Below are 72,089 nucleotides of genomic sequence, written 5' to 3'. Positions count from 1 at the left end.
GGTACCAGAATCCAAAGTGATGTCATGTTCCCAGGCCCCAGGATTCCTCAATCTAACATCAGTCATGTTCACAGGCCAATGGTTTCCAAAATCAAACCACAGTCATATTCCCAGGCCACATGGTTCCAGAATCAAACCTCAGTCATGTTCCCAGTCCACAGGATTCCAGAACCAAGCTTTCAGTCAGGTTCCCAGGGCACAGTATTCCATAATCTAAACAGATGTCATGTTCCCAGGCCGCAGGATTCCAGAATCACGCCTCAGTCATGTTCCCAGGCCACAGGGTTCCAGAATCAAACCAATGTCAAATTCCTAGGCCATGGGTTTCCAGTACCAAGCCACAGTCATGTTTCCTGGGCACAGGATTCCAGAATCTCGCCTCAGTCATGTTCCCTGGCTACAGGGTTAAAGAATCAAACCAATGTCAAGTTCCCAGGCCATGGGTTTCAAGTATCAGGTCTCAGTCATGTTTCCAGGGTACAGGGTTCTACAATCAAACCTCAGTCATGTTGCCAGTCCACAGATTTCTGCCATCAAACCTCAGTCAAGTTCCCAGGCCACAGATTTCCAGAATCAAACTTCAGTCATATTCCCAGGCCACACTTTTCCAGAATCACGCCTCAGTCATGTTCCCAGGCCACAGCGTTCCAGAATCAAACCAATGTCAAACTCCTAGGCCATGGGTTTCCACTACCAGGCCACAGTCATATTTCCAGGGCACAGGGTTCTACAATCAAACCTCAGTCATGTTGCCAGTCCACAGGTTTCTGCCATCAAACCTCAGTCAAGTTCCCAGGCCAAAGATTTCCAATATCAAACCTCAGTCATATTCGCAGGACACATGGTTCCAGAATCAAACCTCAGTCATGTTTGCAGGACCCATGATTCCACAATCAAAACACAGTCATGTTCCCAGCACAAAGGTGTCCAGAATCAAACCTCAGTCATGTTCCCAGGGAACAGGGTTCCAGAAACAAACCTCAGTCATGTTGCCAAGCCACAGGTTTCCACCATCAAACCTCAGACATGTTCCCAGGCCACAGGGTTCCAGAATCAAACCGTTCTCATGTTCCCAGGCCACAGGGTTCCAGAATCCACTGATGTCATGTTCCCAGGCCACAGGGTTCGAGAAACAATCCTCAGTTATTTTCGCAGGCTACAGGGTTCCAGAATAAAACCTCAGTCATGTTCCCAGTCCACAGGGTAGCAAAACCAAGCCTCAGTCAGATTCCCAGGGCCCAGTATTCCACAATCTAAACAGATGTCTTGTTCCCAGGCAACAGAATTCCAGAATCACGCCTCAGTCTTGTTCCTGGCCACAGGGTTCCAGAATCAAACCAATGTCAAATTCCCAGGCCATGGGTTTCAAGTATCAGGTCGCAGTCATGTTTCCAGGGCACAGGGTTCTACAATCAAACCTCAGTAATGTTGCCAGTCCACAGATTTCTGCCATCAAACCTCAGTCAAGTTCCCAGGCCACAGATTTCCAGAATCAAACCTCAGTCATATTCCCAGGCCACACTTTTCCAGAATCACGCCTCAGTCATGTTACCAGGCCACCGGGTTCCAGAAACAATCCTCAGTTATATTCCCAGGCTACAGGGTTCCAGAATAAAACCTCAGTCATGTTCCCGGTCCACAGGGTTCCAGAATCAAACCAATGTCAATTTCCCAGGCCATGCGTTTCAAGTATCAGGTCTCAGTCATGTTTCCATAGCACAGGGTTCTACAATCAAACCTAAGTAATGTTGCCAGTCCACAGATTTCTGCCATCAAACCTCAGTCAAGTTCCCAGGCCACAGATTTCCAGAGTCAAACCTCAGTCATATTCCCAGGCCACAGTTTTCCAGAATCACGCCTCAGTCATGTTCCCTGGCCCCAGGGATCCAGAATCAAACCTCAGTCATGTTGCCAGGCCATAGGATACCACCATCAAACCTCAGTCATATTCCCAGACCACAGGTTTCCACAATCAAACCGATTTCATGTTCCCAGGCAACAGGGTACCAGAATCCAAAGTGATGTCATGTTCCCAGGCCCCAGGATTCCTCAATCTAACATCAGTCATGTTCACAGGCCAATGGTTTCCAAAATCAAACCACAGTCATATTCCCAGGCCACATGGTTCCAGAATCAAACCTCAGTCATGTTCCCAGTCCACAGGATTCCAGAACCAAGCTTTCAGTCAGGTTCCCAGGGGACAGTATTCCATAATCTAAACAGATGTCATGTTCCCAGGCCGCAGGATTCCAGAATCACGCCTCAGTCATGTTCCCAGGCCACAGGGTTCCAGAATCAAACCAATGTCAAATTCCTAGGCCATGGGTTTCCAGTACCAAGCCACAGTCATGTTTCCTGGGCACAGGATTCCAGAATCTCGCCTCAGTCATGTTCCCTGGCCACAGGGTTAAAGAATCAAACCAATGTCAAGTTCCCAGGCCATGGGTTTCAAGTATCAGGTCTCAGTCATGTTTCCAGGGTACAGGGTTCTACAATCAAACCTCAGTCATGTTGCCAGTCCACAGATTTCTGCCATCAAACCTCAGTCAAGTTCCCAGGCCACAGATTTCCAGAATCAAACTTCAGTCATATTCCCAGGCCACACTTTTCCAGAATCACGCCTCAGTCATGTTCCCAGGCCACAGCGTTCCAGAATCAAACCAATGTCAAACTCCTAGGCCATGGGTTTCCACTACCAGGCCACAGTCATATTTCCAGGGCACAGGGTTCTACAATCAAACCTCAGTCATGTTGCCAGTCCACAGGTTTCTGCCATCAAACCTCAGTCAAGTTCCCAGGCCAAAGATTTCCAATATCAAACCTCAGTCATATTCGCAGGACACATGGTTCCAGAATCAAACCTCAGTCATGTTTGCAGGACCCATGATTCCACAATCAAAACACAGTCATGTTCCCAGCACAAAGGTGTCCAGAATCAAACCTCAGTCATATTCCCAGGCCACAGGGTTCCAGAATCCACTGATGTCATGTTCCCAGGCCACAGGGTTCGAGAAACAATCCTCAGTTATTTTCGCAGGCTACAGGGTTCCAGAATAAAACCTCAGTCATGTTCCCAGTCCACAGGGTAGCAAAACCAAGCCTCAGTCAGATTCCCAGGGCCCAGTATTCCACAATCTAAACAGATGTCTTGTTCCCAGGCAACAGAATTCCAGAATCACGCCTCAGTCTTGTTCCTGGCCACAGGGTTCCAGAATCAAACCAATGTCAAATTCCCAGGCCATGGGTTTCAAGTATCAGGTCGCAGTCATGTTTCCAGGGCACAGGGTTCTACAATCAAACCTCAGTAATGTTGCCAGTCCACAGATTTCTGCCATCAAACCTCAGTCAAGTTCCCAGGCCACAGATTTCCAGAATCAAACCTCAGTCCTATTCCCAGGCCACACTTTTCCAGAATCACGCCTCAGTCATGTTACCAGGCCACCGGGTTCCAGAAACAATCCTCAGTTATATTCCCAGGCTACAGGGTTCCAGAATAAAACCTCAGTCATGTTCCCGGTCCACAGGGTTCCAGAATCAAACCAATGTCAATTTCCCAGGCCATGCGTTTCAAGTATCAGGTCGCAGTCATGTTTCCAGAGCACAGGGTTCAACAGTCAAACCTCAGTAATGTTGCCAGTCCACAGATTTCTGCCATCAAACCTCAGTCAAGTTCCCAGGCCACAGATTTCCAGAATCAAACCTCAGTCATATTCCCAGGCCACAGTTTTCCAGAATCACCCCTCAGTCATGTTCCCTGGCCACAGGGATCCAGAATCAAACCTCAGTCATGTTGCCAGGCCATAGGGTACCACCATCAAACCTCAGTCATATTCCCAGACCACAGGTTTCCACAATCAAACCGATTTCATGTTCCCAGGCAACAGGGTACCAGAATCCAAAGTGATGTCATGTTCCCAGGCCCCAGGATTCCTCAATCTAACATCAGTCATGTTCACAGGCCAATGGTTTCCAAAATCAAACCACAGTCATATTCCCAGGCCACATGGTTCCAGAATCAAACCTCAGTCATGTTCCCAGTCCACAGGATTCCAGAACCAAGCTTTCAGTCAGGTTCCCAGGGCACAGTATTCCATAATCTAAACAGATGTCATGTTCCCAGGCCGCAGGATTCCAGAATCACGCCTCAGTCATGTTCCCAGGCCACAGGGTTCCAGAATCAAACCAATGTCAAATTCCTAGGCCATGGGTTTCCAGTACCAAGCCACAGTCATGTTTCCTGGGCACAGGATTCCAGAATCTCGCCTCAGTCATGTTCCCTGGCCACAGGGTTCCAGAATCAAACCAATGTCAAGTTCCCAGGCCATGGGTTTCAAGTATCAGGTCTCAGTCATGTTTCCAGGGCACAGGGTTCTACAATCAAACCTCAGTCATGTTGCCAGTCCACAGGTTTCTGCCATCAAACCTCAGTCAAGTTCCCAGGCCACAGATTTCCAGAATCAAAGCTCAGTCATATTCCCAGGACACATGGTTCCAGAATCAAACCTCAGTCATGTTCGCAGGCCACAGGATTCCACAATCAAACCACAGTCATGTTCCCAGGAGAAAGGTGTCCAGAAGCAAACCTCAGTCATGTTCCCAGGGAACAGGGTTCCAGAAACAAACCTCAGTCATGTTGCCAGGCCACAGGTTTCCACCATCAAACCTCAGGCATATTCCCAAGCCACAGGGTTCCAGAATCAAACCATTCTCATGTTCCCAGGCCACAGGGTTCCAGAATCCACTGATGACATGTTCCCCGGCCACAGGGTTCCAGAATCCACTGATGTCATGTTCCCAGGCCACAGGATTCCAGAATAAAACCTCAGTCAAGTTCCCTGTCCACAGGGTTCCAGAACCAAGCCTCAGTCAGGTTCCCAGGGCCCAGTATTCCACAATCTAAACAGATGTCATGTTCCCAGGGCACAGCATTCCAGAATCACGCCTCAGTCTTGTTCCTGGCCACAGGGTTCCAGAATCAAACCAATGTCAAGTTCCCAGGCCATGGGTTTCAAGTATCAGGTCTCAGTCATGTTTCCAGGGTACAGGGTTCTACAATCAAACCTCAGTCATGTTGCCAGTCCACAGATTTCTGCCATCAAACCTCAGTCAAGTTCCCAGGCCACAGATTTCCAGAATCAAACTTCAGTCATATTCCCAGGCCACACTTTTCCAGAATCACGCCTCAGTCATGTTCCCAGGCCACAGCGTTCCAGAATCAAACCAATGTCAAACTCCTAGGCCATGGGTTTCCACTACCAGGCCACAGTCATGTTTCCAGGGCACAGGGTTCTACAATCAAACCTCAGTCATGTTGCCAGTCCACAGGTTTCTGCCATCAAACCTCAGTCAAGTTCCCAGGCCAAAGATTTCCAATATCAAACCTCAGTCATATTCGCAGGACACATGGTTCCAGAATCAAACCTCAGTCATGTTTGCAGGACCCATGATTCTACAATCAGAACACAGTCATGTTCCCAGCACAAAGGTGTCCAGAATCAAACCTCAGTCATGTTCCCAGGGAACAGGGTTCCAGAAACAAACCTCAGTCATGTTGCCAAGCCACAGGTTTCCACCATCAAACCTCAGACATGTTCCCAGGCCACAGGGTTCCAGAATCAAACCGTTCTCATGTTCCCAGGCCACAGGGTTCCAGAATCCACTGATGTCATGTTCCCAGGCCACAGGGTTCGAGAAACAATCCTCAGTTATTTACGCAGGCTACAGGGTTCCAGAATAAAAGCTCAGTCATGTTCCCAGTCCACAGGGTACCAAAACCAAGCCTCGGTCAGATTCCCAGGGCCCAGTATTCCACAATCTAAACAGATCTCATGTTCCCAGGCAACAGGATTCCAGAATCACGCCTCAGTCTTGTTCCTGGCCACAGGGTTCCAGAATCAAACCAATGTCAAATTCCCAGGCCATGGGTTTCAAGTATCAGGTCGCAGTCATGTTTCCAGGGCACAGGGTTCTACAATCAAACCTCAGTTATGTTGCCAGTCCACAGATTTCTGCCATCAAACCTCAGTCAAGTTCCCAGGCCACAGATTTCCAGAATCAAACCTCAGTCATAATACCAGGCCACACTTTTCCAGAATCATGCCTCAGTCATGTTACCAGGCCACCGGGTTCCAGAAACAATCCTCAGTTATATTCCCAGGCTACAGGGTTCCAGAATAAAACCTCAGTCATGTTCCCAGTCCACAGGGTTCCAGAATCAAACCAATGTCAATTTCTCAGGCCATGCGTTTCAAGTATCAGGTCACAGTCATGTTTCCAGAGCACAGGGTTCAACAATCAAACCTCAGTAATGTTGCCAGTCCACAGATTTCTGCCATCAAACCTCAGTCAAGTTCCCAGGCCACAGATTTCCAGAATCAAACCTCAGTCATATTCCCAGGCCACAGTTTTCCAGAATCACCCCTCAGTCATGTTCCCTGGCCACAGGGATCCAGAATCAAACCTCAGTCATGTTGCCAGGCCATAGGGTACCACCATCAAACCTCAGTCATATTCCCAGACCACAGGTTTCCACAATCAAACCGATTTCATGTTCCCAGGCAACAGGGTACCAGAATCCAAAGTGATGTCATGTTCCCAGGCCCCAGGATTCCTCAATCTAACATCAGTCATGTTCACAGGCCAATGGTTTCCAAAATCAAACCACAGTCATATTCCCAGGCCACATGGTTCCAGAATCAAACCTCAGTCATGTTCCCAGTCCACAGGATTCCAGAACCAAGCTTTCAGTCAGGTTCCCAGGGCACAGTATTCCATAATCTAAACAGATGTCATGTTCCCAGGCCGCAGGATTCCAGAATCACGCCTCAGTCATGTTCCCAGGCCACAGGGTTCCAGAATCAAACCAATATCAAATTCCTAGCCCATGGGTTTCCAGTACCAAGCCACAGTCATGTTTCCTGGGCACAGGATTCCAGAATCTCGCCTCAGTCATGTTCCCTGGCCACAGGGTCCCAGAATCAAACCAATGTCAAGTTCCCAAGCCATGGGTTTCAAGTATCAGGTCGCAGTCATGTTTCCAGGGCACAGGGTTCTACAATCAAACCTCAGTCATGTTGCCAGTCCACAGATTTCTGCCATCAGACCTCAGTCAAGTTCCCAGGCCACAGATTTCCAGAATCAAAGCTCAGTCATATTCCCAGGACACATGGTTCCAGAATCAAACCTCAGTCATGTTTGCAGGACCCATGGTTCCACAATCAAACCACAGTCATGTTCCCAGGACAAAGGTGTCCAGAAGCAAAACTCACTCATGTTCCCAGGGAACAGGGTTTCAGAAACAAACCTCAGTCATGTTGCCTGGCCACAGGTTTCCACCATCAAACCTCAGACATATTCCCAAGCCACAGGGTTCCAGAATCAAACCGTTCTCATGTTCCCAGGCCACAGGGTTCCAGAATCCACTGATGTCATGTTCCCCGGCCACAGGGTTCCAGAATCCACTGATGTCATGTTCCCAGGCCACAGGATTCCAGAATAAAACCTCAGTCAAGTTCCCTGTCCACAGGGTTCCAGAACCAAGCCTCAGTCAGGTTCCCAGGGCCCAGAATTCCACAATCTAAACAGATCTCATGTTCCCAGGGCACAACATTCCAGAATCACGCCTCAGTCTTGTTCCTGGCCACAGGGTTCCAGAATCAAACCAATGTCAAGTTCCCAGGCCATGGGTTTCAAGTATCAGGTCTCAGTCATGTTTCCAGGGCACAGGGTTCTACAATCAAACCTCAGTAATGTTGCCAGTCCACAGATTTCTGCCATCAAACCTCAGTCAAGTTCCCAGGCCACAGATTTCCAGAATCAAACCTCAGTCATATTCCCAGGCCACACTTTTCCAGAATCACGCCACAGTCATGTTCCCAGGCCACAGGGTTCCAGCAACAATCCTCAGTTATATTCCCAGGCTACAGGGTTCCAGAATAAAACCTCAGTCATGTTCCCAGTCCACAGGGTTCCAGAATCAAACCAATGTCAATTTCCCAGGCCATGCGTTTCAAGTATCAGGTCTCAGTCATGTTTCCATAGCACAGGGTTCTACAATCAAACCTAAGTAATGTTGCCAGTCCACAGATTTCTGCCATCAAACCTCAGTCAAGTTCCCAGGCCACAGATTTCCAGAGTCAAACCTCAGTCATATTCCCAGGCCACAGTTTTCCAGAATCACGCCTCAGTCATGTTCCCTGGCCCCAGGGATCCAGAATCAAACCTCAGTCATGTTGCCAGGCCATAGGATACCACCATCAAACCTCAGTCATATTCCCAGACCACAGGTTTCCACAATCAAACCGATTTCATGTTCCCAGGCAACAGGGTACCAGAATCCAAAGTGATGTCATGTTCCCAGGCCCCAGGATTCCTCAATCTAACATCAGTCATGTTCACAGGCCAATGGTTTCCAAAATCAAACCACAGTCATATTCCCAGGCCACATGGTTCCAGAATCAAACCTCAGTCATGTTCCCAGTCCACAGGATTCCAGAACCAAGCTTTCAGTCAGGTTCCCAGGGCACAGTATTCCATAATCTAAACAGATGTCATGTTCCCAGGCCGCAGGATTCCAGAATCACGCCTCAGTCATGTTCCCAGGCCACAGGGTTCCAGAATCAAACCAATGTCAAATTCCTAGGCCATGGGTTTCCAGTACCAAGCCACAGTCATGTTTCCTGGGCACAGGATTCCAGAATCTCGCCTCAGTCATGTTCCCTGGCTACAGGGTTAAAGAATCAAACCAATGTCAAGTTCCCAGGCCATGGGTTTCAAGTATCAGGTCTCAGTCATGTTTCCAGGGTACAGGGTTCTACAATCAAACCTCAGTCATGTTGCCAGTCCACAGATTTCTGCCATCAAACCTCAGTCAAGTTCCCAGGCCACAGATTTCCAGAATCAAACTTCAGTCATATTCCCAGGCCACACTTTTCCAGAATCACGCCTCAGTCATGTTCCCAGGCCACAGCGTTCCAGAATCAAACCAATGTCAAACTCCTAGGCCATGGGTTTCCACTACCAGGCCACAGTCATATTTCCAGGGCACAGGGTTCTACAATCAAACCTCAGTCATGTTGCCAGTCCACAGGTTTCTGCCATCAAACCTCAGTCAAGTTCCCAGGCCAAAGATTTCCAATATCAAACCTCAGTCATATTCGCAGGACACATGGTTCCAGAATCAAACCTCAGTCATGTTTGCAGGACCCATGATTCCACAATCAAAACACAGTCATGTTCCCAGCACAAAGGTGTCCAGAATCAAACCTCAGTCATGTTCCCAGGGAACAGGGTTCCAGAAACAAACCTCAGTCATGTTGCCAAGCCACAGGTTTCCACCATCAAACCTCAGACATGTTCCCAGGCCACAGGGTTCCAGAATCAAACCGTTCTCATGTTCCCAGGCCACAGGGTTCCAGAATCCACTGATGTCATGTTCCCAGGCCACAGGGTTCGAGAAACAATCCTCAGTTATTTTCGCAGGCTACAGGGTTCCAGAATAAAACCTCAGTCATGTTCCCAGTCCACAGGGTAGCAAAACCAAGCCTCAGTCAGATTCCCAGGGCCCAGTATTCCACAATCTAAACAGATGTCTTGTTCCCAGGCAACAGAATTCCAGAATCACGCCTCAGTCTTGTTCCTGGCCACAGGGTTCCAGAATCAAACCAATGTCAAATTCCCAGGCCATGGGTTTCAAGTATCAGGTCGCAGTCATGTTTCCAGGGCACAGGGTTCTACAATCAAACCTCAGTAATGTTGCCAGTCCACAGATTTCTGCCATCAAACCTCAGTCAAGTTCCCAGGCCACAGATTTCCAGAATCAAACCTCAGTCATATTCCCAGGCCACACTTTTCCAGAATCACGCCTCAGTCATGTTACCAGGCCACCGGGTTCCAGAAACAATCCTCAGTTATATTCCCAGGCTACAGGGTTCCAGAATAAAACCTCAGTCATGTTCCCGGTCCACAGGGTTCCAGAATCAAACCAATGTCAATTTCCCAGGCCATGCGTTTCAAGTATCAGGTCGCAGTCATGTTTCCAGAGCACAGGGTTCAACAGTCAAACCTCAGTCATGTTGCCAGTCCACAGATTTCTGCCATCAAACCTCAGTCAAGTTCCCAGGCCACAGATTTCCAGAATCAAACCTCAGTCATATTCCCAGGCCACAGTTTTCCAGAATCACCCCTCAGTCATGTTCCCTGGCCACAGGGATCCAGAATCAAACCTCAGTCATGTTGCCAGGCCATAGGGTACCACCATCAAACCTCAGTCATATTCCCAGACCACAGGTTTCCACAATCAAACCGATTTCATGTTCCCAGGCAACAGGGTACCAGAATCCAAAGTGATGTCATGTTCCCAGGCCCCAGGATTCCTCAATCTAACATCAGTCATGTTCACAGGCCAATGGTTTCCAAAATCAAACCACAGTCATATTCCCAGGCCACATGGTTCCAGAATCAAACCTCAGTCATGTTCCCAGTCCACAGGATTCCAGAACCAAGCTTTCAGTCAGGTTCCCAGGGCACAGTATTCCATAATCTAAACAGATGTCATGTTCCCAGGCCGCAGGATTCCAGAATCACGCCTCAGTCATGTTCCCAGGCCACAGGGTTCCAGAATCAAACCAATGTCAAATTCCTAGGCCATGGGTTTCCAGTACCAAGCCACAGTCATGTTTCCTGGGCACAGGATTCCAGAATCTCGCCTCAGTCATGTTCCCTGGCCACAGGGTTCTAGAATCAAAGCAATGTCAAGTTCCCAAGCCATGGGTTTCAAGTATCAGGTCGCAGTCATGTTTCCAGGGCACAGGGTTCTACAATCAAACCTCAGTCATGTTGCCCGTCCAGAGGTTTCTGCCATCAAACCTCAGTCAAGTTCCCAGGCCACAGATTTCCAGAATCAAAGCTCAGTCATATTCCCAGGACACATGGTTCCAGAATCAAACCTCAGTCATGTTCGCAGGCCACAGGATTCCACAATCAAACCACAGTCATGTTCCCAGGAGAAAGGTGTCCAGAAGCAAACCTCAGTCATGTTCCCAGGGAACAGGGTTCCAGAAACAAACCTCAGTCATGTTGCCAGGCCACAGGTTTCCACCATCAAACCTCAGACATATTCCCAAGCCACAGGGTTCCAGAATCAAACCGTTCTCATGTTCCCAGGCCACAGGGTTCCAGAATCCACTGATGTCATGTTCCCCGGCCACAGGGTTCCAGAATCCACTGATGTCATGTTCCCAGGCCACAGGATTCCAGAATAAAACCTCAGTCAAGTTCCCTGTCCACAGGGTTCCAGAACCAAGCCTCAGTCAGGTTCCCAGGGCCCAGAATTCCACAATCTAAACAGATCTCATGTTCCCAGGGCACAACATTCCAGAATCACGCCTCAGTCTTGTTCCTGGCCACAGGGTTCCAGAATCAAACCAATGTCAAGTTCCCAGGCCATGGGTTTCAAGTATCAGGTCTCAGTCATGTTTCCAGGGCACAGGGTTCTACAATCAAACCTCAGTAATGTTGCCAGTCCACAGATTTCTGCCATCAAACCTCAGTCAAGTTCCCAGGCCACAGATTTCCAGAATCAAACCTCAGTCATATTCCCAGGCCACACTTTTCCAGAATCACGCCACAGTCATGTTCCCAGGCCACAGGGTTCCAGCAACAATCCTCAGTTATATTCCCAGGCTACAGGGTTCCAGAATAAAACCTCAGTCATGTTCCCAGTCCACAGGGTTCCAGAATCAAACCAATGTCAATTTCCCAGGCCATGCGTTTCAAGTATCAGGTCTCAGTCATGTTTCCATAGCACAGGGTTCTACAATCAAACCTAAGTAATGTTGCCAGTCCACAGATTTCTGCCATCAAACCTCAGTCAAGTTCCCAGGCCACAGATTTCCAGAGTGAAACCTCAGTCATATTCCCAGGCCACAGTTTTCCAGAATCACGCCTCAGTCATGTTCCCTGGCCCCAGGGATCCAGAATCAAACCTCAGTCATGTTGCCAGGCCATAGGATACCACCATCAAACCTCAGTCATATTCCCAGACCACAGGTTTCCACAATCAAACCGATTTCATGTTCCCAGGCAACAGGGTACCAGAATCCAAAGTGATGTCATGTTCCCAGGCCCCAGGATTCCTCAATCTAACATCAGTCATGTTCACAGGCCAATGGTTTCCAAAATCAAACCACAGTCATATTCCCAGGCCACATGGTTCCAGAATCAAACCTCAGTCATGTTCCCAGTCCACAGGATTCCAGAACCAAGCTTTCAGTCAGGTTCCCAGGGCACAGTATTCCATAATCTAAACAGATGTCATGTTCCCAGGCCGCAGGATTCCAGAATCACGCCTCAGTCATGTTCCCAGGCCACAGGGTTCCAGAATCAAACCAATGTCAAATTCCTAGGCCATGGGTTTCCAGTACCAAGCCACAGTCATGTTTCCTGGGCACAGGATTCCAGAATCTCGCCTCAGTCATGTTCCCTGGCTACAGGGTTAAAGAATCAAACCAATGTCAAGTTCCCAGGCCATGGGTTTCAAGTATCAGGTCTCAGTCATGTTTCCAGGGTACAGGGTTCTACAATCAAACCTCAGTCATGTTGCCAGTCCACAGATTTCTGCCATCAAACCTCAGTCAAGTTCCCAGGCCACAGATTTCCAGAATCAAACTTCAGTCATATTCCCAGGCCACACTTTTCCAGAATCACGCCTCAGTCATGTTCCCAGGCCACAGCGTTCCAGAATCAAACCAATGTCAAACTCCTAGGCCATGGGTTTCCACTACCAGGCCACAGTCATATTTCCAGGGCACAGGGTTCTACAATCAAACCTCAGTCATGTTGCCAGTCCACAGGTTTCTGCCATCAAACCTCAGTCAAGTTCCCAGGCCAAAGATTTCCAATATCAAACCTCAGTCATATTCGCAGGACACATGGTTCCAGAATCAAACCTCAGTCATGTTTGCAGGACCCATGATTCCACAATCAAAACACAGTCATGTTCCCAGCACAAAGGTGTCCAGAATCAAACCTCAGTCATGTTCCCAGGGAACAGGGTTCCAGAAACAAACCTCAGTCATGTTGCCAAGCCACAGGTTTCCACCATCAAACCTCAGACATGTTCCCAGGCCACAGGGTTCCAGAATCAAACCGTTCTCATGTTCCCAGGCCACAGGGTTCCAGAATCCACTGATGTCATGTTCCCAGGCCACAGGGTTCGAGAAACAATCCTCAGTTATTTTCGCAGGCTACAGGGTTCCAGAATAAAACCTCAGTCATGTTCCCAGTCCACAGGGTAGCAAAACCAAGCCTCAGTCAGATTCCCAGGGCCCAGTATTCCACAATCTAAACAGATGTCTTGTTCCCAGGCAACAGAATTCCAGAATCACGCCTCAGTCTTGTTCCTGGCCACAGGGTTCCAGAATCAAACCAATGTCAAATTCCCAGGCCATGGGTTTCAAGTATCAGGTCGCAGTCATGTTTCCAGGGCACAGGGTTCTACAATCAAACCTCAGTAATGTTGCCAGTCCACAGATTTCTGCCATCAAACCTCAGTCAAGTTCCCAGGCCACAGATTTCCAGAATCAAACCTCAGTCATATTCCCAGGCCACACTTTTCCAGAATCACGCCTCAGTCATGTTACCAGGCCACCGGGTTCCAGAAACAATCCTCAGTTATATTCCCAGGCTACAGGGTTCCAGAATAAAACCTCAGTCATGTTCCCGGTCCACAGGGTTCCAGAATCAAACCAATGTCAATTTCCCAGGCCATGCGTTTCAAGTATCAGGTCGCAGTCATGTTTCCAGAGCACAGGGTTCAACAGTCAAACCTCAGTAATGTTGCCAGTCCACAGATTTCTGCCATCAAACCTCAGTCAAGTTCCCAGGCCACAGATTTCCAGAATCAAACCTCAGTCATATTCCCAGGCCACAGTTTTCCAGAATCACGCCTCAGTCATGTTCCCTGGCCACAGGGATCCAGAATCAAACCTCAGTCATGTTGCCAGGCCATAGGGTACCACCATCAAACCTCAGTCATATTCCCAGACCACAGGTTTCCACAATCAAACCGATTTCATGTTCCCAGGCAACAGGGTACCAGAATCCAAAGTGATGTCATGTTCCCAGGCCCCAGGATTCCTCAATCTAACATCAGTCATGTTCACAGGCCAATGGTTTCCAAAATCAAACCACAGTCATATTCCCAGGCCACATGGTTCCAGAATCAAACCTCAGTCATGTTCCCAGTCCACAGGATTCCAGAACCAAGCTTTCAGTCAGGTTCCCAGGGCACAGTATTCCATAATCTAAACAGATGTCATGTTCCCAGGCCGCAGGATTCCAGAATCACGCCTCAGTCATGTTCCCAGGCCACAGGGTTCCAGAATCAAACCAATGTCAAATTCCTAGGCCATGGGTTTCCAGTACCAAGCCACAGTCATGTTTCCTGGGCACAGGATTCCAGAATCTCGCCTCAGTCATGTTCCCTGGCCACAGGGTTCCAGAATCAAACCAATGTCAAGTTCCCAAGCCATGGGTTTCAAGTATCAGGTCGCAGTCATGTTTCCAGGGCACAGGGTTCTACAATCAAACCTCAGTCATGTTGCCCGTCCACAGGTTTCTGCCATCAAACCTCAGTCAAGTTCCCAGGCCACAGATTTCCAGAATCAAAGCTCAGTCATATTCCCAGGACACATGGTTCCAGAATCAAACCTCAGTCATGTTCGCAGGCCACAGGATTCCACAATCAAACCACAGTCATGTTCCCAGGAGAAAGGTGTCCAGAAGCAAACCTCAGTCATGTTCCCAGGGAACAGGGTTCCAGAAACAAACCTCAGTCATGTTGCCAGGCCACAGGTTTCCACCATCAAACCTCAGGCATATTCCCAAGCCACAGGGTTCCAGAATCAAACCATTCTCATGTTCCCAGGCCACAGGGTTCCAGAATCCACTGATGACATGTTCCCCGGCCACAGGGTTCCAGAATCCACTGATGTCATGTTCCCAGGCCACAGGATTCCAGAATAAAACCTCAGTCAAGTTCCCTGTCCACAGGGTTCCAGAACCAAGCCTCAGTCAGGTTCCCAGGGCCCAGTATTCCACAATCTAAACAGATGTCATGTTCCCAGGGCACAGCATTCCAGAATCACGCCTCAGTCTTGTTCCTGGCCACAGGGTTCCAGAATCAAACCAATGTCAAGTTCCCAGGCCATGGGTTTCAAGTATCAGGTCTCAGTCATGTTTCCAGGGTACAGGGTTCTACAATCAAACCTCAGTCATGTTGCCAGTCCACAGATTTCTGCCATCAAACCTCAGTCAAGTTCCCAGGCCACAGATTTCCAGAATCAAACTTCAGTCATATTCCCAGGCCACACTTTTCCAGAATCACGCCTCAGTCATGTTCCCAGGCCACAGCGTTCCAGAATCAAACCAATGTCAAACTCCTAGGCCATGGGTTTCCACTACCAGGCCACAGTCATGTTTCCAGGGCACAGGGTTCTACAATCAAACCTCAGTCATGTTGCCAGTCCACAGGTTTCTGCCATCAAACCTCAGTCAAGTTCCCAGGCCAAAGATTTCCAATATCAAACCTCAGTCATATTCGCAGGACACATGGTTCCAGAATCAAACCTCAGTCATGTTTGCAGGACCCATGATTCTACAATCAGAACACAGTCATGTTCCCAGCACAAAGGTGTCCAGAATCAAACCTCAGTCATGTTCCCAGGGAACAGGGTTCCAGAAACAAACCTCAGTCATGTTGCCAAGCCACAGGTTTCCACCATCAAACCTCAGACATGTTCCCAGGCCACAGGGTTCCAGAATCAAACCGTTCTCATGTTCCCAGGCCACAGGGTTCCAGAATCCACTGATGTCATGTTCCCAGGCCACAGGGTTCGAGAAACAATCCTCAGTTATTTTCGCAGGCTACAGGGTTCCAGAATAAAACCTCAGTCATGTTCCCAGTCCACAGGGTAGCAAAACCAAGCCTCAGTCAGAATCCCAGGGCCCAGTATTCCACAATCTAAACAGATGTCTTGTTCCCAGGCAACAGAATTCCAGAATCACGCCTCAGTCTTGTTCCTGGCCACAGGGTTCCAGAATCAAACCAATGTCAAATTCCCAGGCCATGGGTTTCAAGTATCAGGTCGCAGTCATGTTTCCAGGGCACAGGGTTCTACAATCAAACCTCAGTAATGTTGCCAGTCCACAGATTTCTGCCATCAAACCTCAGTCAAGTTCCCAGGCCACAGATTTCCAGAATCAAACCTCAGTCATATTCCCAGGCCACACTTTTCCAGAATCACGCCTCAGTCATGTTACCAGGCCACCGGGTTCCAGAAACAATCCTCAGTTATATTCCCAGGCTACAGGGTTCCAGAATAAAACCTCAGTCATGTTCCCGGTCCACAGGGTTCCAGAATCAAACCAATGTCAATTTCCCAGGCCATGCGTTTCAAGTATCAGGTCGCAGTCATGTTTCCAGAGCACAGGGTTCAACAGTCAAACCTCAGTAATGTTGCCAGTCCACAGATTTCTGCCATCAAACCTCAGTCAAGTTCCCAGGCCACAGATTTCCAGAATCAAACCTCAGTCATATTTCCAGGCCACAGTTTTCCAGAATCACGCCTCAGTCATGTTCCCTGGCCACAGGGATCCAGAATCAAACCTCAGTCATGTTGCCAGGCCATAGGGTACCACCATCAAACCTCAGTCATATTCCCAGACCACAGGTTTCCACAATCAAACCGATTTCATGTTCCCAGGCAACAGGGTACCAGAATCCAAAGTGATGTCATGTTCCCAGGCCCCAGGATTCCTCAATCTAACATCAGTCATGTTCACAGGCCAATGGTTTCCAAAATCAAACCACAGTCATATTCCCAGGCCACATGGTTCCAGAATCAAACCTCAGTCATGTTCCCAGTCCACAGGATTCCAGAACCAAGCTTTCAGTCAGGTTCCCAGGGCACAGTATTCCATAATCTAAACAGATGTCATGTTCCCAGGCCGCAGGATTCCAGAATCACGCCTCAGTCATGTTCCCAGGCCACAGGGTTCCAGAATCAAACCAATGTCAAATTCCTAGGCCATGGGTTTCCAGTACCAAGCCACAGTCATGTTTCCTGGGCACAGGATTCCAGAATCTCGCCTCAGTCATGTTCCCTGGCTACAGGGTTAAAGAATCAAACCAATGTCAAGTTCCCAGGCCATGGGTTTCAAGTATCAGGTCTCAGTCATGTTTCCAGGGTACAGGGTTCTACAATCAAACCTCAGTCATGTTGCCAGTCCACAGATTTCTGCCATCAAACCTCAGTCAAGTTCCCAGGCCACAGATTTCCAGAATCAAACTTCAGTCATATTCCCAGGCCACACTTTTCCAGAATCACGCCTCAGTCATGTTCCCAGGCCACAGCGTTCCAGAATCAAACCAATGTCAAACTCCTAGGCCATGGGTTTCCACTACCAGGCCACAGTCATATTTCCAGGGCACAGGGTTCTACAATCAAACCTCAGTCATGTTGCCAGTCCACAGGTTTCTGCCATCAAACCTCAGTCAAGTTCCCAGGCCAAAGATTTCCAATATCAAACCTCAGTCATATTCGCAGGACACATGGTTCCAGAATCAAACCTCAGTCATGTTTGCAGGACCCATGATTCCACAACCAAAACACAGTCATGTTCCCAGCACAAAGGTGTCCAGAATCAAACCTCAGTCATGTTCCCAGGGAACAGGGTTCCAGAAACAAACCTCAGTCATGTTGCCAAGCCACAGGTTTCCACCATCAAACCTCAGACATGTTCCCAGGCCACAGGGTTCCAGAATCAAACCGTTCTCATGTTCCCAGGCCACAGGGTTCCAGAATCCACTGATGTCATGTTCCCAGGCCACAGGGTTCGAGAAACAATCCTCAGTTATTTTCGCAGGCTACAGGGTTCCAGAATAAAACCTCAGTCATGTTCCCAGTCCACAGGGTAGCAAAACCAAGCCTCAGTCAGATTCCCAGGGCCCAGTATTCCACAATCTAAACAGATGTCTTGTTCCCAGGCAACAGAATTCCAGAATCACGCCTCAGTCTTGTTCCTGGCCACAGGGTTCCAGAATCAAACCAATGTCAAATTCCCAGGCCATGGGTTTCAAGTATCAGGTCGCAGTCATGTTTCCAGGGCACAGGGTTCTACAATCAAACCTCAGTAATGTTTCCAGTCCACAGATTTCTGCCATCAAACCTCAGTCAAGTTCCCAGGCCACAGATTTCCAGAATCAAACCTCAGTCATATTCCCAGGCCACACTTTTCCAGAATCACACCTCAGTCATGTTACCAGGCCACCGGGTTCCAGAAACAATCCTCAGTTATATTCCCAGGCTACAGGGTTCCAGAATAAAACCTCAGTCATGTTCCCGGTCCACAGGGTTCCAGAATCAAACCAATGTCAATTTCCCAGGCCATGCGTTTCAAGTATCAGGTCGCAGTCATGTTTCCAGAGCACAGGGTTCAACAGTCAAACCTCAGTAATGTTGCCAGTCCACAGATTTCTGCCATCAAACCTCAGTCAAGTTCCCAGGCCACAGATTTCCAGAATCAAACCTCAGTCATATTCCCAGGCCACAGTTTTCCAGAATCACGCCTCAGTCATGTTCCCTGGCCACAGGGATCCAGAATCAAACCTCAGTCATGTTGCCAGGCCATAGGGTACCACCATCAAACCTCAGTCATATTCCCAGACCACAGGTTTCCACAATCAAACCGATTTCATGTTCCCAGGCAACAGGGTACCAGAATCCAAAGTGATGTCATGTTCCCAGGCCCCAGGATTCCTCAATCTAACATCAGTCATGTTCACAGGCCAATGGTTTCCAAAATCAAACCACAGTCATATTCCCAGGCCACATGGTTCCAGAATCAAACCTCAGTCATGTTCCCAGTCCACAGGATTCCAGAACCAAGCTTTCAGTCAGGTTCCCAGGGCACAGTATTCCATAATCTAAACAGATGTCATGTTCCCAGGCCGCAGGATTCCAGAATCACGCCTCAGTCATGTTCCCAGGCCACAGGGTTCCAGAATCAAACCAATGTCAAATTCCTAGGCCATGGGTTTCCAGTACCAAGCCACAGTCATGTTTCCTGGGCACAGGATTCCAGAATCTCGCCTCAGTCATGTTCCCTGGCCACAGGGTTCCAGAATCAAAGCAATGTCAAGTTCCCAAGCCATGGGTTTCAAGTATCAGGTCGCAGTCATGTTTCCAGGGCACAGGGTTCTACAATCAAACCTCAGTCATGTTGCCCGTCCACAGGTTTCTGCCATCAAACCTCAGTCAAGTTCCCAGGCCACAGATTTCCAGAATCAAAGCTCAGTCATATTCCCAGGACACATGGTTCCAGAATCAAACCTCAGTCATGTTCGCAGGCCACAGGATTCCACAATCAAACCACAGTCATGTTCCCAGGAGAAAGGTGTCCAGAAGCAAACCTCAGTCATGTTCCCAGGGAACAGGGTTCCAGAAACAAACCTCAGTCATGTTGCCAGGCCACAGGTTTCCACCATCAAACCTCAGGCATATTCCCAAGCCACAGGGTTCCAGAATCAAACCATTCTCATGTTCCCAGGCCACAGGGTTCCAGAATCCACTGATGACATGTTCCCCGGCCACAGGGTTCCAGAATCCACTGATGTCATGTTCCCAGGCCACAGGATTCCAGAATAAAACCTCAGTCAAGTTCCCTGTCCACAGGGTTCCAGAACCAAGCCTCAGTCAGGTTCCCAGGGCCCAGTATTCCACAATCTAAACAGATGTCATGTTCCCAGGGCACAGCATTCCAGAATCACGCCTCAGTCTTGTTCCTGGCCACAGGGTTCCAGAATCAAACCAATGTCAAGTTCCCAGGCCATGGGTTTCAAGTATCAGGTCTCAGTCATGTTTCCAGGGTACAGGGTTCTACAATCAAACCTCAGTCATGTTGCCAGTCCACAGATTTCTGCCATCAAACCTCAGTCAAGTTCCCAGGCCACAGATTTCCAGAATCAAACTTCAGTCATATTCCCAGGCCACACTTTTCCAGAATCACGCCTCAGTCATGTTCCCAGGCCACAGCGTTCCAGAATCAAACCAATGTCAAACTCCTAGGCCATGGGTTTCCACTACCAGGCCACAGTCATGTTTCCAGGGCACAGGGTTCTACAATCAAACCTCAGTCATGTTGCCAGTCCACAGGTTTCTGCCATCAAACCTCAGTCAAGTTCCCAGGCCAAAGATTTCCAATATCAAACCTCAGTCATATTCGCAGGACACATGGTTCCAGAATCAAACCTCAGTCATGTTTGCAGGACCCATGATTCTACAATCAGAACACAGTCATGTTCCCAGCACAAAGGTGTCCAGAATCAAACCTCAGTCATGTTCCCAGGGAACAGGGTTCCAGAAACAAACCTCAGTCATGTTGCCAAGCCACAGGTTTCCACCATCAAACCTCAGACATGTTCCCAGGCCACAGGGTTCCAGAATCAAACCGTTCTCATGTTCCCAGGCCACAGGGTTCCAGAATCCACTGATGTCATGTTCCCAGGCCACAGGGTTCGAGAAACAATCCTCAGTTATTTTCGCAGGCTACAGGGTTCCAGAATAAAACCTCAGTCATGTTCCCAGTCCACAGGGTAGCAAAACCAAGCCTCAGTCAGATTCCCAGGGCCCAGTATTCCACAATCTAAACAGATGTCTTGTTCCCAGGCAACAGAATTCCAGAATCACGCCTCAGTCTTGTTCCTGGCCACAGGGTTCCAGAATCAAACCAATGTCAAATTCCCAGGCCATGGGTTTCAAGTATCAGGTCGCAGTCATGTTTCCAGGGCACAGGGTTCTACAATCAAACCTCAGTAATGTTGCCAGTCCACAGATTTCTGCCATCAAACCTCAGTCAAGTTCCCAGGCCACAGATTTCCAGAATCAAACCTCAGTCATATTCCCAGGCCACACTTTTCCAGAATCACGCCTCAGTCATGTTACCAGGCCACCGGGTTCCAGAAACAATCCTCAGTTATATTCCCAGGCTACAGGGTTCCAGAATAAAACCTCAGTCATGTTCCCGGTCCACAGGGTTCCAGAATCAAACCAATGTCAATTTCCCAGGCCATGCGTTTCAAGTATCAGGTCGCAGTCATGTTTCCAGAGCACAGGGTTCAACAGTCAAACCTCAGTAATGTTGCCAGTCCACAGATTTCTGCCATCAAACCTCAGTCAAGTTCCCAGGCCACAGATTTCCAGAATCAAACCTCAGTCATATTTCCAGGCCACAGTTTTCCAGAATCACGCCTCAGTCATGTTCCCTGGCCACAGGGATCCAGAATCAAACCTCAGTCATGTTGCCAGGCCATAGGGTACCACCATCAAACCTCAGTCATATTCCCAGACCACAGGTTTCCACAATCAAACCGATTTCATGTTCCCAGGCAACAGGGTACCAGAATCCAAAGTGATGTCATGTTCCCAGGCCCCAGGATTCCTCAATCTAACATCAGTCATGTTCACAGGCCAATGGTTTCCAAAATCAAACCACAGTCATATTCCCAGGCCACATGGTTCCAGAATCAAACCTCAGTCATGTTCCCAGTCCACAGGATTCCAGAACCAAGCTTTCAGTCAGGTTCCCAGGGCACAGTATTCCATAATCTAAACAGATGTCATGTTCCCAGGCCGCAGGATTCCAGAATCACGCCTCAGTCATGTTCCCAGGCCACAGGGTTCCAGAATCAAACCAATGTCAAATTCCTAGGCCATGGGTTTCCAGTACCAAGCCACAGTCATGTTTCCTGGGCACAGGATTCCAGAATCTCGCCTCAGTCATGTTCCCTGGCTACAGGGTTAAAGAATCAAACCAATGTCAAGTTCCCAGGCCATGGGTTTCAAGTATCAGGTCTCAGTCATGTTTCCAGGGTACAGGGTTCTACAATCAAACCTCAGTCATGTTGCCAGTCCACAGATTTCTGCCATCAAACCTCAGTCAAGTTCCCAGGCCACAGATTTCCAGAATCAAACTTCAGTCATATTCCCAGGCCACACTTTTCCAGAATCACGCCTCAGTCATGTTCCCAGGCCACAGCGTTCCAGAATCAAACCAATGTCAAACTCCTAGGCCATGGGTTTCCACTACCAGGCCACAGTCATATTTCCAGGGCACAGGGTTCTACAATCAAACCTCAGTCATGTTGCCAGTCCACAGGTTTCTGCCATCAAACCTCAGTCAAGTTCCCAGGCCAAAGATTTCCAATATCAAACCTCAGTCATATTCGCAGGACACATGGTTCCAGAATCAAACCTCAGTCATGTTTGCAGGACCCATGATTCTACAATCAGAACACAGTCATGTTCCCAGCACAAAGGTGTCCAGAATCAAACCTCAGTCATGTTCCCAGGGAACAGGGTTCCAGAAACAAACCTCAGTCATGTTGCCAAGCCACAGGTTTCCACCATCAAACCTCAGACATGTTCCCAGGCCACAGGGTTCCAGAATCAAACCGTTCTCATGTTCCCAGGCCACAGGGTTCCAGAATCCACTGATGTCATGTTCCCAGGCCACAGGGTTCGAGAAACAATCCTCAGTTATTTTCGCAGGCTACAGGGTTCCAGAATAAAACCTCAGTCATGTTCCCAGTCCACAGGGTAGCAAAACCAAGCCTCAGTCAGATTCCCAGGGCCCAGTATTCCACAATCTAAACAGATGTCTTGTTCCCAGGCAACAGAATTCCAGAATCACGCCTCAGTCTTGTTCCTGGCCACAGGGTTCCAGAATCAAACCAATGTCAAATTCCCAGGCCATGGGTTTCAAGTATCAGGTCGCAGTCATGTTTCCAGGGCACAGGGTTCTACAATCAAACCTCAGTAATGTTGCCAGTCCACAGATTTCTGCCATCAAACCTCAGTCAAGTTCCCAGGCCACAGATTTCCAGAATCAAACCTCAGTCATATTCCCAGGCCACACTTTTCCAGAATCACGCCTCAGTCATGTTACCAGGCCACCGGGTTCCAGAAACAATCCTCAGTTATATTCCCAGGCTACAGGGTTCCAGAATAAAACCTCAGTCATGTTCCCGGTCCACAGGGTTCCAGAATCAAACCAATGTCAATTTCCCAGGCCATGCGTTTCAAGTATCAGGTCGCAGTCATGTTTCCAGAGCACAGGGTTCAACAGTCAAACCTCAGTAATGTTGCCAGTCCACAGATTTCTGCCATCAAACCTCAGTCAAGTTCCCAGGCCACAGATTTCCAGAATCAAACCTCAGTCATATTCCCAGGCCACAGTTTTCCAGAATCACGCCTCAGTCATGTTCCCTGGCCACAGGGATCCAGAATCAAACCTCAGTCATGTTGCCAGGCCATAGGGTACCACCATCAAACCTCAGTCATATTCCCAGACCACAGGTTTCCACAATCAAACCGATTTCATGTTCCCAGGCAACAGGGTACCAGAATCCAAAGTGATGTCATGTTCCCAGGCCCCAGGATTCCTCAATCTAACATCAGTCATGTTCACAGGCCAATGGTTTCCAAAATCAAACCACAGTCATATTCCCAGGCCACATGGTTCCAGAATCAAACCTCAGTCATGTTCCCAGTCCACAGGATTCCAGAACCAAGCTTTCAGTCAGGTTCCCAGGGCACAGTATTCCATAATCTAAACAGATGTCATGTTCCCAGGCCGCAGGATTCCAGAATCACGCCTCAGTCATGTTCCCAGGCCACAGGGTTCCAGAATCAAACCAATGTCAAATTCCTAGGCCATGGGTTTCCAGTACCAAGCCACAGTCATGTTTCCTGGGCACAGGATTCCAGAATCTCGCCTCAGTCATGTTCCCTGGCCACAGGGTTCCAGAATCAAACCAATGTCAAGTTCCCAAGCCATGGGTTTCAAGTATCAGGTCGCAGTCATGTTTCCAGGGCACAGGGTTCTACAATCAAACCTCAGTCATGTTGCCCGTCCACAGGTTTCTGCCATCAAACCTCAGTCAAGTTCCCAGGCCACAGATTTCCAGAATCAAAGCTCAGTCATATTCCCAGGACACATGGTTCCAGAATCAAACCTCAGTCATGTTCGCAGGCCACAGGATTCCACAATCAAACCACAGTCATGTTCCCAGGAGAAAGGTGTCCAGAAGCAAACCTCAGTCATGTTCCCAGGGAACAGGGTTCCAGAAACAAACCTCAGTCATGTTGCCAGGCCACAGGTTTCCACCATCAAACCTCAGGCATATTCCCAAGCCACAGGGTTCCAGAATCAAACCATTCTCATGTTCCCAGGCCACAGGGTTCCAGAATCCACTGATGACATGTTCCCCGGCCACAGGGTTCCAGAATCCACTGATGTCATGTTCCCAGGCCACAGGATTCCAGAATAAAACCTCAGTCAAGTTCCCTGTCCACAGGGTTCCAGAACCAAGCCTCAGTCAGGTTCCCAGGGCCCAGTATTCCACAATCTAAACAGATGTCATGTTCCCAGGGCACAGCATTCCAGAATCACGCCTCAGTCTTGTTCCTGGCCACAGGGTTCCAGAATCAAACCAATGTCAAGTTCCCAGGCCATGGGTTTCAAGTATCAGGTCTCAGTCATGTTTCCAGGGTACAGGGTTCTACAATCAAACCTCAGTCATGTTGCCAGTCCACAGATTTCTGCCATCAAACCTCAGTCAAGTTCCCAGGCCACAGATTTCCAGAATCAAACTTCAGTCATATTCCCAGGCCACACTTTTCCAGAATCACGCCTCAGTCATGTTCCCAGGCCACAGCGTTCCAGAATCAAACCAATGTCAAACTCCTAGGCCATGGGTTTCCACTACCAGGCCACAGTCATGTTTCCAGGGCACAGGGTTCTACAATCAAACCTCAGTCATGTTGCCAGTCCACAGGTTTCTGCCATCAAACCTCAGTCAAGTTCCCAGGCCAAAGATTTCCAATATCAAACCTCAGTCATATTCGCAGGACACATGGTTCCAGAATCAAACCTCAGTCATGTTTGCAGGACCCATGATTCTACAATCAGAACACAGTCATGTTCCCAGCACAAAGGTGTCCAGAATCAAACCTCAGTCATGTTCCCAGGGAACAGGGTTCCAGAAACAAACCTCAGTCATGTTGCCAAGCCACAGGTTTCCACCATCAAACCTCAGACATGTTCCCAGGCCACAGGGTTCCAGAATCAAACCGTTCTCATGTTCCCAGGCCACAGGGTTCCAGAATCCACTGATGTCATGTTCCCAGGCCACAGGGTTCGAGAAACAATCCTCAGTTATTTTCGCAGGCTACAGGGTTCCAGAATAAAACCTCAGTCATGTTCCCAGTCCACAGGGTACCAAAACCAAGCCTCGGTCAGATTCCCAGGGCCCAGTATTCCACAATCTAAACAGATCTCATGTTCCCAGGCAACAGGATTCCAGAATCACGCCTCAGTCTTGTTCCTGGCCACAGGGTTCCAGAATCAAACCAATGTCAAATTCCCAGGCCATGGGTTTCAAGTATCAGGTCGCAGTCATGTTTCCAGGGCACAGGGTTCTACAATCAAACCTCAGTAATGTTGCCAGTCCACAGATTTCTGCCATCAAACCTCAGTCAAGTTCCCAGGCCACAGATTTCCAGAATCAAACCTCAGTCATATTCCCAGGCCACACTTTTCCAGAATCACGCCTCAGTCATGTTACCAGGCCACCGGGTTCCAGAAACAATCCTCAGTTATATTCCCAGGCTACAGGGTTCCAGAATAAAACCTCAGTCATGTTCCCGGTCCACAGGGTTCCAGAATCAAACCAATGTCAATTTCCCAGGCCATGCGTTTCAAGTATCAGGTCGCAGTCATGTTTCCAGAGCACAGGGTTCAACAGTCAAACCTCAGTAATGTTGCCAGTCCACAGATTTCTGCCATCAAACCTCAGTCAAGTTCCCAGGCCACAGATTTCCAGAATCAAACCTCAGTCATATTTCCAGGCCACAGTTTTCCAGAATCACGCCTCAGTCATGTTCCCTGGCCCCAGGGATCCAGAATCAAACCTCAGTCATGTTGCCAGGCCATAGGGTACCACCATCAAACCTCAGTCATATTCCCAGACCACAGGTTTCCACAATCAAACCGATTTCATGTTCCCAGGCAACAGGGTACCAGAATCCAAAGTGATGTCATGTTCCCAGGCCCCAGGATTCCTCAATCTAACATCAGTCATGTTCACAGGCCAATGGTTTCCAAAATCAAACCACAGTCATATTCCCAGGCCACATGGTTCCAGAATCAAACCTCAGTCATGTTCCCAGTCCACAGGATTCCAGAACCAAGCTTTCAGTCAGGTTCCCAGGGCACAGTATTCCATAATCTAAACAGATGTCATGTTCCCAGGCCGCAGGATTCCAGAATCACGCCTCAGTCATGTTCCCAGGCCACAGGGTTCCAGAATCAAACCAATGTCAAATTCCTAGGCCATGGGTTTCCAGTACCAAGCCACAGTCATGTTTCCTGGGCACAGGATTCCAGAATCTCGCCTCAGTCATGTTCCCTGGCCACAGGGTTCCAGAATCAAACCAATGTCAAGTTCCCAAGCCATGGGTTTCAAGTATCAGGTCGCAGTCATGTTTCCAGGGCACAGGGTTCTACAATCAAACCTCAGTCATGTTGCCAGTCCACAGATTTCTGCCATCAAACCTCAGTCAAGTTCCCAGGCCACAGATTTCCAGAATCAAAGCTCAGTCATATTCCCAGGACACATGGTTCCAGAATCAAACCTCAGTCATGTTTGCAGGACCCATGGTTCCACAATCAAACCACAGTCATGTTCCCAGGACAAAGGTGTCCAGAAGCAAAACTCACTCATGTTCCCAGGGAACAGGGTTCCAGAAACAAACCTCAGTCATGTTGCCAAGCCACAGGTTTCCACCATCAAACCTCAGACATATTCCCAAGCCACAGGGTTCCAGAATCAAACCGTTCTCATGTTCCCAGGCCACAGGGTTCCAGAATCCACTGATGTCATGTTCCCCGGCCACAGGGTTCCAGAATCCACTGATGTCATGTTCCCAGGCCACAGGATTCCAGAATAAAACCTCAGTCAAGTTCCCTGTCCACAGGGTTCCAGAACCAAGCCTCAGTCAGGTTCCCAGGGCCCAGAATTCCACAATCTAAACAGATCTCATGTTCCCAGGGCACAGCATTCCAGAATCACGCCTCAGTCTTGTTCCTGGCCACAGGGTTCCAGAATCAAACCAATGTCAAGTTCCCAGGCCATGGGTTTCAAGTATCAGGTCGCAGTCATGTTTCCAGGGCACAGGGTTCTACAATCAAACCTCAGTAATGTTGCCAGTCCACAGATTTCTGCCATCAAACCTCAGTCAAGTTCCCAGGCCACAGATTTCCAGAATCAAACCTCAGTCATATTCCCAGGCCACACTTTTCCAGAATCACGCCTCAGTCATGTTCCCAGGCCACAGGGTTCCAGCAACAATCCTCAGTTATATTACCAGGCTACAGGGTTCCAGAATAAAACCTCAGTCATGTTCCCAGTCCACAGGGTTCCAGAATCAAACCAATGTCAATTTCCCAGGCCATGCGTTTCAAGTATCAGGTCTCAGTCATGTTTCCATAGCACAGGGTTCTACAATCAAACCTAAGTCATGTTGCCAGTCCACAGATTTCTGCCATCAAACCTCAGTCAAGTTCCCAGGCCACAGATTTCCAGAATCAAAGCTCAGTCATATTCCCAGGACACATGGTTCCAGAATCAAACCTCAGTCATGTTTGCAGGACCCATGGTTCCACAATCAAACCACAGTCATGTTCCCAGGACAAAGGTGTCCAGAAGCAAAACTCACTCATGTTCCCAGGGAACAGGGTTCCAGAAACAAACCTCAGTCATGTTGCCAAGCCACAGGTTTCCACCATCAAACCTCAGACATGTTCCCAGGCCACAGGGTTCCAGAATCAAACCGTTCTCATGTTCCCAGGCCACAGGGTTCCAGAATCCACTGATGTCATGTTCCCCGGCCACAGGGTTCCAGAATCCACTGATGTCATGTTCCCAGGCCACAGGATTCCAGAATAAAACCTCAGTCAAGTTCCCTGTCCACAGGGTTCCAGAACCAAGCCTCAGTCAGGTTCCCAGGGCCCAGAATTCCACAATCTAAACAGATCTCATGTTCCCAGGGCACAGCATTCCAGAATCACGCCTCAGTCTTGTTCCTGGCCACAGGGTTCCAGAATCAAACCAATGTCAAGTTCCCAGGCCATGGGTTTCAAGTATCAGGTCTCAGTCATGTTTCCAGGGCACAGGGTTCTACACTCAAACCTCAGTAATGTTGCCAGTCCACAGATTTCTGCCATCAAACCTCAGTCAAGGTCCCAGGCCACAGATTTCCAGAATCAAACCTCAGTCATATTCCAGGGCCACACTTTTCCAAAATCACGCCTCAGTCATGTTCCCAGGCCACAGGGTTCCAGCAACAATCCTCAGTTATATTCCCAGGCTACAGGGTTCCAGAATAAAACCTCAGTCATGTTCCCAGTCCACAGGGTTCCAGAATCAAACCAATGTCAATTTCCCAGGCCATGCGTTTCAAGTATCAGATCTCAGTCATGTTTCCATAGCACAGGGTTCTACACTCAAACCTCAGTCATGTTGCCAGTCCATAGGATACCACCATCAAACCTCAGTCATATTCCCAGAACACAGGTTTCCACAATCAAACCGATTTCATGTTCCCAGGCAACAGGGTACCAGAATCCAAAGTGATGTCATGTTCCCAGGCCCCAGGATTCCTCAATCTTACATCAGTCATGTTCACAGGCCAATGGTTTCCAAAATCAAACCACAGTCATATTCCCAGGCCACATGGTTCCAGAATCAAACCTCAGTCATGTTCCCAGTCCACAGGATTCCAGAACCAAGCTTTCAGTCAGGTTCCCAGGGCACAGTATTCCATAATGTAAACAGATGTCATGTTCCCAGGCCGCAGGATTCCAGAATCACGCCTCAGTCATGTTCCCAGGCCACCGGGTTACAGAATCAAACCAATGTCAAATTCCTAGGCCATGGGTTTCCAGTACCAAGCCACAGTCATGTTTCCTGGGCACAGGATTCCAGAATCTCGCCTCAGTCATGTTCCCTGGCCACAGGGTTAAAGAATCAAACCAATGTCAAGTTCCCAGGCCATGGGTTTCAAGTATCAGGTCTCAGTCATGTTTCCAGGGCACAGGGTTCTACAATCAAACCTCAGTCATGTTGCCAGTCCACAGATTTCTGCCATCAAACCTCAGTCAAGTTCCCAGGCCACAGATTTCCAGAATCAAACTTCAGTCATATTCCCAGGCCACACTTTTCCAGAATCACGCCTCAGTCATGTTCCCAGGCCACAGCGTTCCAGAATCAAACCAATGTCAAACTCCTAGGCCATGGGTTTCCACTACCAGGCCACAGTCATGTTTCCAGGGCACAGGGTTCTACAATCAAACCTCAGTCATGTTGCCAGTCCACAGGTTTCTGCCATCAAACCTCAGTCAAGTCCCCAGGCCAAAGATTTCCAATATCAAACCTCAGTCATATTCGCAGGACACATGGTTCCAGAATCAAACCTCAGTCATGTTTGCAGGACCCATGATTCTACAATCAGAACACAGTCATGTTCCCAGCACAAAGGTGTCCAGAATCAAACCTCAGTCATGTTCCCAGGGAACAGGGTTCCAGAAACAAACCTCAGTCATGTTGCCAAGCCACAGGTTTCCACCATCAAACCTCAGACATGTTCCCAGGCCACAGGGTTGCAGAATCAAACCGTTCTCATGTTCCCAGGCCACAGGGTTCCAGAATCCACTGATGTCATGTTCCCAGGCCACAGGGTTCGAGAAACAATCCTCAGTTATTTTCGCAGGCTACAGGGTTCCAGAATAAAACCTCAGTCATGTTCCCAGTCCACAGGGTACCAAAACCAAGCCTCAGTCAGATTCCCAGGGCCCAGTATTCCACAATCTAAACAGATGTCATGTTCCCAGGCAACAGAATTCCAGAATCACGCCTCAGTCTTGTTCCTGGCCACAGGGTTCCAGAATCAAACCAATGTCAAATTCCCAGGCCATGGGTTTCAAGTATCAGGTCGCAGTCATGTTTCCAGGGCACAGGGTTCTACAAACAAACCTCAGTAATGTTGCCAGTCCACAGATTTCTGCCATCAAACCTCAGTCAAGTTCCCAGGCCACAGATTTCCAGAATCAAACCTCAGTCATATTCCCAGGCCACACTTTTCCAGAATCACGCCTCAGTCATGTTACCAGGCCACCGGGTTCCAGAAACAATCCTCAGTTATATTCCCAGGCTACAGGGTTCCAGAATAAAACCTCAGTCATGTTCCCAGTCCACAGGGTTCCAGAATCAAACCAATGTCAATTTCCCAGGCCATGCGTTTCAAGTATCAGGTCGCAGTCATGTTTCCAGAGCACAGGGTTCAACAGTCAAACCTCAGTAATGTTGCCAGTCCACAGATTTCTGCCATCAAACCTCAGTCAAGTTCCCAGGCCACAGATTTCCAGAATCAAACCTCAGTCATATTCCCAGGCCACAGTTTTCCAGAATCACGCCTCAGTCATGTTCCCTGGCCACAGGGATCCAGAATCAAACCTCAGTCATGTTGCCAGGCCATAGGGTACCACCATCAAACCTCAGTCATATTCCCAGACCACAGGTTTCCACAATCAAACCGATTTCATGTTCCCAGGCAACAGGGTACCAGAATCCAAAGTGATGTCATGTTCCCAGGCCCCAGGATTCCTCAATCTAACATCAGTCATGTTCACAGGCCCATGGTTTCCAAAATCAAACCACAGTCATATTCCCAGGCCACATGGTTCCAGAATCAAACCTCAGTCATGTTCCCAGTCCACAGGATTCCAGAACCAAGCTTTCAGTCAGGTTCCCAGGGCACAGTATTCCATAATCTAAACAGATGTCATGTTCCCAGGCCGGAGGATTCCAGAATCACGCCTCAGTCATGTTCCCAGGCCACAGGGTTCCAGAATCAAACCAATATCAAATTCCTAGGCCATGGGTTTCCAGTACCAAGCCACAGTCATGTTTCCTGGGCACAGGATTTCAGAATCTCGCCTCAGTCATGTTCCCTGGCCACAGGGTCCCAGAATCAAACCAATGTCAAGTTCCCAAGCATTGGGTTTCAAGTATCAGGTCGCAGTCATGTTTCCAGGGCACAGGGTTCTACAATCAAACCTCAGTCTTGTTGCCAGTCCACAGATTTCTGCCATCAAATCTCAGTCAAGTTCCCAGGCCACAGATTTCCAGAATCAAAGCTCAGTCATATTCCCAGGACACATGGTTCCAGAATCAAACCTCAGTCATGTTTGCAGGACCCATGGTTCCACAATCAAACCACAGTCATGTTCCCAGGACAAAGGTGTCCAGAAGCAAAACTCACTCATGTTCCCAGGGAACAGGGTTTCAGAAACAAACCTCAGTCATGTTGCCAGGCCACAGGTTTCCACCATCAAACCTCAGACATATTCCCAAGCTACAGGGTTCCAGAATCAAACCGTTCTCATGTTCCCAGGCCACAGGGTTCCAGAATCCACTGATGTCATGTTCCCCGGCCACAGGGTTCCAGAATCCACTGATGTCATGTTCCCAGGCCACAGGATTCCAGAATAAAACCTCAGTCAAGTTCCCTGTCCACAGGGTTCCAGAACCAAGCCTCAGTCAGGTTCGCAGGGCCCAGAATTCCACAATCTAAACAGATCTCATGTTCCCAGGGCACAGCATTCCAGAATCACGCCTCAGTCTTGTTCCTGGCCACAGGGTTCCAGAATCAAACCAATGTCAAGTTCCCAGGCCATGGGTTTCAAGTATCAGGTCTCAGTCATGTTTCCAGGGCACAGGGTTCTACAATCAAACCTCAGTAATGTTGCCAGTCCACAGATTTCTGCCATCAAACCTCAGTCAAGTTCCCAGGCCACAGATTTCCAGAATCAAACCTCAGTCATATTCCCAGGCCACACTTTTCCAGAATCACGCCTCAGTCATGTTCCCAGGCCACAGGGTTCCAGCAACAATCCTCAGTTATATTCCCAGGCTACAGGGTTCCAGAATAAAACCTCAGTCATGTTCCCAGTCCACAGGGTTCCAGAATCAAACCAATGTCAATTTCCCAGGCCATGCGTTTCAAGTATCAGGTCGCAGTCATGTTTCCAGAGCACAGGGTTCAACAGTCAAACCTCAGTAATGTTGCCAGTCCACAGATTTCTGCCATCAAACCTCAGTCAAGTTCCCAGGCCACAGATTTCCAGAATCAAACCTCAGTCATATTCCCAGGCCACAGTTTTCCAGAATCACGCCTCAGTCATGTTCCCTGGCCACAGGGATCCAGAATCAAACCTCAGTCATGTTGCCAGGCCATAGGGTACCACCATCAAACCTCAGTCATATTCCCAGACCGCAGGTTTCCACAATCAAACCGATTTCATGTTCCCAGGCAACAGGGTACCAGAATCCAAAGTGATGTCATGTTCCCAGGCCCCAGGATTCCTCAATCTAACATCAGTCATGTTCACAGGCCCATGGTTTCCAAAATCAAACCACAGTCATATTCCCAGGCCACATGGTTCCAGAATCAAACCTCAGTCATGTTCCCAGTCCACAGGATTCCAGAACCAAGCTTTCAGTCAGGTTCCCAGGGCACAGTATTCCATAATCTAAACAGATGTCATGTTCCCAGGCCGGAGGATTCCAGAATCACGCCTCAGTCATGTTCCCAGGCCACAGGGTTCCAGAATCAAACCAATATCAAATTCCTAGGCCATGGGTTTCCAGTACCAAGCCACAGTCATGTTTCCTGGGCACAGGATTTCAGAATCTCGCCTCAGTCATGTTCCCTGGCCACAGGGTCCCAGAATCAAACCAATGTCAAGTTCCCAAGCCATGGGTTTCAAGTATCAGGTCGCAGTCATGTTTCCATGGCACAGGGTTCTACAATCAAACCTCAGTCTTGTTGCCAGTCCACAGATTTCTGCCATCAAATCTCAGTCAAGTTCCCAGGCCACAGATTTCCAGAATCAAAGCTCAGTCATATTCCCAGGACACATGGTTCCAGAATCAAACCTCAGTCATGTTTGCAGGACCCATGGTTCCACAATCAAACCACAGTCATGTTCCCAGGACAAAGGTGTCCAGAAGCAAAACTCACTCATGTTCCCAGGGAACAGGGTTTCAGAAACAAACCTCAGTCATGTTGCCAGGCCACAGGTTTCCACCATCAAACCTCAGACATATTCCCAAGCCACAGGGTTCCAGAATCAAACCGTTCTCATGTTCCCAGGCCACAGGGTTCCAGAATCCACTGATGTCATGTTCCCCGGCCACAGGGTTCCAGAATCCACTGATGTCATGTTCCCAGGCCACAGGATTCCAGAATAAAACCTCAGTCAAGTTCCCTGTCCACAGGGTTCCAGAACCAAGCCTCAGTCAGGTTCCCAGGGCCCAGAATTCCACAATCTAAACAGATCTCATGTTCCCAGGGCACAGCATTCCAGAATCACGCCTCAGTCTTGTTCCTGGCCACAGGGTTCCAGAATCAAACCAATGTCAAGTTCCCAGGCCATGGGTTTCAAGTATCAGGTCTCAGTCATGTTTCCAGGGCACAGGGTTCTACAATCAAACCTCAGTAATGTTGCCAGTCCACAGATTTCTGCCATCAAACCTCAGTCAAGTTCCCAGGCCACAGATTTCCAGAATCAAACCTCAGTCATATTCCCAGGCCACACTTTTCCAGAATCACGCCTCAGTCATGTTCCCAGGCCACAGGGTTCCAGCAACAATCCTCCGTTATATTCCCAGGCTACAGGGTTCCAGAATAAAACCTCAGTCATGTTCCCAGTCCACAGGGTTCCAGAATCAAACCAATGTCAATTTCCCAGGCCATGCGTTTCAAGTATCAGGTCGCAGTCATGTTTCCAGAGCACAGGGTTCAACAGTCAAACCTCAGTAATGTTGCCAGTCCACAGATTTCTGCCATCAAACCTCAGTCAAGTTCCCAGGCCACAGATTTCCAGAATCAAACCTCAGTCATATTTCCAGGCCACAGTTTTCCAGAATCACGCCTCAGTCATGTTCCCTGGCCACAGGGATCCAGAATCAAACCTCAGTCATGTTGCCAGGCCATAGGGTACCACCATCAAACCTCAGTCATATTCCCAGACCACAGGTTTCCACAATCAAACCGATTTCATGTTCCCAGGCAACAGGGTACCAGAATCCAAAGTGATGTCATGTTCCCAGGCCCCAGGATTCCTCAATCTAACATCAGTCATGTTCACAGGCCAATGGTTTCCAAAATCAAAGCACAGTCATATTCCCAGGCCACATGGTTCCAGAGTCAAACCTCAGTCATGTTCCCAGTCCACAGGATTCCAGAACCAAGCTTTCAGTCAGGTTCCCAGGGCACAGTATTCCATAATCTAAACAGATGTCATGTTCCCAGGCCGCAGGATTCCAGAATCACGCCTCAGTCATGTTCCCAGGCCACAGGGTTCCAGAATCAAACCAATGTCAAATTCCTAGGCCATGGGTTTCCAGTACCAAGCCACAGTCATGTTTCCTGGGCACAGGATTCCAGAATCTCGCCTCAGTCATGTTCCTTGGCCACAGGGTCCCAGAATCAAACCAATGTCAAGTTCCCAAGCCATGGGTTTCAAGTATCAGGTCGCAGTCATGTTTCCAGGGCACAGGGTTCTACAATCAAACCTCAGTCATGTTGCCAGTCCACAGGTTTCTGCCATCAAACCTCAGTCAAGTTCCCAGGCCACAGATTTCCAGAATCAAAGCTCAGTCATATTCCCATGACTCATGGTTCCAGGATCAAACCTCAGTCATGTTTGCAGGACCCATGATTCTACAATCAGAACACAGTCATGTTCCCAGCACAAAGGTGTCCAGAATCAAACCTCAGTCATGTTCCCAGGGAACAGGGTTCCAGAAACAAACCTCAGTCATGTTGCCAAGCCACAGGTTTCCACCATCAAACCTCAGACATGTTCCCAGGCCACAGGGTTCCAGAATCAAACCGTTCTCATGTTCCCAGGCCACAGGGTTCCAGAATCCACTGATGTCATGTTCCCAGGCCACAGGGTTCGAGAAACAATCCTCAGTTATTTTCGCAGGCTACAGGGTTCCAGAATAAAACCTCAGTCATGTTCCCAGTCCACAGGGTAGCAAAACCAAGCCTCAGTCAGATTCCCAGGGCCCAGTATTCCACAATCTAAACAGATGTCTTGTTCCCAGGCAACAGAATTCCAGAATCACGCCTCAGTCTTGTTCCTGGCCACAGGGTTCCAGAATCAAACCAATGTCAAATTCCCAGGCCATGGGTTTCAAGTATCAGGTCGCAGTCATGTTTCCAGGGCACAGGGTTCTACAATCAAACCTCAGTAATGTTGCCAGTCCACAGATTTCTGCCATCAAACCTCAGTCAAGTTCCCAGGCCACAGATTTCCAGAATCAAACCTCAGTCATATTCCCAGGCCACACTTTTCCAGAATCACGCCTCAGTCATGTTACCAGGCCACCGGGTTCCAGAAACAATCCTCAGTTATATTCCCAGGCTACAGGGTTCCAGAATAAAACCTCAGTCATGTTCCCGGTCCACAGGGTTCCAAAATCAAACCAATGTCAATTTCCCAGGCCATGCGTTTCAAGTATCAGGTCGCAGTCATGTTTCCAGAGCACAGGGTTCAACAGTCAAACCTCAGTAATGTTGCCAGTCCACAGATTTCTGCCATCAAACCTCAGTCAAGTTCCCAGGCCACAGATTTCCAGAATCAAACCTCAGTCATATTTCCAGGCCACAGTTTTCCAGAATCACGCCTCAGTCATGTTCCCTGGCCACAGGGATCCAGAATCAAACCTCAGTCATGTTGCCAGGCCATAGGGTACCACCATCAAACCTCAGTCATATTCCCAGACCGCAGGTTTCCACAATCAAACCGATTTCATGTTCCCAGGCAACAGGGTACCAGAATCCAAAGTGATGTCATGTTCCCAGGCCCCAGGATTCCTCAATCTAACATCAGTCATGTTCACAGGCCAATGGTTTCCAAAATCAAACCACAGTCATATTCCCAGGCCACATGGTTCCAGAATCAAACCTCAGTCATGTTCCCAGTCCACAGGATTCCAGAACCAAGCTTTCAGTCAGGTTCCCAGGGCACAGTATTCCATAATCTAAACAGATGTCATGTTCCCAGGCCGCAGGATTCCAGAATCACGCCTCAGTCATGTTCCCAGGCCACAGGGTTCCAGAATCAAACCAATGTCAAATTCCTAGGCCATGGGTTTCCAGTACCAAGCCACAGTCATGTTTCCTGGGCACAGGATTCCAGAATCTCGCCTCAGTCATGTTCCCTGGCTACAGGGTTAAAGAATCAAACCAATGTCAAGTTCCCAGGCCATGGGTTTCAAGTATCAGGTCTCAGTCATGTTTCCAGGGTACAGGGTTCTACAATCAAACCTCAGTCATGTTGCCAGTCCACAGATTTCTGCCATCAAACCTCAGTCAAGTTCCCAGGCCACAGATTTCCAGAATCAAACTTCAGTCATATTCCCAGGCCACACTTTTCCAGAATCACGCCTCAGTCATGTTCCCAGGCCACAGCGTTCCAGAATCAAACCAATGTCAAACTCCTAGGCCATGGGTTTCCACTACCAGGCCACAGTCATATTTCCAGGGCACAGGGTTCTACAATCAAACCTCAGTCATGTTGCCAGTCCACAGGTTTCTGCCATCAAACCTCAGTCAAGTTCCCAGGCCAAAGATTTCCAATATCAAACCTCAGTCATATTCGCAGGACACATGGTTCCAGAATCAAACCTCAGTCATGTTTGCAGGACCCATGATTCCACAACCAAAACACAGTCATGTTCCCAGCACAAAGGTGTCCAGAATCAAACCTCAGTCATGTTCCCAGGGAACAGGGTTCCAGAAACAAACCTCAGTCATGTTGCCAAGCCACAGGTTTCCACCATCAAACCTCAGACATGTTCCCAGGCCACAGGGTTCCAGAATCAAACCGTTCTCATGTTCCCAGGCCACAGGGTTCCAGAATCCACTGATGTCATGTTCCCAGGCCACAGGGTTCGAGAAACAATCCTCAGTTATTTTCGCAGGCTACAGGGTTCCAGAATAAAACCTCAGTCATGTTCCCAGTCCACAGGGTAGCAAAACCAAGCCTCAGTCAGATTCCCAGGGCCCAGTATTCCACAATCTAAACAGATGTCTTGTTCCCAGGCAACAGAATTCCAGAATCACGCCTCAGTCTTGTTCCTGGCCACAGGGTTCCAGAATCAAACCAATGTCAAATTCCCAGGCCATGGGTTTCAAGTATCAGGTCGCAGTCATGTTTCCAGGGCACAGGGTTCTACAATCAAACCTCAGTAATGTTGCCAGTCCACAGATTTCTGCCATCAAACCTCAGTCAAGTTCCCAGGCCACAGATTTCCAGAATCAAACCTCAGTCATATTCCCAGGCCACACTTTTCCAGAATCACGCCTCAGTCATGTTACCAGGCCACCGGGTTCCAGAAACAATCCTCAGTTATATTCCCAGGCTACAGGGTTCCAGAATAAAACCTCAGTCATGTTCCCGGTCCACAGGGTTCCAGAATCAAACCAATGTCAATTTCCCAGGCCATGCGTTTCAAGTATCAGGTCGCAGTCATGTTTCCAGAGCACAGGGTTCAACAGTCAAACCTCAGTAATGTTGCCAGTCCACAGATTTCTGCCATCAAACCTCAGTCAAGTTCCCAGGCCACAGATTTCCAGAATCAAACCTCAGTCATATTTCCAGGCCACAGTTTTCCAGAATCACGCCTCAGTCATGTTCCCTGGCCACAGGGATCCAGAATCAAACCTCAGTCATGTTGCCAGGCCATAGGGTACCACCATCAAACCTCAGTCATATTCCCAGACCACAGGTTTCCACAATCAAACCGATTTCATGTTCCCAGGCAACAGGGTACCAGAATCCAAAGTGATGTCATGTTCCCAGGCCCCAGGATTCCTCAATCTAACATCAGTCATGTTCACAGGCCAATGGTTTCCAAAATCAAACCACAGTCATATTCCCAGGCCACATGGTTCCAGAATCAAACCTCAGTCATGTTCCCAGTCCACAGGATTCCAGAACCAAGCTTTCAGTCAGGTTCCCAGGGCACAGTATTCCATAATCTAAACAGATGTCATGTTCCCAGGCCGCAGGATTCCAGAATCACGCCTCAGTCATGTTCCCAGGCCACAGGGTTCCAGAATCAAACCAATGTCAAATTCCTAGGCCATGGGTTTCCAGTACCAAGCCACAGTCATGTTTCCTGGGCACAGGATTCCAGAATCTCGCCTCAGTCATGTTCCCTGGCCACAGGGTTCCAGAATCAAACCAATGTCAAGTTCCCAAGCATTGGGTTTCAAGTATCAGGTCGCAGTCATGTTTCCAGGGCACAGGGTTCTACAATCAAACCTCAGTCATGTTGCCAGTCCACAGATTTCTGCCATCAAACCTCAGTCAAGTTCCCAGGCCACAGATTTCCAGAATCAAAGCTCAGTCATATTCCCAGGACACATGGTTCCAGAATCAAACCTCAGTCATGTTTGCAGGACCCATGGTTCCACAATCAAACCACAGTCATGTTCCCAGGACAAAGGTGTCCAGAAGCAAAACTCACTCATGTTCCCAGGGAACAGGGTTCCAGAAACAAACCTCAGTCATGTTGCCAGGACACAGGTTTCCACCATCAAACCTCAGACATATTCCCAAGCCACAGGGTTCCAGAATCAAACCGTTCTCATGTTCCCAGGCCACAGGGTTCCAGAATCCACTGATGTCATGTTCCCCGGCCACAGGGTTCCAGAATCCACTGATGTCATGTTCCCAGTCCACAGGATTCCAGAATAAAACCTCAGTCAAGTTCCCTGTCCACAGGGTTCCAGAACCAAGCCTCACTCAGGTTCCCAGGGCCCAGAATTCCACAATCTAAACAGATCTCATGTTCCCAGGGCACATCATTCCAGAATCACGCCTCAGTCTTGTTCCTGGCCACAGGGTTCCAGAATCAAACCAATGTCAAGTTCCCAGGCCATGGGTTTCAAGTATCAGGTCTCAGTCATGTTTCCAGGGCACAGGGTTCTACAATCAAACCTCAGTCATGTTGCCAGTCCACAGATTTCTGCCATCAAACCTCAGTCAAGTTCCCAGGCCACAGATTTCCAGAATCAAACCTCAGTCATATTCCCAGGCCACACTTTTCCAGAATCACGCCTCAGTCATGTTCCCAGGCCACAGGGTTCCAGCAACAATCCTCAGTTATATTCCCAGGCTATAGGGTTCCAGAATAAAACCTCAGTCATGTTCCCAGTCCACAGGGTTCAAGAATCAAACCAATGTCAATTTCCCAGGCCATGCGTTTCAAGTATCAGGTCTCAGTCATGTTTCCATAGCACAGGGTTCTACAATCAAACCTAAGTCATGTTGCCAGTCCACAGATTTCTGCCATCAAACCTCAGTCAAGTTCCCAGGCCACAGATTTCCAGAATCAAAGCTCAGTCATATTCCCAGGACACATGGTTCCAGAATCAAACCTCAGTCATGTTTGCAGGACCCATGGTTCCACAATCAAACCACAGTCATGTTCCCAGGACAAAGGTGTCCACAAGCAAAACTCACTCATGTTCCCAGGGAACAGGGTTTCAGAAACAAACCTCAGTCATGTTGCCAGGCCACAGGTTTCCACCATCAAACCTCAGACATATTCCCAAGCCACAGGGTTCCAGATTCAAACCGTTCTCATGTTCCCAGGCCACAGGGTTCCAGAATCCACTGATGTCATGTTCCCCGGCCACAGGGTTCCAGAATCCACTGATGTCATGTTCCCAGGCCACAGGATTCCAGAATAAAACCTCAGTCAAGTTCCCTGTCCACAGGGTTCCAGAACCAAGCCTCAGTCAGGTTCCCAGGGCCCAGAATTCCACAATCTAAACAGATCTCATGTTCCCAGGGCACAGCATTCCAGAATCACGCCTCAGTCTTGTTCCTGGCCACAGGGTTCCAGAATCAAACCAATGTCAAGTTCCCAGGCCATGGGTTTCAAGTATCAGGTCTCAGTCATGTTTCCAGGGCACAGGGTTCTACACTCAAACCTCAGTAATGTTGCCAGTCCACAGATTTCTGCCATCAAACCTCAGTCAAGTTCCCAGGCCACAGATTTCCAGAATCAAACCTCAGTCATATTCCAGGGCCACACTTTTCCAAAATCACGCCTCAGTCATGTTCCCAGGCCACAGGGTTCCAGCAACAATCCTCAGTTATATTCCCAGGCTACAGGGTTCCAGAATAAAACCTCAGTCATGTTCCCAGTCCACAGGGTTCCAGAATCAAACCAATGTCAATTTCCCAGGCCATGCGTTTCAAGTATCAGATCTCAGTCATGTTTCCATAGCACAGGGTTCTACAATCAAACCTAAGTAATGTTGCCAGTCCACAGAGTTCTGCCATCAAACCTCAGTCAAGTTCCCAGGCCACAGATTTCCAGAGTCAAACCTCAGTCACATTCCCAGGCCACAGTTTTCCAGAATCACGCCTCAGTCATGTTGCCTGGCCCCAGGGATCCAGAATCAAACCTCAGTCATGTTGCCAGTCCATAGGATACCACCATCAAACTTCAGTCATATTCCCAGAACACAGGTTTCCACAATCAAACCGATTTCATGTTCCCAGGCAACAGGGTACCAGAATCCAAAGTGATGTCATGTTCCCAGGCCCCAGGATTCCTCAATCTTACATCAGTCATGTTCACAGGCCAATGGTTTCCAAAATCAAACCACAGTCATATTCCCAGGCCACATGGTTCCAGAATCAAACCTCAGTCATGTTCCCAGTCCACAGGATTCCAGAACCAAGCTTTCAGTCAGGTTCCCAGGGCACAGTATTCCATAATGTAAACAGATGTCATGTTCCCAGGCCGCAGGATTCCAGAATCACGCCTCAGTCATGTTCCCAGGCCACCGGGTTACAGAATCAAACCAATGTCAAATTCCTAGGCCATGGGTTTCCAGTACCAAGCCACAGTCATGTTTCCTGGGCACAGGATTCCAGAATCTCGCCTCAGTCATGTTCCCTGGCCACAGGGTTAAAGAATCAAACCAATGTCAAGTTCCCAGGCCATGGGTTTCAAGTATCAGGTCTCAGTCATGTTTCCAGGGCACAGGGTTCTACAATCAAACCTCAGTCATGTTGCCAGTCCACAGATTTCTGCCATCAAACCTCAGTCAAGTTCCCAGGCCACAGATTTCCAGAATCAAACTTCATTCATATTCCCAGGCCACACTTTTCCAGAATCACGCCTCAGTCATGTTCCCAGGCCACAGCGTTCCAGAATCAAACCAATGTCAAACTCCTAGGCCATGGGTTTCCACTACCAGGCCACAGTCATGTTTCCAGGGCACAGGGTTCTACAATCAAACCTCAGTCATGTTGCCAGTCCACAGGTTTCTGCCATCAAACCTCAGTCAAGTCCCCAGGCCAAAGATTTCCAATATCAAACCTCAGTCATATTCGCAGGACACATGGTTCCAGAATCAAACCTCAGTCATGTTTGCAGGACCCATGATTCTACAATCAGAACACAGTCATGTTCCCAGCACAAAGGTGTCCAGAATCAAACCTCAGTCATGTTCCCAGGGAACAGGGTTCCAGAAACAAACCTCAGTCATGTTGCCAAGCCACAGGTTTCCACCATCAAACCTCAGACATGTTCCCAGGCCACAGGGTTGCAGAATCAAACCGTTCTCATGTTCCCAGGCCACAGGGTTCCAGAATCCACTGATGTCATGTTCCCAGGCCACAGGGTTCGAGAAACAATCCTCAGTTATTTTCGCAGGCTACAGGGTTCCAGAATAAAACCTCAGTCATGTTCCCAGTCCACAGGGTACCAAAACCAAGCCTCAGTCAGATTCCCAGGGCCCAGTATTCCACAATCTAAACAGATGTCATGTTCCCAGGCAACAGAATTCCAGAATCACGCCTCAGTCTTGTTCCTGGCCACAGGGTTCCAGAATCAAACCAATGTCAAATTCCCAGGCCATGGGTTTCAAGTATCAGGTCGCAGTCATGTTTCCAGGGCACAGGGTTCTACAAACAAACCTCAGTAATGTTGCCAGTCCACAGATTTCTGCCATCAAACCTCAGTCAAGTTCCCAGGCCACAGATTTCCAGAATCAAACCTCAGTCATATTCCCAGGCCACACTTTTCCAGAATCACGCCTCAGTCATGTTACCAGGCCACCGGGTTCCAGAAACAATCCTCAGTTATATTCCCAGGCTACAGGGTTCCAGAATAAAACCTCAGTCATGTTCCCAGTCCACAGGGTTCCAGAATCAAACCAATGTCAATTTCCCAGGCCATGCGTTTCAAGTATCAGGTCGCAGTCATGTTTCCAGAGCACAGGGTTCAACAGTCAAACCTCAGTAATGTTGCCAGTCCACAGATTTCTGCCATCAAACCTCAGTCAAGTTCCCAGGCCACAGATTTCCAGAATCAAACCTCAGTCATATTCCCAGGCCACAGTTTTCCAGAATCACGCCTCAGTCATGTTCCCTGGCCACAGGGATCCAGAATCAAACCTCAGTCATGTTGCCAGGCCATAGGGTACCACCATCAAACCTCAGTCATATTCCCAGACCACAGGTTTCCACAATCAAACCGATTTCATGTTCCCAGGCAACAGGGTACCAGAATCCAAAGTGATGTCATGTTCCCAGGCCCCAGGATTCCTCAATCTAACATCAGTCATGTTCACAGGCCAATGGTTTCCAAAATCAAACCACAGTCATATTCCCAGGCCACATGGTTCCAGAATCAAACCTCAGTCATGTTCCCAGTCCACAGGATTCCAGAACCAAGCTTTCAGTCAGGTTCCCAGGGCACAGTATTCCATAATCTAAACAGATGTCATGTTCCCAGGCCGGAGGATTCCAGAATCACGCCTCAGTCATGTTCCCAGGCCACAGGGTTCCAGAATCAAACCAATATCAAATTCCTAGGCCATGGGTTTCCAGTACCAAGCCACAGTCATGTTTCCTGGGCACAGGATTTCAGAATCTCGCCTCAGTCATGTTCCCTGGCCACAGGGTCCCAGAATCAAACCAACGTCAAGTTCCCAAGCCATGGGTTTCAAGTATCAGGTCGCAGTCATGTTTCCATGGCACAGGGTTCTACAATCAAACCTCAGTCTTGTTGCCAGTCCACAGATTTCTGCCATCAAATCTCAGTCAAGTTCCCAGGCCACAGATTTCCAGAATCAAAGCTCAGTCATATTCCCAGGACACATGGTTCCAGAATCAAACCTCAGTCATGTTTGCAGGACCCATGGTTCCACAATCAAACCACAGTCATGTTCCCAGGACAAAGGTGTCCAGAAGCAAAACTCACTCATGTTCCCAGGGAACAGGGTTTCAGAAACAAACCTCAGTCATGTTGCCAGGCCACAGGTTTCCACCATCAAACCTCAGACATATTCCCAAGCTACAGGGTTCCAGAATCAAACCGTTCTCATGTTCCCAGGCCACAGGGTTCCAGAATCCACTGATGTCATGTTCCCCGGCCACAGGGTTCCAGAATCCACTGATGTCATGTTCCCAGGCCACAGGATTCCAGAATAAAACCTCAGTCAAGTTCCCTGTCCACAGGGTTCCAGAACCAAGCCTCAGTCAGGTTCGCAGGGCCCAGAATTCCACAATCTAAACAGATCTCATGTTCCCAGGGCACAGCATTCCAGAATCACGCCTCAGTCTTGTTCCTGGCCACAGGGTTCCAGAATCAAACCAATGTCAAGTTCCCAGGCCATGGGTTTCAAGTATCAGGTCTCAGTCATGTTTCCAGGGCACAGGGTTCTACAATCAAACCTCAGTAATGTTGCCAGTCCACAGATTTCTGCCATCAAACCTCAGTCAAGTTCCCAGGCCACAGATTTCCAGAATCAAACCTCAGTCATATTCCCAGGCCACACTTTTCCAGAATCACGCCTCAGTCATGTTCCCAGGCCACAGGGTTCCAGCAACAATCCTCCGTTATATTCCCAGGCTACAGGGTTCCAGAATAAAACCTCAGTCATGTTCCCAGTCCACAGGGTTCCAGAATCAAACCAATGTCAATTTCCCAGGCCATGCGTTTCAAGTATCAGGTCGCAGTCATGTTTCCAGAGCACAGGGTTCAACAGTCAAACCTCAGTAATGTTGCCAGTCCACAGATTTCTGCCATCAAACCTCAGTCAAGTTCCCAGGCCACAGATTTCCAGAATCAAACCTCAGTCATATTCCCAGGCCACAGTTTTCCAGAATCACGCCTCAGTCATGTTCCCTGGCCACAGGGATCCAGAATCAAACCTCAGTCATGTTGCCAGGCCATAGGGTACCACCATCAAACCTCAGTCATATTCCCAGACCACAGGTTTCCACAATCAAACCGATTTCATGTTCCCAGGCAACAGGGTACCAGAATCCAAAGTGATGTCATGTTCCCAGGCCCCAGGATTCCTCAATCTAACATCAGTCATGTTCACAGGCCCATGGTTTCCAAAATCAAACCACAGTCATATTCCCAGGCCACATGGTTCCAGAATCAAACCTCAGTCATGTTCCCAGTCCACAGGATTCCAGAACCAAGCTTTCAGTCAGGTTCCCAGGGCACAGTATTCCATAATCTAAACAGATGTCATGTTCCCAGGCCGGAGGATTCCAGAATCACGCCTCAGTCATGTTCCCAGGCCACAGGGTTCCAGAATCAAACCAATATCAAATTCCTAGGCCATGGGTTTCCAGTACCAAGCCACAGTCATGTTTCCTGGGCACAGGATTTCAGAATCTCGCCTCAGTCATGTTCCCTGGCCACAGGGTCCCAGAATCAAACCAACGTCAAGTTCCCAAGCCATGGGTTTCAAGTATCAGGTCGCAGTCATGTTTCCATGGCACAGGGTTCTACAATCAAACCTCAGTCTTGTTGCCAGTCCACAGATTTCTGCCATCAAATCTCAGTCAAGTTCCCAGGCCACAGATTTCCAGAATCAAAGCTCAGTCATATTCCCAGGACACATGGTTCCAGAATCAAACCTCAGTCATGTTTGCAGGACCCATGGTTCCACAATCAAACCACAGTCATGTTCCCAGGACAAAGGTGTCCAGAAGCAAAACTCACTCATGTTCCCAGGGAACAGGGTTTCAGAAACAAACCTCAGTCATGTTGCCAGGCCACAGGTTTCCACCATCAAACCTCAGACATATTCCCAAGCCACAGGGTTCCAGAATCAAACCGTTCTCATGTTCCCAGGCCACAGGGTTCCAGAATCCACTGATGTCATGTTCCCCGGCCACAGGGTTCCAGAATCCACTGATGTCATGTTCCCAGGCCACAGGATTCCAGAATAAAACCTCAGTCAAGTTCCCTGTCCACAGGGTTCCAGAACCAAGCCTCAGTCAGATTCCCAGGGCCCAGAATTCCACAATCTAAACAGATCTCATGTTCCCAGGGCACAGCATTCCAGAATCATGCCTCAGTCTTGTTCCTGGCCACAGGGTTCCAGAATCAAACCAATGTCAAGTTCCCAGGCCATGGGTTTCAAGTATCAGGTCTCAGTCATGTTTCCAGGGCACAGGGTTCTACAATCAAACCTCAGTAATGTTGCCAGTCCACAGATTTCTGCCATCAAACCTCAGTCAAGTTCCCAGGCCACAGATTTCCAGAATCAAACCTCAGTCATATTCCCAGGCCACACTTTTCCAGAATCACGCCTCAGTCATGTTCCCAGGCCACAGGGTTCCAGCAACAATCCTCCGTTATATTCCCAGGCTACAGGGTTCCAGAATAAAACCTCAGTCATGTTCCCAGTCCACAGGGTTCCAGAATCAAACCAATGTCAATTTCCCAGGCCATGCGTTTCAAGTATCAGGTCGCAGTCATGTTTCCAGAGCACAGGGTTCAACAGTCAAACCTCAGTAATGTTGCCAGTCCACAGATTTCTGCCATCAAACCTCAGTCAAGTTCCCAGGCCACAGATTTCCAGAATCAAACCTCAGTCATATTTCCAGGCCACAGTTTTCCAGAATCACGCCTCAGTCATGTTCCCTGGCCACAGGGATCCAGAATCAAACCTCAGTCATGTTGCCAGGCCATAGGGTACCACCATCAAACCTCAGTCATATTCCCAGACCACAGGTTTCCACAATCAAACCGATTTCATGTTCCCAGGCAACAGGGTACCAGAATCCAAAGTGATGTCATGTTCCCAGGCCCCAGGATTCCTCAATCTAACATCAGTCATGTTCACAGGCCAATGGTTTCCAAAATCAAAGCACAGTCATATTCCCAGGCCACATGGTTCCAGAGTCAAACCTCAGTCATGTTCCCAGTCCACAGGATTCCAGAACCAAGCTTTCAGTCAGGTTCCCAGGGCACAGTATTCCATAATCTAAACAGATGTCATGTTCCCAGGCCGCAGGATTCCAGAATCACGCCTCAGTCATGTTCCCAGGCCACAGGGTTCCAGAATCAAACCAATGTCAAATTCCTAGGCCATGGGTTTCCAGTACCAAGCCACAGTCATGTTTCCTGGGCACAGGATTCCAGAATCTCGCCTCAGTCATGTTCCCTGGCCACAGGGTCCCAGAATCAAACCAATGTCAAGTTCCCAAGCCATGGGTTTCAAGTATCAGGTCGCAGTCATGTTTCCAGGGCACAGGGTTCTACAATCAAACCTCAGTCATGTTGCCAGTCCACAGGTTTCTGCCATCAAACCTCAGTCAAGTTCCCAGGCCACAGATTTCCAGAATCAAAGCTCAGTCATATTCCCATGACTCATGGTTCCAGGATCAAACCTCAGTCATGTTTGCAGGACCCATGATTCTACAATCAGAACACAGTCATGTTCCCAGCACAAAGGTGTCCAGAATCAAACCTCAGTCATGTTCCCAGGGAACAGGGTTCCAGAAACAAACCTCAGTCATGTTGCCAAGCCACAGGTTTCCACCATCAAACCTCAGACATGTTCCCAGGCCACAGGGTTCCAGAATCAAACCGTTCTCATGTTCCCAGGCCACAGGGTTCCAGAATCCACTGATGTCATGTTCCCAGGCCACAGGGTTCGAGAAACAATCCTCAGTTATTTTCGCAGGCTACAGGGTTCCAGAATAAAACCTCAGTCATGTTCCCAGTCCACAGGGTAGCAAAACCAAGCCTCAGTCAGATTCCCAGGGCCCAGTATTCCACAATCTAAACAGATGTCTTGTTCCCAGGCAACAGAATTCCAGAATCACGCCTCAGTCTTGTTCCTGGCCACAGGGTTCCAGAATCAAACCAATGTCAAATTCCCAGGCCATGGGTTTCAAGTATCAGGTCGCAGTCATGTTTCCAGGGCACAGGGTTCTACAATCAAACCTCAGTAATGTTGCCAGTCCACAGATTTCTGCCATCAAACCTCAGTCAAGTTCCCAGGCCACAGATTTCCAGAATCAAACCTCAGTCATATTCCCAGGCCACACTTTTCCAGAATCACGCCTCAGTCATGTTACCAGGCCACCGGGTTCCAGAAACAATCCTCAGTTATATTCCCAGGCTACAGGGTTCCAGAATAAAACCTCAGTCATGTTCCCGGTCCACAGGGTTCCAGAATCAAACCAATGTCAATTTCCCAGGCCATGCGTTTCAAGTATCAGGTCGCAGTCATGTTTCCAGAGCACAGGGTTCAACAGTCAAACCTCAGTAATGTTGCCAGTCCACAGATTTCTGCCATCAAACCTCAGTCAAGTTCCCAGGCCACAGATTTCCAGAATCAAACCTCAGTCATATTTCCAGGCCACAGTTTTCCAGAATCACGCCTCAGTCATGTTCCCTGGCCACAGGGATCCAGAATCAAACCTCAGTCATGTTGCCAGGCCATAGGGTACCACCATCAAACCTCAGTCATATTCCCAGACCGCAGGTTTCCACAATCAAACCGATTTCATGTTCCCAGGCAACAGGGTACCAGAATCCAAAGTGATGTCATGTTCCCAGGCCCCAGGATTCCTCAATCTAACATCAGTCATGTTCACAGGCCAATGGTTTCCAAAATCAAACCACAGTCATATTCCCAGGCCACATGGTTCCAGAATCAAACCTCAGTCATGTTCCCAGTCCACAGGATTCCAGAACCAAGCTTTCAGTCAGGTTCCCAGGGCACAGTATTCCATAATCTAAACAGATGTCATGTTCCCAGGCCGCAGGATTCCAGAATCACGCCTCAGTCATGTTCCCAGGCCACAGGGTTCCAGAATCAAACCAATGTCAAATTCCTAGGCCATGGGTTTCCAGTACCAAGCCACAGTCATGTTTCCTGGGCACAGGATTCCAGAATCTCGCCTCAGTCATGTTCCCTGGCTACAGGGTTAAAGAATCAAACCAATGTCAAGTTCCCAGGCCATGGGTTTCAAGTATCAGGTCTCAGTCATGTTTCCAGGGTACAGGGTTCTACAATCAAACCTCAGTCATGTTGCCAGTCCACAGATTTCTGCCATCAAACCTCAGTCAAGTTCCCAGGCCACAGATTTCCAGAATCAAACTTCAGTCATATTCCCAGGCCACACTTTTCCAGAATCACGCCTCAGTCATGTTCCCAGGCCACAGCGTTCCAGAATCAAACCAATGTCAAACTCCTAGGCCATGGGTTTCCACTACCAGGCCACAGTCATATTTCCAGGGCACAGGGTTCTACAATCAAACCTCAGTCATGTTGCCAGTCCACAGGTTTCTGCCATCAAACCTCAGTCAAGTTCCCAGGCCAAAGATTTCCAATATCAAACCTCAGTCATATTCGCAGGACACATGGTTCCAGAATCAAACCTCAGTCATGTTTGCAGGACCCATGATTCCACAATCAAAACACAGTCATGTTCCCAGCACAAAGGTGTCCAGAATCAAACCTCAGTCATGTTCCCAGGGAACAGGGTTCCAGAAACAAACCTCAGTCATGTTGCCAAGCCACAGGTTTCCACCATCAAACCTCAGACATGTTCCCAGGCCACAGGGTTCCAGAATCAAACCGTTCTCATGTTCCCAGGCCACAGGGTTCCAGAATCCACTGATGTCATGTTCCCAGGCCACAGGGTTCGAGAAACAATCCTCAGTTATTTTCGCAGGCTACAGGGTTCCAGAATAAAACCTCAGTCATGTTCCCAGTCCACAGGGTAGCAAAACCAAGCCTCAGTCAGATTCCCAGGGCCCAGTATTCCACAATCTAAACAGATGTCTTGTTCCCAGGCAACAGAATTCCAGAATCACGCCTCAGTCTTGTTCCTGGCCACAGGGTTCCAGAATCAAACCAATGTCAAATTCCCAGGCCATGGGTTTCAAGTATCAGGTCGCAGTCATGTTTCCAGGGCACAGGGTTCTACAATCAAACCTCAGTAATGTTGCCAGTCCACAGATTTCTGCCATCAAACCTCAGTCAAGTTCCCAGGCCACAGATTTCCAGAATCAAACCTCAGTCATATTCCCAGGCCACACTTTTCCAGAATCACGCCTCAGTCATGTTACCAGGCCACCGGGTTCCAGAAACAATCCTCAGTTATATTCCCAGGCTACAGGGTTCCAGAATAAAACCTCAGTCATGTTCCCGGTCCACAGGGTTCCAGAATCAAACCAATGTCAATTTCCCAGGCCATGCGTTTCAAGTATCAGGTCGCAGTCATGTTTCCAGAGCACAGGGTTCAACAGTCAAACCTCAGTAATGTTGCCAGTCCACAGATTTCTGCCATCAAACCTCAGTCAAGTTCCCAGGCCACAGATTTCCAGAATCAAACCTCAGTCATATTCCCAGGCCACAGTTTTCCAGAATCACGCCTCAGTCATGTTCCCTGGCCACAGGGATCCAGAATCAAACCTCAGTCATGTTGCCAGGCCATAGGGTACCACCATCAAACCTCAGTCATATTCCCAGACCACAGGTTTCCACAATCAAACCGATTTCATGTTCCCAGGCAACAGGGTACCAGAATCCAAAGTGATGTCATGTTCCCAGGCCCCAGGATTCCTCAATCTAACATCAGTCATGTTCACAGGCCAATGGTTTCCAAAATCAAACCACAGTCATATTCCCAGGCCACATGGTTCCAGAATCAAACCTCAGTCATGTTCCCAGTCCACAGGATTCCAGAACCAAGCTTTCAGTCAGGTTCCCAGGGCACAGTATTCCATAATCTAAACAGATGTCATGTTCCCAGGCCGCAGGATTCCAGAATCACGCCTCAGTCATGTTCCCAGGCCACAGGGTTCCAGAATCAAACCAATGTCAAATTCCTAGGCCATGGGTTTCCAGTACCAAGCCACAGTCATGTTTCCTGGGCACAGGATTCCAGAATCTCGCCTCAGTCATGTTCCCTGGCCACAGGGTTCCAGAATCAAAGCAATGTCAAGTTCCCAAGCCATGGGTTTCAAGTATCAGGTCGCAGTCATGTTTCCAGGGCACAGGGTTCTACAATCAAACGTCAGTCATGTTGCCCGTCCACAGGTTTCTGCCATCAAACCTCAGTCAAGTTCCCAGGCCACAGATTTCCAGAATCAAAGCTCAGTCATATTCCCAGGACACATGGTTCCAGAATCAAACCTCAGTCATGTTCGCAGGCCACAGGATTCCACAATCAAACCACAGTCATGTTCCCAGGAGAAAGGTGTCCAGAAGCAAACCTCAGTCATGTTCCCAGGGAACAGGGTTCCAGAAACAAACCTCAGTCATGTTGCCAGGCCACAGGTTTCCACCATCAAACCTCAGCCATATTCCCAAGGCACAGGGTTCCAGAATCAAACCATTCTCATGTTCCCAGGCCACAGGGTTCCAGAATCCACTGATGACATGTTCCCCGGCCACAGGGTTCCAGAATCCACTGATGTCATGTTCCCAGGCCACAGGATTCCAGAATAAAACCTCAGTCAAGTTCCCTGTCCACAGGGTTCCAGAACCAAGCCTCAGTCAGGTTCCCAGGGCCCAGTATTCCACAATCTAAACAGATGTCATGTTCCCAGGGCACAGCATTCCAGAATCACGCCTCAGTCTTGTTCCTGGCCACAGGGTTCCAGAATCAAACCAATGTCAAGTTCCCAGGCCATGGGTTTCAAGTATCAGGTCTCAGTCATGTTTCCAGGGTACAGGGTTCTACAATCAAACCTCAGTCATGTTGCCAGTCCACAGATTTCTGCCATCAAACCTCAGTCAAGTTCCCAGGCCACAGATTTCCAGAATCAAACTTCAGTCATATTCCCAGGCCACACTTTTCCAGAATCACGCCTCAGTCATGTTCCCAGGCCACAGCGTTCCAGAATCAAACCAATGTCAAACTCCTATGCCATGGGTTTCCACTACCAGGCCACAGTCATGTTTCCAGGGCACAGGGTTCTACAATCAAACCTCAGTCATGTTGCCAGTCCACAGGTTTCTGCCATCAAACCTCAGTCAAGTTCCCAGGCCAAAGATTTCCAATATCAAACCTCAGTCATATTCGCAGGACACATGGTTCCAGAATCAAACCTCAGTCATGTTTGCAGGACCCATGATTCTACAATCAGAACACAGTCATGTTCCCAGCACAAAGGTGTCCAGAATCAAACCTCAGTCATGTTCCCAGGGAACAGGGTTCCAGAAACAAACCTCAGTCATGTTGCCAAGCCACAGGTTTCCACCATCAAACCTCAGACATGTTCCCAGGCCACAGGGTTGCAGAATCAAACCGTTCTCATGTTCCCAGGCCACAGGGTTCCAGAATCCACTGATGTCATGTTCCCAGGCCACAGGGTTCGAGAAACAATCCTCAGTTATTTTCGCAGGCTACAGGGTTCCAGAATAAAACCTCAGTCATGTTCCCAGTCCACAGGGTACCAAAACCAAGCCTCGGTCAGATTCCCAGGGCCTAGTATTCCACAATCTAAACAGATGTCATGTTCCCAGGCAACAGGATTCCAGAATCACGCCTCAGTCTTGTTCCTGGCCACAGGGTTCCAGAATCAAACCAATGTCAAATTCCCAGGCCATGGGTTTCAAGTATCAGGTCGCAGTCATGTTTCCAGGGCACAGGGTTCTACAATCAAACCTCAGTAATGTTGCCAGTCCACAGATTTCTGCCATCAAACCTCAGTCAAGTTCCCAGGCCACAGATTTCCAGAATCAAACCTCAGTCATATTCCCAGGCCACACTTTTCCAGAATCACGCCTCAGTCATGTTACCAGGCCACCGGGTTCCAGAAACAATCCTCAGTTATATTCCCAGGCTACAGGGTTCCAGAATAAAACCTCAGTCATGTTCCCGGTCCACAGGGTTCCAGAATCAAACCAATGTCAATTTCCCAGGCCATGCGTTTCAAGTATCAGGTCGCAGTCATGTTTCCAGAGCACAGGGTTCAACAGTCAAACCTCAGTAATGTTGCCAGTCCACAGATTTCTGCCATCAAACCTCAGTCAAGTTCCCAGGCCACAGATTTCCAGAATCAAACCTCAGTCATATTTCCAGGCCACAGTTTTCCAGAATCACGCCTCAGTCATGTTCCCTGGCCACAGGGATCCAGAATCAAACCTCAGTCATGTTGCCAGGCCATAGGGTACCACCATCAAACCTCAGTCATATTCCCAGAACACAGGTTTCCACAATCAAACCGATTTCATGTTCCCAGGCAACAGGGTACCAGAATCCAAAGTGATGTCATGTTCCCAGGCCCCAGGATTCCTCAATCTAACATCAGTCATGTTCACAGGCCAATGGTTTCCAAAATCAAACCACAGTCATATTCCCAGGCCACATGTTTCCAGAATCAAACCTCAGTCATGTTCCCAGTCCACAGGATTCCAGAACCAAGCTTTCAGTCAGGTTCCCAGGGCACAGTATTCCATAATCTAAACAGATGTCATGTTCCCAGGCCGCAGGATTCCAGAATCACGCCTCAGTCATGTTCCCAGGCCACAGGGTTCCAGAATCAAACCAATGTCAAATTCCTAGGCCATGGGTTTCCAGTACCAAGCCACAGTCATGTTTCCTGGGCACAGGATTCCAGAATCTCGCCTCAGTCATGTTCCCTGGCCACAGGGTTCCAGAATCAAACCAATGTCAAGTTCCCAAGCCATGGGTTTCAAGTATCAGGTCGCAGTCATGTTTCCAGGGCACAGGGTTCTACAATCAAACCTCAGTCATGTTGCCAGTCCACAGATTTCTGCCATCAAACCTCAGTCAAGTTCCCAGGCCACAGATTTCCAGAATCAAAGCTCAGTCATATTCCCAGGACACATGGTTCCAGAATCAAACCTCAGTCATGTTTGCAGGACCCATGGTTCCACAATCAAACCACAGTCATGTTCCCAGGACAAAGGTGTCCAGAAGCAAAACTCACTCATGTTCCCAGGGAACAGGGTTCCAGAAACAAACCTCAGTCATGTTGCCAGGCCACAGGTTTCCACCATCAAACCTCAGACATATTCCCAAGCCACAGGGTTCCAGAATCAAACCGTTCTCATGTTCCCAGGCCACAGGGTTCCAGAATCCACTGATGTCATGTTCCCCGGCCACAGGGTTCCAGAATCCACTGATGTCATGTTCCCAGTCCACAGGATTCCAGAATAAAACCTCAGTCAAGTTCCCTGTCCACAGGGTTCCAGAACCAAGCCTCACTCAGGTTCGCAGGGCCCAGAATTCCACAATCTAAACAGATCTCATGTTCCCAGGGCACATCATTCCAGAATCACGCCTCAGTCTTGTTCCTGGCCACAGGGTTCCAGAATCAAACCAATGTCAAGTTCCCAGGCCATGGGTTTCAAGTATCAGGTCGCAGTCATGTTTCCAGGGCACAGGGTTCTACAATCAAACCTCAGTAATGTTGCCAGTCCACAGATTTCTGCCATCAAACCTCAGTCAAGTTCCCAGGCCACAGATTTCCAGAATCAAACCTCAGTCATATTCCCAGGCCACACTTTTCCAGAATCACGCCTCAGTCATGTTCCCAGGCCACAGGGTTCCAGCAACAATCCTCAGTTATATTCCCAGGCTACAGGGTTCCAGAATAAAACCTCAGTCATGTTCCCAGTCCACAGGGTTCAAGAATCAAACCAATGTCAATTTCCCAGGCCATGCGTTTCAAGTATCAGGTCTCAGTCATGTTTCCATAGCACAGGGTTCTACAATCAAACCTAAGTCATGTTGCCAGTCCACAGATTTCTGCCATCAAACCTCAGTCAAGTTCCCAGGCCACAGATTTCCAGAATCAAAGCTCAGTCATATTCCCAGGACACATGGTTCCAGAATCAAACCTCAGTCATGTTTGCAGGACCCATGGTTCCACAATCAAACCACAGTCATGTTCCCAGGACAAAGGTGTCCACAAGCAAAACTCACTCATGTTCCCAGGGAACAGGGTTTCAGAAACAAACCTCAGTCATGTTGCCAGGCCACAGGTTTCCACCATCAAACCTCAGACATATTCCCAAGCCACAGGGTTCCAGATTCAAACCGTTCTCATGTTCCCAGGCCACAGGGTTCCAGAATCCACTGATGTCATGTTCCCCGGCCACAGGGTTCCAGAATCCACTGATGTCATGTTCCCAGGCCACAGGATTCCAGAATAAAACCTCAGTCAAGTTCCCTGTCCACAGGGTTCCAGAACCAAGCCTCAGTCAGGTTCCCAGGGCCCAGAATTCCACAATCTAAACAGATCTCATGTTCCCAGGGCACAGCATTCCAGAATCACGCCTCAGTCTTGTTCCTGGCCACAGGGTTCCAGAATCAAACCAATGTCAAGTTCCCAGGCCATGGGTTTCAAGTATCAGGTCTCAGTCATGTTTCCAGGGCACAGGGTTCTACACTCAAACCTCAGTAATGTTGCCAGTCCACAGATTTCTGCCATCAAACCTCAGTCAAGTTCCCAGGCCACAGATTTCCAGAATCAAACCTCAGTCATATTCCAGGGCCACACTTTTCCAAAATCACGCCTCAGTCATGTTCCCAGGCCACAGGGTTCCAGCAACAATCCTCAGTTATATTCCCAGGCTACAGGGTTCCAGAATAAAACCTCAGTCATGTTCCCAGTCCACAGGGTTCCAGAATCAAACCAATGTCAATTTCCCAGGCCATGCGTTTCAAGTATCAGATCTCAGTCATGTTTCCATAGCACAGGGTTCTACAATCAAACCTAAGTAATGTTGCCAGTCCACAGAGTTCTGCCATCAAACCTCAGTCAAGTTCCCAGGCCACAGATTTCCAGAGTCAAACCTCAGTCACATTCCCAGGCCACAGTTTTCCAGAATCACGCCTCAGTCATGTTGCCTGGCCCCAGGGATCCAGAATCAAACCTCAGTCATGTTGCCAGTCCATAGGATACCACCATCAAACCTCAGTCATATTCCCAGAACACAGGTTTCCACAATCAAACCGATTTCATGTTCCCAGGCAACAGGGTACCAGAATCCAAAGTGATGTCATGTTCCCAGGCCCCAGGATTCCTCAATCTTACATCAGTCATGTTCACAGGCCAATGGTTTCCAAAATCAAACCACAGTCATATTCCCAGGCCACATGGTTCCAGAATCAAACCTCAGTCATGTTCCCAGTCCACAGGATTCCAGAACCAAGCTTTCAGTCAGGTTCCCAGGGCACAGTATTCCATAATGTAAACAGATGTCATGTTCCCAGGCCGCAGGATTCCAGAATCACGCCTCAGTCATGTTCCCAGGCCACCGGGTTACAGAATCAAACCAATGTCAAATTCCTAGGCCATGGGTTTCCAGTACCAAGCCACAGTCATGTTTCCTGGGCACAGGATTCCAGAATCTCGCCTCAGTCATGTTCCCTGGCCACAGGGTTAAAGAATCAAACCAATGTCAAGTTCCCAGGCCATGGGTTTCAAGTATCAGGTCTCAGTCATGTTTCCAGGGCACAGGGTTCTACAATCAAACCTCAGTCATGTTGCCAGTCCACAGATTTCTGCCATCAAACCTCAGTCAAGTTCCCAGGCCACAGATTTCCAGAATCAAACTTCATTCATATTCCCAGGCCACACTTTTCCAGAATCACGCCTCAGTCATGTTCCCAGGCCACAGCGTTCCAGAATCAAACCAATGTCAAACTCCTAGGCCATGGGTTTCCACTACCAGGCCACAGTCATGTTTCCAGGGCACAGGGTTCTACAATCAAACCTCAGTCATGTTGCCAGTCCACAGGTTTCTGCCATCAAACCTCAGTCAAGTCCCCAGGCCAAAGATTTCCAATATCAAACCTCAGTCATATTCGCAGGACACATGGTTCCAGAATCAAACCTCAGTCATGTTTGCAGGACCCATGATTCTACAATCAGAACACAGTCATGTTCCCAGCACAAAGGTGTCCAGAATCAAACCTCAGTCATGTTCCCAGGGAACAGGGTTCCAGAAACAAACCTCAGTCATGTTGCCAAGCCACAGGTTTCCACCATCAAACCTCAGACATGTTCCCAGGCCACAGGGTTGCAGAATCAAACCGTTCTCATGTTCCCAGGCCACAGGGTTCCAGAATCCACTGATGTCATGTTCCCAGGCCACAGGGTTCGAGAAACAATCCTCAGTTATTTTCGCAGGCTACAGGGTTCCAGAATAAAACCTCAGTCATGTTCCCAGTCCACAGGGTACCAAAACCAAGCCTCAGTCAGATTCCCAGGGCCCAGTATTCCACAATCTAAACAGATGTCATGTTCCCAGGCAACAGAATTCCAGAATCACGCCTCAGTCTTGTTCCTGGCCACAGGGTTCCAGAATCAAACCAATGTCAAATTCCCAGGCCATGGGTTTCAAGTATCAGGTCGCAGTCATGTTTCCAGGGCACAGGGTTCTACAAACAAACCTCAGTAATGTTGCCAGTCCACAGATTTCTGCCATCAAACCTCAGTCAAGTTCCCAGGCCACAGATTTCCAGAATCAAACCTCAGTCATATTCCCAGGCCACACTTTTCCAGAATCACGCCTCAGTCATGTTACCAGGCCACCGGGTTCCAGAAACAATCCTCAGTTATATTCCCAGGCTACAGGGTTCCAGAATAAAACCTCAGTCATGTTCCCAGTCCACAGGGTTCCAGAATCAAACCAATGTCAATTTCCCAGGCCATGCGTTTCAAGTATCAGGTCGCAGTCATGTTTCCAGAGCACAGGGTTCAACAGTCAAACCTCAGTAATGTTGCCAGTCCACAGATTTCTGCCATCAAACCTCAGTCAAGTTCCCAGGCCACAGATTTCCAGAATCAAACCTCAGTCATATTCCCAGGCCACAGTTTTCCAGAATCACGCCTCAGTCATGTTCCCTGGCCACAGGGATCCAGAATCAAACCTCAGTCATGTTGCCAGGCCATAGGGTACCACCATCAAACCTCAGTCATATTCCCAGACCACAGGTTTCCACAATCAAACCGATTTCATGTTCCCAGGCAACAGGGTACCAGAATCCAAAGTGATGTCATGTTCCCAGGCCCCAGGATTCCTCAATCTAACATCAGTCATGTTCACAGGCCCATGGTTTCCAAAATCAAACCACAGTCATATTCCCAGGCCACATGGTTCCAGAATCAAACCTCAGTCATGTTCCCAGTCCACAGGATTCCAGAACCAAGCTTTCAGTCAGGTTCCCAGGGCACAGTATTCCATAATCTAAACAGATGTCATGTTCCCAGGCCGGAGGATTCCAGAATCACGCCTCAGTCATGTTCCCAGGCCACAGGGTTCCAGAATCAAACCAATATCAAATTCCTAGGCCATGGGTTTCCAGTACCAAGCCACAGTCATGTTTCCTGGGCACAGGATTTCAGAATCTCGCCTCAGTCATGTTCCCTGGCCACAGGGTCCCAGAATCAAACCAATGTCAAGTTCCCAAGCCATGGGTTTCAAGTATCAGGTCGCAGTCATGTTTCCAGGGCACAGGGTTCTACAATCAAACCTCAGTCATGTTGCCAGTCCACAGATTTCTGCCATCAAACCTCAGTCAAGTTCCCAGGCCACAGATTTCCAGAATCAAAGCTCAGTCATATTCCCAGGACACATGGTTCCAGAATCAAACCTCAGTCATGTTTGCAGGACCCATGGTTCCACAATCAAACCACAGTCATGTTCCCAGGACAAAGGTGTCCAGAAGCAAAACTCACTCATGTTCCCAGGGAACAGGGTTTCAGAAACAAACCTCAGTCATGTTGCCAGGCCACAGGTTTCCACCATCAAACCTCAGACATATTCCCAAGCCACAGGGTTCCAGAATCAAACCGTTCTCATGTTCCCAGGCCACAGGGTTCCAGAATCCACTGATGTCATGTTCCCCGGCCACAGGGTTCCAGAATCCACTGATGTCATGTTCCCAGGCCACAGGATTCCAGAATAAAACCTCAGTCAAGTTCCCTGTCCACAGGGTTCCAGAACCAAGCCTCAGTCAGGTTCGCAGGGCCCAGAATTCCACAATCTAAACAGATCTCATGTTCCCAGGGCACAGCATTCCAGAATCACGCCTCAGTCTTGTTCCTGGCCACAGGGTTCCAGAATCAAACCAATGTCAAGTTCCCAGGCCATGGGTTTCAAGTATCAGGTCTCAGTCATGTTTCCAGGGCACAGGGTTCTACACTCAAACCTCAGTAATGTTGCCAGTCCACAGATTTCTGCCATCAAACCTCAGTCAAGTTCCCAGGCCACAGATTTCCAGAATCAAACCTCAGTCATATTCCCAGGCCACACTTTTCCAGAATCACGCCTCAGTCATGTTCCCAGGCCACAGGGTTCCAGCAACAATCCTCAGTTATATTCCCAGGCTACAGGGTTCCAGAATAAAACCTCAGTCATGTTCCCAGTCCACAGGGTTCCAGAATCAAACCAATGTCAATTTCCCAGGCCATGCGTTTCAAGTATCAGGTCTCAGTCATGTTTCCATAGCACAGGGTTCTACAATCAAACCTAAGTAATGTTGCCAGTCCACAGATTTCTGCCATCAAACCTCAGTCAAGTTCCCAGGCCACAGATTTCCAGAGTCAAACCTCAGTCATATTCCCAGGCCACAGTTTTCCAGAATCACGCCTCAGTCATGTTCCCTGGCCCCAGGGATCCAGAATCAAACCTCAGTCATGTTGCCAGGCCATAGGATACCACCATCAAACCTCAGTCATATTCCCAGACCACAGGTTTCCACAATCAAACCGATTTCATGTTCCCAGGCAACAGGGTACCAGAATCCAAAGTGATGTCATGTTCCCAGGCCCCAGGATTCCTCAATCTAACATCAGTCATGTTCACAGGCCAATGGTTTCCAAAATCAAACCACAGTCATATTCCCAGGCCACATGGTTCCAGAATCAAACCTCAGTCATGTTCCGAGTCCACAGGATTCCAGAATCAAACTTTCAGTCAGGTTCCCAGGGCACAGTATTCCATAATCTAAACAGATGTCATGTTCCCAGGCCGCAGGATTCCAGAATCACGCCTCAGTCATGTTCCCAGGCCACAGGGTTCCAGAATCAAACCAATATCAAATTCCTAGGCCATGGGTTTCCAATACCAAGCCACAGTCATGTTTCCTGGGCACAGGATTCCAGAATCTCGCCTCAGTCATGTTCCCTGGCCACAGGGTCCCAGAATCAAACGAATGTCAAGTTCCCAAGCCATGGGTTTCAAGTATCAGGTCGCAGTCATGTTTCCAGGGCACAGGGTTCTACAATCAAACCTCAGTCATGTTGCCAGTCCACAGATTTCTGCCATCAAACCTCAGTCAAGTTCCCAGGCCACAGATTTCCAGAATCAAAGCTCAGTCATATTCCCATGACTCATGGTTCCAGGATCAAACCTCAGTCATGTTTGCAGGACCCATGATTCTACAATCAGAACACAGTCATGTTCCCAGCACAAAGGTGTCCAGAATCAAACCTCAGTCATGTTCCCAGGGAACAGGGTTCCAGAAACAAACCTCAGTCATGTTGCCAAGCCACAGGTTTCCACCATCAAACCTCAGACATGTTCCCAGGCCACAGGGTTGCAGAATCAAACCGTTCTCATGTTCCCAGGCCACAGGGTTCCAGAATCCACTGATGTCATGTTCCCAGGCCACAGGGTTCGAGAAACAATCCTCAGTTATTTTCGCAGGCTACAGGGTTCCAGAATAAAACCTCAGTCATGTTCCCAGTCCACAGGGTACCAAAACCAAGCCTCAGTCAGATTCCCAGGGCCCAGTATTCCACAATCTAAACAGATGTCATGTTCCCAGGCAACAGAATTCCAGAATCACGCCTCAGTCTTGTTCCTGGCCACAGGGTTCCAGAATCAAACCAATGTCAAATTCCCAGGCCATGGGTTTCAAGTATCAGGTCGCAGTCATGTTTCCAGGGCACAGGGTTCTACAATCAAACCTCAGTAATGTTGCCAGTCCACAGATTTCTGCCATCAAACCTCAGTCAAGTTCCCAGGCCACAGATTTCCAGAATCAAACCTCAGTCATATTCCCAGGCCACACTTTTCCAGAATCACACCTCAGTCATGTTACCAGGCCACCGGGTTCCAGAAACAATCCTCAGTTATATTCCCAGGCTACAGGGTTCCAGAATAAAACCTCAGTCATGTTCCCGGTCCACAGGGTTCCAGAATCAAACCAATGTCAATTTCCCAGGCCATGCGTTTCAAGTATCAGGTCGCAGTCATGTTTCCAGAGCACAGGGTTCAACAGTCAAACCTCAGTAATGTTGCCAGTCCACAGATTTCTGCCATCAAACCTCAGTCAAGTTCCCAGGCCACAGATTTCCAGAATCAAACCTCAGTCATATTTCCAGGCCACAGTTTTCCAGAATCACGCCTCAGTCATGTTCCCTGGCCACAGGGATCCAGAATCAAACCAATATCAAATTCCTAGGCCATGGGTTTCCAGTACCAAGCCACAGTCATGTTTCCTGGGCACAGGATTCCAGAATCTCGCCTCAGTCATGTTCCCTGGCCACAGGGTCCCAGAATCAAACCAATGTCAAGTTCCCAAGCCATGGGTTTCAAGTATCAGGTCGCAGTCATGTTTCCAGGGCACAGGGTTCTACAATCAAACCTCAGTCATGTTGCCAGTCCACAGATTTCTGCCATCAAACCTCAGTCAAGTTCCCAGGCCACAGATTTCCAGAATCAAAGCTCAGTCATATTCCCAGGACACATGGTTCCAGAATCAAACCTCAGTCATGTTTGCAGGACCCATGGTTCCACAATCAAACCACAGTCATGTTCCCAGGACAAAGGTGTCCAGAAGCAAAACTCACTCATGTTCCCAGGGAACAGGGTTTCAGAAACAAACCTCAGTCATGTTGCCAGGCCACAGGTTTCCACCATCAAACCTCAGACATATTCCCAAGCCACAGGGTTCCAGAATCAAACCGTTCTCATGTTCCCAGGCCACAGGGTTCCAGAATCCACTGATGTCATGTTCCCCGGCCACAGGGTTCCAGAATCCACTGATGTCATGTTCCCAGGCCACAGGATTCCAGAATAAAACCTCAGTCAAGTTCCCTGTCCACAGGGTTCCAGAACCAAGCCTCAGTCAGGTTCGCAGGGCCCAGTATTCCACAATCTAAACAGATCTCATGTTCCCAGGGCACAGCATTCCAGAATCACGCCTCAGTCTTGTTCCTGGCCACAGGGTTCCAGAATCAAACCAATGTCAAGTTCCCAGGCCATGGGTTTCAAGTATCAGGTCTCAGTCATGTTTCCAGGGCACAGGGTTCTACACTCAAACCTCAGTAATGTTGCCAGTCCACAGATTTCTGCCATCAAACCTCAGTCAAGTTCCCAGGCCACAGATTTCCAGAATCAAACCTCAGTCATATTCCCAGGCCACACTTTTCCAGAATCACGCCTCAGTCATGTTCCCAGGCCACAGGGTTCCAGCAACAATCCTCAGTTATATTCCCAGGCTACAGGGTTCCAGAATAAAACCTCAGTCATGTTCCCAGTCCACAGGGTTCCAGAATCAAACCAATGTCAATTTCCCAGGCCATGCGTTTCAAGTATCAGGTCTCAGTCATGTTTCCATAGCACAGGGTTCTACAATCAAACCTAAGTAATGTTGCCAGTCCACAGATTTCTGCCATCAAACCTCAGTCAAGTTCCCAGGCCACAGATTCCCAGAGTCAAACCTCAGTCATATTCCCAGGCCACAGTTTTCCAGAATCACGCCTCAGTCATGTTCCCTGGCCCCAGGGATCCAGAATCAAACCTCAGTCATGTTGCCAGGCCATAGGATACCACCATCAAACCTCAGTCATATTCCCAGACCACAGGTTTCCACAATCAAACCGATTTCATGTTCCCAGGCAACAGGGTACCAGAATCCAAAGTGATGTCATGTTCCCAGGCCCCAGGATTCCTCAATCTAACATCAGTCATGTTCACAGGCCAATGGTTTCCAAAATCAAACCACAGTCATATTCCCAGGCCACATGGTTCCAGAATCAAACCTCAGTCATGTTCCGAGTCCACAGGATTCCAGAATCAAACTTTCAGTCAGGTTCCCAGGGCACAGTATTCCATAATCTAAACAGATGTCATGTTCCCAGGCCGCAGGATTCCAGAATCACGCCTCAGTCATGTTCCCAGGCCACAGGGTTCCAGAATCAAACCAATATCAAATTCCTAGGCCATGGGTTTCCAATACCAAGCCACAGTCATGTTTCCTGGGCACAGGATTCCAGAATCTCGCCTCAGTCATGTTCCCTGGCCACAGGGTCCCAGAATCAAACCAATGTCAAGTTCCCAAGCCATGGGTTTCAAGTATCAGGTCGCAGTCATGTTTCCAGGGCACAGGGTTCTACAATCAAACCTCAGTCATGTTGCCAGTCCACAGATTTCTGCCATCAAACCTCAGTCAAGTTCCCAGGCCACAGATTTCCAGAATCAAAGCTCAGTCATATTCCCAGGACACATGGTTCCAGAATCAAACCTCAGTCATGTTTGCAGGACCCATGGTTCCACAATCAAACCACAGTCATGTTCCCAGGACAAAGGTGTCCAGAAGCAAAACTCACTCATGTTCCCAGGGAACAGGGTTTCAGAAACAAACCTCAGTCATGTTGCCAGGCCACAGGTTTCCACCATCAAACCTCAGACATATTCCCAAGCCACAGGGTTCCAGAATCAAACCGTTCTCATGTTCCCAGGCCACAGGGTTCCAGAATCCACTGATGTCATGTTCCCCGGCCACAGGGTTCCAGAATCCACTGATGTCATGTTCCCAGGCCACAGGATTCCAGAATAAAACCTCAGTCAAGTTCCCTGTCCACAGGGTTCCAGAACCAAGCCTCAGTCAGGTTCCCAGGGCCCAGAATTCCACAATCTAAACAGATCTCATGTTCCCAGGGCACAGCATTCCAGAATCACGCCACAGTCTTGTTCCTGGCCACAGGGTTCCAGAATCAAACCAATGTCAAGTTCCCAGGCCATGGGTTTCAAGTATCAGGTCTCAGGCATGTTTCCAGGGCACAGGGTTCTACAATCAAACCTCAGTAATGTTGCCAGTCCACAGATTTCTGCCATCAAACCTCAGTCAAGTTCCCAGGCCACAGATTTCCAGAATCAAACCTCAGTCATATTCCCAGGCCACACTTTTCCAGAATCACGCCTCAGTCATGTTCCCAGGCCACAGGGTTCCAGCAACAATCCTCAGTTATATTCCCAGGCTACAGGGTTCCAGAATAAAACCTCAGTCATGTTCCCAGTCCACAGGGTTCCAGAATCAAACCAATGTCAATTTCCCAGGCCATGCGTTTCAAGTATCAGGTCTCAGTCATGTTTCCATAGCACAGGGTTCTACAATCAAACCTAAGTAATGTTGCCAGTCCACAGATTTCTGCCATCAAACCTCAGTCAAGTTCCCAGGCCACAGATTTCCAGAGTCAAACCTCAGTCATATTCCCAGGCCACAGTTTTCCAGAATCACGCCTCAGTCATGTTCCCTGGCCCCAGGGATCCAGAATCAAACCTCAGTCATGTTGCCAGGCCATAGGGTACCACCATCAAACCTCAGTCATATTCCCAGACCACAGGTTTCCACAATCAAACCGATTTCATGTTCCCAGGCAACAGGGTACCAGAATCCAAAGTGATGTCATGTTCCCAGGCCCCAGGATTCCTCAATCTAACATCAGTCATGTTCACAGGCCAATGGTTTCCAAAATCAAAGCACAGTCATATTCCCAGGCCACATGTTTCCAGAGTCAAACCTCAGTCATGTTCCCAGTCCACAGGATTCCAGAACCAAGCTTTCAGTCAGGTTCCCAGGGCACAGTATTCCATAATCTAAACAGATGTCATGTTCCCAGGCCGCAGGATTCCAGAATCACGCCTCAGTCATGTTCCCAGGCCACAGGGTTCCAGAATCAAACCAATGTCAAATTCCTAGGCCATGGGTTTCCAGTACCAAGCCACAGTCATGTTTCCTGGGCACAGGATTCCAGAATCTCGCCTCAGTCATGTTCCCTGGCCACAGGGTTCCAGAATCAAACCAATGTCAAGTTCCCAAGCCATGGGTTTCAAGTATCAGGTCGCAGTCATGTTTCCAGGGCACAGGGTTCTACAATCAAACCTCAGTCATGTTGCCAGTCCACAGGTTTCTGCCATCAAACCTCAGTCAAGTTCCCAGGCCACAGATTTCCAGAATCAAAGCTCAGTCATATTCCCATGACTCATGGTTCCAGGATCAAACCTCAGTCATGTTTGCAGGACCCATGATTCTACAATCAGAACACAGTCATGTTCCCAGCACAAAGGTGTCCAGAATCAAACCTCAGTCATGTTCCCAGGGAACAGGGTTCCAGAAACAAACCTCAGTCATGTTGCCAAGCCACAGGTTTCCACCATCAAACCTCAGACATGTTCCCAGGCCACAGGGTTGCAGAATCAAACCGTTCTCATGTTCCCAGGCCACAGGGTTCCAGAATCCACTGATGTCATGTTCCCAGGCCACAGGGTTCGAGAAACAATCCTCAGTTATTTTCGCAGGCTACAGGGTTCCAGAATAAAACCTCAGTCATGTTCCCAGTCCACAGGGTACCAAAACCAAGCCTCAGTCAGATTCCCAGGGCCCAGTATTCCACAATCTAAACAGATGTCATGTTCCCAGGCAACAGAATTCCAGAATCACGCCTCAGTCTTGTTCCTGGCCACAGGGTTCCAGAATCAAACCAATGTCAAATTCCCAGGCCATGGGTTTCAAGTATCAGGTCGCAGTCATGTTTCCAGGGCACAGGGTTCTACAATCAAACCTCAGTAATGTTGCCAGTCCACAGATTTCTGCCATCAAACCTCAGTCAAGTTCCCAGGCCACAGATTTCCAGAATCAAACCTCAGTCATATTCCCAGGCCACACTTTTCCAGAATCACACCTCAGTCATGTTACCAGGCCACCGGGTTCCAGAAACAATCCTCAGTTATATTCCCAGGCTACAGGGTTCCAGAATAAAACCTCAGTCATGTTCCCGGTCCACAGGGTTCCAGAATCAAACCAATGTCAATTTCCCAGGCCATGCGTTTCAAGTATCAGGTCGCAGTCATGTTTCCAGAGCACAGGGTTCAACAGTCAAACCTCAGTAATGTTGCCAGTCCACAGATTTCTGCCATCAAACCTCAGTCAAGTTCCCAGGCCACAGATTTCCAGAATCAAACCTCAGTCATATTTCCAGGCCACAGTTTTCCAGAATCACGCCTCAGTCATGTTCCCTGGCCACAGGGATCCAGAATCAAACCAATATCAAATTCCTAGGCCATGGGTTTCCAGTACCAAGCCACAGTCATGTTTCCTGGGCACAGGATTCCAGAATCTCGCCTCAGTCATGTTCCCTGGCCACAGGGTCCCAGAATCAAACCAATGTCAAGTTCCCAAGCCATGGGTTTCAAGTATCAGGTCGCAGTCATGTTTCCAGGGCACAGGGTTCTACAATCAAACCTCAGTCATGTTGCCAGTCCACAGATTTCTGCCATCAAACCTCAGTCAAGTTCCCAGGCCACAGATTTCCAGAATCAAAGCTCAGTCATATTCCCAGGACACATGGTTCCAGAATCAAACCTCAGTCATGTTTGCAGGACCCATGGTTCCACAATCAAACCACAGTCATGTTCCCAGGACAAAGGTGTCCAGAAGCAAAACTCACTCATGTTCCCAGGGAACAGGGTTTCAGAAACAAACCTCAGTCATGTTGCCAGGCCACAGGTTTCCACCATCAAACCTCAGACATATTCCCAAGCCACAGGGTTCCAGAATCAAACCGTTCTCATGTTCCCAGGCCACAGGGTTCCAGAATCCACTGATGTCATGTTCCCCGGCCACAGGGTTCCAGAATCCACTGATGTCATGTTCCCAGGCCACAGGATTCCAGAATAAAACCTCAGTCAAGTTCCCTGTCCACAGGGTTCCAGAACCAAGCCTCAGTCAGGTTCGCAGGGCCCAGAATTCCACAATCTAAACAGATCTCATGTTCCCAGGGCACAGCATTCCAGAATCACGCCTCAGTCTTGTTCCTGGCCACAGGGTTCCAGAATCAAACCAATGTCAAGTTCCCAGGCCATGGGTTTCAAGTATCAGGTCTCAGTCATGTTTCCAGGGCACAGGGTTCTACACTCAAACCTCAGTAATGTTGCCAGTCCACAGATTTCTGCCATCAAACCTCAGTCAAGTTCCCAGGCCACAGATTTCCAGAATCAAACCTCAGTCATATTCCCAGGCCACACTTTTCCAGAATCACGCCTCAGTCATGTTCCCAGGCCACAGGGTTCCAGCAACAATCCTCAGTTATATTCCCAGGCTACAGGGTTCCAGAATAAAACCTCAGTCATGTTCCCAGTCCACAGGGTTCCAGAATCAAACCAATGTCAATTTCCCAGGCCATGCGTTTCAAGTATCAGGTCTCAGTCATGTTTCCATAGCACAGGGTTCTACAATCAAACCTAAGTAATGTTGCCAGTCCACAGATTTCTGCCATCAAACCTCAGTCAAGTTCCCAGGCCACAGATTTCCAGAGTCAAACCTCAGTCATATTCCCAGGCCACAGTTTTCCAGAATCACGCCTCAGTCATGTTCCCTGGCCCCAGGGATCCAGAATCAAACCTCAGTCATGTTGCCAGGCCATAGGGTACCACCATCAAACCTCAGTCATATTCCCAGACCACAGGTTTCCACAATCAAACCGATTTCATGTTCCCAGGCAACAGGGTACCAGAATCCAAAGTGATGTCATGTTCCCAGGCCCCAGGATTCCTCAATCTAACATCAGTCATGTTCACAGGCCAATGGTTTCCAAAATCAAAGCACAGTCATATTCCCAGGCCACATGGTTCCAGAGTCAAACCTCAGTCATGTTCCCAGTCCACAGGATTCCAGAACCAAGCTTTCAGTCAGGTTCCCAGGGCACAGTATTCCATAATCTAAACAGATGTCATGTTCCCAGGCCGCAGGATTCCAGAATCACGCCTCAGTCATGTTCCCAGGCCACAGGGTTCCAGAATCAAACCAATGTCAAATTCCTAGGCCATGGGTTTCCAGTACCAAGCCACAGTCATGTTTCCTGGGCACAGGATTCCAGAATCTCGCCTCAGTCATGTTCCCTGGCCACAGGGTCCCAGAATCAAACCAATGTCAAGTTCCCAAGCCATGGGTTTCAAGTATCAGGTCGCAGTCATGTTTCCAGGGCACAGGGTTCTACAATCAAACCTCAGTCATGTTGCCAGTCCACAGGTTTCTGCCATCAAACCTCAGTCAAGTTCCCAGGCCACAGATTTCCAGAATCAAAGCTCAGTCATATTCCCATGACTCATGGTTCCAGGATCAAACCTCAGTCATGTTTGCAGGACCCATGATTCTACAATCAGAACACAGTCATGTTCCCAGCACAAAGGTGTCCAGAATCAAACCTCAGTCATGTTCCCAGGGAACAGGGTTCCAGAAACAAACCTCAGTCATGTTGCCAAGCCACAGGTTTCCACCATCAAACCTCAGACATGTTCCCAGGCCACAGGGTTGCAGAATCAAACCGTTCTCATGTTCCCAGGCCACAGGGTTCCAGAATCCACTGATGTCATGTTCCCAGGCCACAGGGTTCGAGAAACAATCCTCAGTTATTTTCGCAGGCTACAGGGTTCCAGAATAAAACCTCAGTCATGTTCCCAGTCCACAGGGTACCAAAACCAAGCCTCAGTCAGATTCCCAGGGCCCAGTATTCCACAATCTAAACAGATGTCATGTTCCCAGGCAACAGAATTCCAGAATCACGCCTCAGTCTTGTTCCTGGCCACAGGGTTCCAGAATCAAACCAATGTCAAATTCCCAGGCCATGGGTTTCAAGTATCAGGTCGCAGTCATGTTTCCAGGGCACAGGGTTCTACAATCAAACCTCAGTAATGTTGCCAGTCCACAGATTTCTGCCATCAAACCTCAGTCAAGTTCCCAGGCCACAGATTTCCAGAATCAAACCTCAGTCATATTCCCAGGCCACACTTTTCCAGAATCACACCTCAGTCATGTTACCAGGCCACCGGGTTCCAGAAACAATCCTCAGTTATATTCCCAGGCTACAGGGTTCCAGAATAAAACCTCAGTCATGTTCCCGGTCCACAGGGTTCCAGAATCAAACCAATGTCAATTTCCCAGGCCATGCGTTTCAAGTATCAGGTCGCAGTCATGTTTCCAGAGCACAGGGTTCAACAGTCAAACCTCAGTAATGTTGCCAGTCCACAGATTTCTGCCATCAAACCTCAGTCAAGTTCCCAGGCCACAGATTTCCAGAATCAAACCTCAGTCATATTTCCAGGCCACAGTTTTCCAGAATCACGCCTCAGTCATGTTCCCTGGCCACAGGGATCCAGAATCAAACCAATATCAAATTCCTAGGCCATGGGTTTCCAGTACCAAGCCACAGTCATGTTTCCTGGGCACAGGATTCCAGAATCTCGCCTCAGTCATGTTCCCTGGCCACAGGGTCCCAGAATCAAACCAATGTCAAGTTCCCAAGCCATGGGTTTCAAGTATCAGGTCGCAGTCATGTTTCCAGGGCACAGGGTTCTACAATCAAACCTCAGTCATGTTGCCAGTCCACAGATTTCTGCCATCAAACCTCAGTCAAGTTCCCAGGCCACAGATTTCCAGAATCAAAGCTCAGTCATATTCCCAGGACACATGGTTCCAGAATCAAACCTCAGTCATGTTTGCAGGACCCATGGTTCCACAATCAAACCACAGTCATGTTCCCAGGACAAAGGTGTCCAGAAGCAAAACTCACTCATGTTCCCAGGGAACAGGGTTTCAGAAACAAACCTCAGTCATGTTGCCAGGCCACAGGTTTCCACCATCAAACCTCAGACATATTCCCAAGCCACAGGGTTCCAGAATCAAACCGTTCTCATGTTCCCAGGCCACAGGGTTCCAGAATCCACTGATGTCATGTTCCCCGGCCACAGGGTTCCAGAATCCACTGATGTCATGTTCCCAGGCCACAGGATTCCAGAATAAAACCTCAGTCAAGTTCCCTGTCCACAGGGTTCCAGAACCAAGCCTCAGTCAGGTTCGCAGGGCCCAGAATTCCACAATCTAAACAGATCTCATGTTCCCAGGGCACAGCATTCCAGAATCACGCCTCAGTCTTGTTCCTGGCCACAGGGTTCCAGAATCAAACCAATGTCAAGTTCCCAGGCCATGGGTTTCAAGTATCAGGTCTCAGTCATGTTTCCAGGGCACAGGGTTCTACACTCAAACCTCAGTAATGTTGCCAGTCCACAGATTTCTGCCATCAAACCTCAGTCAAGTTCCCAGGCCACAGATTTCCAGAATCAAACCTCAGTCATATTCCCAGGCCACACTTTTCCAGAATCACGCCTCAGTCATGTTCCCAGGCCACAGGGTTCCAGCAACAATCCTCAGTTATATTCCCAGGCTACAGGGTTCCAGAATAAAACCTCAGTCATGTTCCCAGTCCACAGGGTTCCAGAATCAAACCAATGTCAATTTCCCAGGCCATGCGTTTCAAGTATCAGGTCTCAGTCATGTTTCCATAGCACAGGGTTCTACAATCAAACCTAAGTAATGTTGCCAGTCCACAGATTTCTGCCATCAAACCTCAGTCAAGTTCCCAGGCCACAGATTTCCAGAGTCAAACCTCAGTCATATTCCCAGGCCACAGTTTTCCAGAATCACGCCTCAGTCATGTTCCCTGGCCACAGGGATCCAGAATCAAACCTCAGTCATGTTGCCAGGCCATAGGATACCACCATCAAACCTCAGTCATATTCCCAGACCACAGGTTTCCACAATCAAACCGATTTCATGTTCCCAGGCAACAGGGTACCAGAATCCAAAGTGATGTCATGTTCCCAGGCCCCAGGATTCCTCAATCTAACATCAGTCATGTTCACAGGCCAATGGTTTCCAAAATCAAACCACAGTCATATTCCCAGGCCACATGGTTCCAGAATCAAACCTCAGTCATGTTCCGAGTCCACAGGATTCCAGAATCAAACTTTCAGTCAGGTTCCCAGGGCACAGTATTCCATAATCTAAACAGATGTCATGTTCCCAGGCCGCAGGATTCCAGAATCACGCCTCAGTCATGTTCCCAGGCCACAGGGTTCCAGAATCAAACCAATATCAAATTCCTAGGCCATGGGTTTCCAATACCAAGCCACAGTCATGTTTCCTGGGCACAGGATTCCAGAATCTCGCCTCAGTCATGTTCCCTGGCCACAGGGTCCCAGAATCAAACGAATGTCAAGTTCCCAAGCCATGGGTTTCAAGTATCAGGTCGCAGTCATGTTTCCAGGGCACAGGGTTCTACAATCAAACCTCAGTCATGTTGCCAGTCCACAGATTTCTGCCATCAAACCTCAGTCAAGTTCCCAGGCCACAGATTTCCAGAATCAAAGCTCAGTCATATTCCCATGACTCATGGTTCCAGGATCAAACCTCAGTCATGTTTGCAGGACCCATGATTCTACAATCAGAACACAGTCATGTTCCCAGCACAAAGGTGTCCAGAATCAAACCTCAGTCATGTTCCCAGGGAACAGGGTTCCAGAAACAAACCTCAGTCATGTTGCCAAGCCACAGGTTTCCACCATCAAACCTCAGACATGTTCCCAGGCCACAGGGTTGCAGAATCAAACCGTTCTCATGTTCCCAGGCCACAGGGTTCCAGAATCCACTGATGTCATGTTCCCAGGCCACAGGGTTCGAGAAACAATCCTCAGTTATTTTCGCAGGCTACAGGGTTCCAGAATAAAACCTCAGTCATGTTCCCAGTCCACAGGGTACCAAAACCAAGCCTCAGTCAGATTCCCAGGGCCCAGTATTCCACAATCTAAACAGATGTCATGTTCCCAGGCAACAGAATTCCAGAATCACGCCTCAGTCTTGTTCCTGGCCACAGGGTTCCAGAATCAAACCAATGTCAAATTCCCAGGCCATGGGTTTCAAGTATCAGGTCGCAGTCATGTTTCCAGGGCACAGGGTTCTACAATCAAACCTCAGTAATGTTGCCAGTCCACAGATTTCTGCCATCAAACCTCAGTCAAGTTCCCAGGCCACAGATTTCCAGAATCAAACCTCAGTCATATTCCCAGGCCACACTTTTCCAGAATCACACCTCAGTCATGTTACCAGGCCACCGGGTTCCAGAAACAATCCTCAGTTATATTCCCAGGCTACAGGGTTCCAGAATAAAACCTCAGTCATGTTCCCGGTCCACAGGGTTCCAGAATCAAACCAATGTCAATTTCCCAGGCCATGCGTTTCAAGTATCAGGTCGCAGTCATGTTTCCAGAGCACAGGGTTCAACAGTCAAACCTCAGTAATGTTGCCAGTCCACAGATTTCTGCCATCAAACCTCAGTCAAGTTCCCAGGCCACAGATTTCCAGAATCAAACCTCAGTCATATTTCCAGGCCACAGTTTTCCAGAATCACGCCTCAGTCATGTTCCCTGGCCACAGGGATCCAGAATCAAACCAATATCAAATTCCTAGGCCATGGGTTTCCAGTACCAAGC

This window comes from Balaenoptera borealis, assembly GCF_965194805.1.
Source record: "Balaenoptera borealis genome assembly, chromosome: 19".
NCBI classification, from domain to species: domain Eukaryota; kingdom Metazoa; phylum Chordata; class Mammalia; order Artiodactyla; family Balaenopteridae; genus Balaenoptera; species Balaenoptera borealis.
The sequence above is the reverse complement of the archived record's forward strand: the minus strand, read 5'-3'. Positions refer to the sequence as shown.